Source organism: Leopardus geoffroyi, chromosome D3 (assembly GCF_018350155.1).
Source record: "Leopardus geoffroyi isolate Oge1 chromosome D3, O.geoffroyi_Oge1_pat1.0, whole genome shotgun sequence".
Classification (NCBI taxonomy): Eukaryota; Metazoa; Chordata; class Mammalia; order Carnivora; family Felidae; genus Leopardus; species Leopardus geoffroyi.
This window is the reverse complement of record NC_059339.1, coordinates 29871948-29932895: the sequence shown is the minus strand read 5'-3', so window position 1 is coordinate 29932895 and position 60948 is coordinate 29871948. Positions and strand designations below refer to the sequence as shown.

At 57.2% G+C, this 60948-nt stretch overlaps 1 protein-coding gene and 1 long non-coding RNA gene across 2 annotated transcripts; one reads left to right on the top strand and one right to left on the bottom strand.

The window, feature by feature from the left end:
- The first annotated feature begins 2037 nt into the window (after positions 1–2037).
- RTN4R (reticulon 4 receptor) lies at positions 2038–28013 on the top strand. Its single transcript, XM_045457408.1, has 2 exons — positions 2038–2364; positions 26337–28013. Exons 1-2 carry the CDS (start codon positions 2343–2345, stop codon positions 27737–27739), a joined length of 1425 nt encoding a protein of 474 aa, XP_045313364.1. The 5' UTR covers positions 2038–2342; the 3' UTR covers positions 27740–28013.
- A 15807-nt stretch (positions 28014–43820) lies between these two features.
- Positions 43821–51357, bottom strand: LOC123587644. The gene is made up of 3 exons (XR_006707441.1): positions 51199–51357; positions 50649–50708; positions 43821–44439 (listed from the first exon to the last, which is right to left on the bottom strand). It is a non-coding gene; the product is annotated as an uncharacterized LOC123587644 (long non-coding RNA).
- Between the last annotated feature and the right edge of the window lie 9591 nt (positions 51358–60948).

Below are 60948 nucleotides of genomic sequence, written 5' to 3'. Positions count from 1 at the left end.
TTGGCAGCTGGAGAGGATCCCGGTGCCAGAAACCATACTGCAACACTGGTCCCCCATTCCCTCTTATGTGCACTTGGGCCCCAGAATGGCTATCCCCAACTGCCACAGGGCAGTATTTTGAATCTACAGGAAGATAGGGTCACAGTGTTCAGCAGTGGTGAGCCAGCCTGCGTCCTGGATCATTGTAGCCACCGAGGAGCATGAGATCCTGGTCCACACCAGCTCAGACCTCAGACTGATGGCCAGTGTCACATGACTTATTATTTGGTCTAAGGCCATGCAGAAAGAACTTTTCCTGATTTGGGAGCTGCTGTATGCAGGGACCCTGGAGGAAGGGTGCTAGCATGGGGATAAGCCTCAGTCTCTTGCTGTCTCTGTGAGTTTGGCCTCAGGTTTCTCATCTGTACAATGGGGGGACACACCTCCTGTATGGCTGTGCCAAGGATTCACTCATGGCACTAGCAACCAGCACCCACTGGAGAGGTGACTATGGGTGCATGGCTGGGGATAGGAGCGAGTGCACAGGCACTAGAGTGGTCTGGGCTCCACCTCACCTCCCTTGTGTCTGGGAATTGAATGTACTCCACCATGACCTGGTAAACCAAGGCTAGGATGAGGACAAAAGGGACAGAGCAGGCAAAGGTGTGCTCAGAGCCACAGTGCTGCCTGAGGGATCTGGGCAGTGTGGCCTCTACACTAGGTCAGAGGGCCAGCCCAGCATGGGCACCACCAGTGGTCTCCATCCCATGAGGTTGCCTGCAACTCTGTGCTCAGATGGGTGCACTGGGCTCAGAGAGTTCCCTGCTTTCCTTTGGTGAGGCCGGCAGGCCAAAAACCCTGTACTCTACTGACTTCTCCCAATGTCACCTCTATGGTCAAGAGGCTTGGTCTGATGGAGAGGCAGAGTGCACTGGGGCTTTCCAGTGACCAGGTCTCTCAGACTCATATAACCAGGTGACACTGGCTGAAATCCAGGGGGACCACCAAGCCCTTGGCCAAGATGCTGTAGTCACAGGGAAGGAAGGGTCCAGAGCCTGCCCTGGGCACAGGGTTCTGCAGACCGGAACCAATTTTGCCAGCCAGTCTCTCATCCACATGGTCCTTTTACCCACAGGGTAGGCTCAGAGAGGCTCAGGCAAGGCTAATCAGCTCCCATCACTCCTCCATGTGCAGGGCAGCTGCATGGATGCTGGCCTGACAGCTGGCTGAAGATGCCAGGATGCACCCAGGAGCTTATTCCCTGGTAGATTCCCTGAGGAGAGGGACGGAGGGAGGTCTGTGTAGGTGCCCAGGGGAAAAGGACAGGGTCAATGGGTTCTTTGGTCCTTAAGCCTAGGCTGGCTTTGTGGAGCATGGGGATACTCAGCAGGTGGGCAGCAAGGAATCACCTGGGTTTCCCCTTTCCGAAGGAGGGAACAGGTGAGGCGCACCTGTGGTTCAGGGCAGGACTGTGACTGCGTCACCTCCCTGGGTTGGTCCAGAGAGGGTTGGTGCAAAAACGGGTCGGGGCTTCAGAAGTCTCTTGAGCTTTGAGCCTCAGTTTTCTAACTGAAAAAATGGAGCAATCCTACTCCAGTAAAGGGTTGTTCGGCCCTGGCGCTCCAGAGAAAGCGAGGGGGCCATTCCAGGCCTCCGGACAAAGTCCTTACCGGTAGCTGGACGCTTCGGTGACCCTCACACCCCGGCCAGTCCGGGCCGACACGCCCTGGAGCCCACGCCCTCCGGCACGCGCCCCCGGCCCGCTCCGGCCCTCGCCGCCATCCCCGCGGCCGCCTGCAGGGGCCGCCGCCTCTTCAGAAATGCGCCGCCTTTGTCTGGGGCCGCGCGTGGCACCGGTGCACCGGGCGGGCTGAATACCTTCTGAGGCCCGGCCTGCGCGCCCCGGGACCCTGAGCTGCCCACGCTCCCTTCCCTTTCCCCCGCTCCCCTACCCTCCCCCCCGCCGCCCCACGCACCCTGCCGGGCCGAAGTCCAGGTGAGTGCCCCGCCCGCCGCGAGGCCCCGCCCCGCCCCGCCCCCGCCCCGCCCCGGCCCGGCCGGCGGGGGGACCGGGCGGATTCCTCGCGCGTCAAACCACATGATCCCATAAAACATTCATCCGCTCCCGGCCCGCGCCGCGAGCGCCCCTCCATTCCGCGCCGCCGCCGCCGCCCTCGCCCTCCTCGCCCGCGGCCCCGCCAGCCCAGCCGACCCGGCGGAGCGGAGCGCGCCCAGCCTCGTCCCGCGGCCGGGCCGGGGCCGGGCCGGAGCGGCGGCGCCTGGATGCGGACCCGGCCGCGGGGAGACGGGCGCCGGCCCCGAAGCGACTTTCGGTCCCCGACGCGCCCCGCCCGACCCTTAAGATGAAGAGGGCGTCCGCCGGAGGTGAGTGCTGTGCCGCGCCCGATCCGGGCAGGCGGGGTGGGGACGGTGGGGGCGGCCCCTCCTGGAGCCGCAGGGCCAGGCCGGGGCTGCCGAGGCAGGCGGAAGGGTCACCGGGAGGCTGTGAGGGCCACCGCAGTGCCGCGCCGGACTGGGGCCGCGGGCACCCCGGCCCCGGGAGGGCGGAGCCCGCGGCAGGAGGAAAAGTTGCCGCTTCCCGGGAAAGTTGGCCAAGGCGGCGGGGCCGGGGGCGGCGGGGCCCTGTGGCCCCGAACTCCGAGCCCGGGCCGGGTGGGTCTGCTGGCTGGAAGGGCGGGGTCCAGCCTCGGAGCGCCCTGGCCTCTAAGGGGTTAATGAGTAGGGTTGCAGAAACGTGGGTACGGAGCAGGGGTGGGGGTACTAGGTCGCTTTCATCTTTGCCCCTAGTAGTCCGCTCAGGACCTCTGGTTTCTCTGGGGTCAGGCCGCAGCGGGATGAAATGGGGGCGTTGGCGACAGTAGAGGGCGTGGGGGGGGGGGCGGGGCTGGCCCAGCGCTCTACCCCAGGGGGTTGGCGGTGAAAGAAGGCAGCCTTAGCACCTCCACACCCGCAACCTGAGGGCCCCTTGGGGGCTCAACTGAGTGGTTCCAGAAGTGGTGGGGCTGGCAGCACCCCCTCCCTGACAGCCCTCATGGGACCCCTGGTGTGAGGTCCTGAGAGGTGGGGTCTGGAGGGTGACTTCCTATGGGGGAAATTGGGCATGCCCAGCCTGGAGGGTGCTCCCCTGGTGCCTACCCGGGCTGCCCTGCTGATGTCCACAGTGCCGCAGGCTGCACACACGTTTCCTTGCACGTGCACGTGTCTACAAGGGCTGCACACTTGTACATCGCGTGTGCACATGCATGCCAGACTGCCCCAGTGTGCCCGCGCACACATGCTGTGGATGCACATCCATGTCCTCACCCCCGCCCGCACGCCCACAGCCACACATGCGTGCACATAGCGTGCCTGCTGTGGTCTCCCTACTTGGCACATGCTGGGGCCCCTCAGTGGGACCCACTCCCTTGCCTACATGCACATGTGTTGAGGGGGAGGCTCTGGGCAGCCAGAGCTCACAGATGGAGGGGCGAGAAACAGGCTGCAGGAGCATGGCCCCACCTCTGTCTGCCTCTCCCCAAGTCCTGGGAGTCACCCCTCCACAGCCCCTTTGGGTGTGTGTGTGTGTGTGTGTGTGTGGTGTGTTCATGTGTGTGACTCAGTATGCTTCTGCACGTGTGTGTCTGCACACATGACCATATGTGCCTGTGACCACATCGGCATGTGTTTCTTTGCCTCCATTGTTGGTGCCCCTGTATGCCCAGACAGGCTGCGACCAGGTTTTACCCAAATCTTCAGCAGAGGCACTAAGGATGTGTGCTGGGGAGCTAATTCAGTGCGCCCAGCCTAGGGCATGAGGCAAAAGGGCTCCCAGACACTCCTCCCCTCCCCCCCTTACTGGGGCAATGGTGGCCGATGGGGGCTGGGACCCACCCGGGCAGGGAAGGCTCATTTCAAACCTCGAGGTCAACACAGTGACACATAGACCAGACCCTTCCCCCATGCTGTGCAGTCACTGCCACTAAGCCCAATGGGGGACAGGTATGTGCCCACACCGAGGCTGACCCAGGGTGACCTCAGGAAGACCCTGTCCCTGTGCCTTAGTATCTCCATGGTAGGAGCCTTATTGGCGAGGTGCTCTGTGGTGTCACCGGCCTCAGATGCTATGTGCGGCACTGAGGTAAGGGTGTTGGTGATCCGCTCTCACTGTGGTAAGGAGGGCCTTGGGCCCGGGCTTGGAGAGGCAGGGCCGTACTGCCTTGTCCCCCAGCCACCATCAGTGTCCTTGTCTATAGAGTGGGGACAAGTGGGTCATCCTTACAGAGTGTGTGGGAGTAAAACAGAGGGGCAGGCTGGAGGTTGGGCCCCATAGGTGGGCAGGCTGAGGAGCTGGCCATTCCTCTTTTGTAAGCCAGTCAAGGTGAGGAAGAAGCAAGTTCTATGGGAGGGACTGAGCCAGGTGGTGGTCACACCCTACCACCTGGCAGAGGGCCACTCATAAACCCTGGCTGCTGGGTGTGGGATGGCAGAACGACAGCCTGGATTTGGGTCCTGGCTTCGCCACCCGTCAGTGGTATGACCTTGGGTGTGACAGTTCACCTCTCTGTACCTCGGCCTTCTCTCCTGGGCCAGTGACATGGGCCAGTAATCCCTCACGGGTTGTTGGGGATACTTCCAGGCCAAGGTCCCCATGGGCTTCTGATGCCAGTACTTTTGCCTTCAAAATACCCAAAACATCACTCCCCACGCCACCCCAGTCAGTGGTTCCCACAAATGGAAGTCCTTACAGAAACCTTGCACTGCCAACTGGACCTCCCTTGTGCCTATTTGCAGATGGGGAAATAAAGGCCCATAGAGGTCACAGGGGAGTTGGAAAGGGGTGATGTGCAGTTGGGGGGCAGGGAGCGAGTGAAAGCACTACAGAAGGTGGGAGGTGGCCAGCAATGTGCTTCCCAAGCTGGGCAGCATCTCTGCTCTGCCCCTCACCAGCAGAGAACTCACAGAATACCTGGGCCTCAGTTTCTCTATGTGAAGATTAACAGCCAGCTGGGTGTCCTGCAGTTGGGACTGACCCTCTCTCTGTGGTCATGGATGAAAGGTAAGGGAGAGGGCCCAGTGGGTCTCAAGAAGCAAGAGGGCTTGTGGGGGTGTCTGTAGAAGACCTCCCCCCACCACAGCCTGTGCTGGGGCTCTGGAAGGCAGAAGAGGAAGTCCCTCAGTCCAAGGAACCTGAGGGCTGGCCTGAGACCCATCACAGGGCCAAGAGTTTGTTTGCTGTTACTCGCTGTGAGCAACAGACTATGAGGGCCTGGTCATGTGTGGCCCTGGCTCCCCCATGCTCACTGCACTCCAGCTCCCCTCCCCCTGCTGCCCTCAGGCCAGAGGACTTGTTCTCACCCATGAATGGTGCTGCCTCCTGGCTCCGTTCCCCGCCTTGCTCCCTGCCCCAGGCCCGAATTCATGGCTTTGTGGCATGGATGCCTGTGGCAGCTGGTGCAGCACCAGGAGGGTCCCCGCTGGTGGAGGCAGAGGGAACCCATCTCCCAGGACTGCATTTCCTGCTCTCCCGGGCCTGTGGCCAGTGTCTCCACAGAGCCTCAGTCTGTGCATCCAGAAAGGGGTCAGGAGAACAGGAGCACGAGGAAGCAGTTCCATGGTGAATGAGTGAATTGCGTTGAATGAGTGAATGGGTGTGAGTTAGTGTGTATGAGTGTGCGACACCCCTGCCCCTGAGCCCTGTTGTGGGGCTCCTGAGGGCTCTTGACTGTGCCTGGTTAATGAAGTTCGTGTCACCCCTGCCCTAGCCTGAAGGGCCCTGACTCCCAGGCAGGGCTGCCTCCCTCGGTGGCCACCTAGGGCCTGGGTCTCAAGGTCCATAATGAGCCAGCCTGGCTGTCCCCCGCTCTCCCTCCAGCTGTGCCACAGCACTGGCCCCCAGCCCCCCCTTCTCTCTCAAGGTAACCCCTCAACAACCTTGACACCTCTCTGTGTCCCCCACCCTGTGTCCCAGCTGCCTCATCCCAGACACTGCGATTGCTCCTGATCTGTTTACTCAGACACCCGTTCATTTACTCACTCATTTGTCCCTGTTTGGAACCAGGCAAATAAGGGGATGTGATCCTTGCCCTCCTGAATTTATAGGACTCAATGCTTTAAAGGACAGCTGGTCACAGAGCCAAAACTGGAAGCCCAGCCAGAGGGTGGGCATGCTGTCCACACCCGCTCTATCTCCCCAGGCCGTCACTGGCATGTGTGGGCCCAGCCGGGTGTTGTGTGCTGCAGTTTCTTCTTTTGTCGCTGTATTTTAAACATATTGCACGTCGGGAACTATTCTTGTGCATCATGGGTTTACTGGTGTGTGTGGAATCCCTTCCTGAAGATTCGCCATCACTTATTTATCTGAACCTGCCTCAGTCTCTCACAGTGTCCATGGTCCTGGAGCTGGCCCTCAAGGAGATGCATTTAGTGTATGCCCCCAGTGTCCTCAGTGCAGGACTCCACGGGTCTCCCCCAGGGTGTGACCACAGGCCCCCTCCCCTGATGGTAGCAAGCCCTGATCCTCACCCCCTCCCAACATTTTATGGACGGGCTCCCTGGGCCTCTCCCTCCCCTGGGGTAGGGTTTCTCACTGGTAGTGGTGGAATCTGCTTCTAGGCTTTGATCAGGACTCTGACTCCAAGGATGGCCCTTATGCAGCTGGGCTTTGGGCTACCTCTCTCCTACCCCCTTCTCACAGCCTCTGCCCTCAGCTGGCAGCATCCTGACAGTCCTGTCTCCCTGTCAGGGAGGGCCCTCTGCCTTGGGCCCTCTGCCTTGCCCTGCTGAGCGAGGATGGGGGATGGGCCCTGCGGCACCATCCTACACCCTTGATCACTCCACTTGCTCCAGGACAGGGCAGCCAGGCCCGGGAGGTGGAGCTTAAAGGCAGGACTTGGGGCAGACCTCCTGGAGGGGCTGTGGAAGGTGCTGTGTGGGCAGAGGCCAGGAGCTTGGGTTGGCTCAGGTGGGTCTGACAGGCTGTGAGCCCCATCTGGGCTTGGCATGCGGAGCTGGGCCAACGGTGATACGGGGAGCCCAATTGGAGGGGCTGGGGTGTCAGGAGCTGACCCAGCTTTGTTCAGGCAGCTCGCCCGGCACCCTGGGGGTGCTCCTGTGCTCGCTGGTCAGCACTGAGGCGTTCCTAACTGGCCATCACAGATCACACTCCGTGTAATTGAAGTTCCACAGAATGTTGGTGCGGATTGAACAAGGGTTTTGTGGTCAAGCAAATTTGGGACTGGCTGGGTTAAGTGGCACTGACAGAGCTCCTTTACTGCGGGGTGTCTCGGAGCCTCAGGTTTGCAAGTGGATTGGGCAGGGCCTCTGATAGGCACCCCATGTGACATGATTCAGGGACTGCTGTGCCCAGAAACTGTTTTGGGCATCAGTGGCTCAGATTCCTCGGAGGGCCTGGGAGGGGGACCTTTGGGCCCCTAGTAAAGGCTCCAGGGATGGGTGGGCCATCCCACACAAACCCTGCAGCCATGGCACTGGTGGGTGGAGGGACCACGCTTCTCCTGGCAGTGTGAGGCAATGTGCAAATTTAACCTTTGGGTTTATGACTCTATTTCTTTGCAGCAAATGTCACGGGAAATGTCAGGCTGAGGCTGAAACTGGTGAGGGGCCCATTGAGGAAGGGGATGGCGTGCCCAGGGGCTCAGGCCAAGACAGAGCTCTGGGTCCCTCACCTCCTCCAGGGAGCCTTCTCAGATTGCCCTTTCACTTGCCTGGGCCCAGCTCTGTGTCCTCCATCTGTCCCAGTTATTGTGACCTTGTTGAGATGTTGCCTTTATTCACCTCCTGCTGGGGCCCAGATGGGGCAGGCTCAGGGACCTGCCAGAAGTCTCCCCATCCTGAAGTCTGGGCAGGCGTTGGATCAACCTGTGCAGTGCCGGCTCACTCTGTGACCTTGGGCAGCACCCGCCCTTTCCTGGTCACCAGAGGCCTCATCCATAATCAGCGCCTGTTGACCAAACGTGGTGCTTCTAGTTCAGTGCCTTTGTGGGTAGGAAAATGCTCCAAGTCTGAGGCGAGTAGGGTGCTGGGCTCTGGGGGAGACAGGTGGGGGCTGGGTGGCTGGCTCATGGTGTCATGTGGCTGCTCCAAGCACACAGTATGTGCTCCATAAAGAGCAGGGACAGTGAGCAGACATGAAAGGAGGGGAGGTGGGGGGTCTCAAGACCAGCTTGGGAATCCAGAGCCCCCAAACTTACTTACCTCCCTACCCACTCCAGCAAGGCCAGCTCTGGGGCCTGGTTTGACCTGTCATAGAGTTCTACTCTGGCCCTCTGGTCCCCATGATTGCTTAGTAAGTGTTTATTGCCTCCTTGCTGTATGCCAGGCCTATGCAATTGAGCAGGGATCTCAGGCCCCTATGCTGCCCTCACCCAGCAACTCCACATCTCTTTCCCCTGCATGTGGAGTTCCACTGGAGTTACAGGTCCCTCAGACCCAGTCGGTCTGGTGGTCATTACCCCTGTACCACCTGCCTTCTACCCCCATCATCCACACCCCAGGCCCAGGGTCTTTGCTGCCTCCCATCCTCCAAAACAAGTCCAGTGTCCAGTTGGGCTCCAGGGAGGTCCATCCCCTTTTATCCCTCACTGAGGGCCTGTTGCAAGCCAGCCCCCTCCCAGACCTATGGCCACAGATGCCCACAGCTGCCTGCCTGCCATCTTGTCCTCCATTCAGGCTCTGAGATGCTTTCTGTAACATGTTACCTGACAGCCAAGCTCCTCCTGCTTAAACTCTGCCATGTCTAGATGAGCCCCCCTTGTTTTCAGGGCCTGGGCCAGGAAGTCTCATTTGGGAACCTTGTCTTCTACTCTCAGTGGGAGAGGCCCCCAGTTTCTGGTCTCAGCACCTGACATGCATACCTGTGCCTGCCTCCCCATCTCCACGTCCCCAAGTCCAGCCCAGACCTGGCACTGGGATACAGGGAGCCATGAATGGTGGAGCAGCCTCACGGGCAGTGACTTGAGTCAGTTCCCAGGAGACACAGGAGCTGGCAGTCATGGCCCTTGGGGATGGCTGCTGGGTGTCAGGTACAGACCAGTTGTCTGAGGTGGCTGCAAGAGGGCAGCCCCCCTCCAGGACTCAGATGAGCAAAGTCTTGGGTCTAGAGAGAGACAGAGATGCCAACCTATAGGGGATCCCCTCCAGGCAAAAGCCGGGCAGGAAGTGTCTGGCATTGGGACCCTCCTGGCTTTAGCCCAGAGCCAGCTGAACACCTGGGTGTGTCACTCACCTTCTGAGTCTTTCTGTCAAAGTGGGGAGACTCTGAAGAGGGAGTCAATGTTGAGTGCTGCCCCCAGGGCCCAGCCCTTCATGGAAGCTTGATTGTCCCATTCAGATGGAACTTCCTGTGGAAATAGAGGCTGGTGATGGGGCTTCTGGGGCCCTCATTGGGTCAGGGGGCCTCCACCTCGCAGGGGACCCCTCAGGTTCCCAAGTCCTTTGAAGCGACCCTGCCCTGGGCAGGGGTGGGGGGGGGTCTGTGGTGTAACTCAGGAAGCAGGGTGTACAGCCACTGTACTCCTGAAGCAGAAGCCTCTGTTGAGCCATGGGAGCACAGAGGAGGAGCCCCCGCCGGGGCCTGCCACTCCCCGTCAGTCCTGTAGCCATGAGGGTCCTTGCCACCTGTCCCAAGGGGAGTCTGTGACATCACTTCATACCAAGGGGAGCCAAGTCAGAGGTCAAGGTGGGACGTGCAAAAATCCAGGCAAGGCCAGTGGCAAGGGAGTCTGGAGGGGACGCTGGGACCCATGTAAAGCACCTCCACTTCTCAGCGAGGAGCCCACATCCCAGCAGGGGCCTGGGTCAGATGGGCACTGGGCCTGGTCACTCCATCCTGACTTAGAACGAAATTCAAGGTTTCTCTACCTTCACAATGTGGAGACTTCTGCCCCACAATTCATTTTGCAGCAGCTTTGTGGTCTGGTGGAAGGGGCACCCCATGGTCATTGGGCAGGGTGGGGTGCAGGCAGAAGAAGGGTGGGCCACCTGCCCCCAGGGTGTAGCCTCCAGCCCAAAAGCACCTCCCATCCCCAAACACATGGGTAGAAGCAGAATTACAGAGAAAGGCCAGTCCTGGCCAGTCACCAGAATGGGCTGGACACCACATCACAGCAGTCTTGGGAGGGCTGTGGGCCCCAAGGTCACACAGGATGCTCGCACCTAGCTCTCTCACCTGCCTCCACAGCACACCGCAGCCAGGAACTGGGAGTGGGCCCTAGTGCTCTGTCCTGCCCCCCCCCACCCTTCCCAGAGCCCTGCCAAGTTCCTCCTACAGCTCTCCACTGTCCACTTCCCTCCGCCATCCCGCTCAAGGTCTCCCTGCTCTCCCAAGACACACTCAGCACCCCTCTTGTCCTCAGAGAGCACAGAGCTGGCTAGTCACGCCCCTGCCCAGCCCCACCCCGAGGCTCCATGGGGCTTCCCAAGGGATGAAGCTGTGTGAGGCAATGGCCAATGAGCCTGGTGAGAACTCAGCTCTTAGGTCTACTTGGGAGCTGAGACCAAGACCCCAAGGCCATCTGAGGAAGGTACAGGACTGTCACTGCCCCACTGGCAGTGAGCACTTCTCACCCCAGGGCATGGGTGGCTTTCCCCACATGGCAGGAACTGATGAAGGAGCTAAAGGGTGCCCTGGGGCTGTGGTTCCTACATATGGCCTTGCAGGTGACCCCCCAGCCCATCCTCTGGGCAGGATCCTCCCCACCTTTGATGGGGTTAGCTAGGCAACAAGATGTACACCAGGGGTAGGGGCTGGGTGGAGGGGACCTGGGCAGGTCCCTGAGGGTCACTTGTTTCTCCTTCCATTCTCTTTGGTTAAGTGTTTTCTAGCCTTTAGTTTGAGGCCAGCCCTGTGTTGGGCCCAGCCCCAGCGGGAGGCCAGCCCACTGCTCTGTGTGCTCCCGGCCGTATGACATGTGGCCCCTGCACACCTGTCATGTCCAGGCTGTCTTTCATCTCCCTGCCTCAGCCCCAATTTATGTCAGGCAGAGGCTGACACGGGGACAGGTGTGACAAGTGTCTGGCTTCCTGTTCGAAAATTGGCAAAAGAAAAACTCTCCCCATAAAGATATTCCATCTACATACCTCCCGGATGTCACTGAGAGGACCCGTCACTGCCGAGACAGATGGTGGCCCTAATGGACTCCATTCTTTACCTGCTGCTGGAGTCACAGCCCATCCCCCGGGGATGGCCCGAGGCAGGTTGTGGCAGTGTGTGTGTGTGTGTGTGTGTGTGTGTGTGTGCGCGCGCGCGCGCGCTTGCGCATGCACTTCAGTGCCCCTATGGAGCCCTCATTGATGCCGTGGTTGACTGCTCCACCCCCACTCCAGATTACAGGAAGCCTGACATAGACATGACCTTCCCCACCAGTGATTAAGGAGGCCTGGGGGGTGGGGGCGACATGTTCCTAGATAGAGCAGCCTGTAGGAATTAGGGAGGGAGGGCCTACAGACCTTCATCCTCAGGCCCTTGCCGCTCATTTCCTGCCATGTGGCCAGCACCAGCACTGGTAAGTTCACTACCCCTACACTACCCCAAGGCCCAGGTGGAGTCAAGACCTGCTTGGCGTGTAACTCAATGCAGGACCCCTCAGGCCTAGCTGTGCTTCTTCCCTGCCAGGTACCCCATGGTGGGAGCCCATGGCTGAGACCCTGACCAAGCTCCAGGTCTCTACTTATTCACCTGCTCCTTAAATGGCCCCATTGGGGCTGAGTCCAGCATTGGGGGTGGGTGTAAGAATGGACGGATGCCTCAGGCAAGGCTGCGGTGTGGGAGGGGAACAGATTGGGAAGGGTCCTCTTCCAAGGGCTGGCATGGTGGGACTGTGAAGAGAAGAGCCCTTCCAGGAGGATGTGTTGGGATAGGGCAGGCATTCTGGAAAGGGAAACTGCCTACACAAAGGCTCATGGAAGCCACAGGATCCAGTGCACATGACAGAATCAGAGGCTGGAGTTAGGCCAGGTCAGGCACCAGCATGCCCTTTATAGCTGTGACTTGACCTCCCTTCTGTCAGGTGGGGGCAGTGGGTCCCTGCCGGGGGGTGATATGACCCCACAGGTGGGCTATGAATTTTCTGTACCCACTGTGCACCACCCCTGAGTGGGCTGTGGGGTCTCTCCATACCCTGTGAGGTGGGTCTTGGTATCTCCATTTTCCAGGTGAGGAAGCAGGTCCCAAGAGGTTGGAAGACCTGCCTGAGGCCCCAGAGAGGCAGAGGCTGCACCAAAGCCCTGGCCTTTTTCTCCAGCCATCCTGCAGGGCTGGCTGTGGTGGGCGGGGACCCCATGGCATGGGAGTCTTGGAAGGGGGTCCTGCTGCCAGGGCACTGCCTCATTCACCCTTCTTAGGGCAGGGCTTCCCCATCCAGTGTTGGTACATGAGACCAAATAAACCAAACTAAAAGCATTTCTGATTTTACTGGTTTGTGTGCATTGTAAAAAAGATCTGGGAAAATATATCAGATGTAAGAAAGAAGTTGTATTAGTCAGCTCAGGCTGTCATAACAAAATGCCACAGACTGGGTGGCTTAAACAACAGAAATTTATTTTTTCACAGTTCTGGAGGCTGTAGGTCTGAGATCAGGGTGCCGGTGCGGTACGGTTCTAGTGAGAGCTTTCTTCCTGGCTTACAGATGGCCACCTTCTCACCATGTTCCCATGTGGTGACAGTGAAAACAAACCCCCCACTGTCTCTTCTTATAAGGGCCCTAATTCCATCGTGTGGGCCCCACCCGCATGACATCATCTAGGTGCCCATCTCTCAAGGCCCTTCCTCCAAATACCGTCACACTGGGGGTTAGGACTTCAACATAGGAATTTGAGGGAGACACAAACATTTCTGTAGCAGAAATGAAATTGCCTTTGACTTCCAGGTGCTGTTGCCACATACTCCCCACGGGGATATCAGTACCCCATAGGCTGTCTGGGCCTGCACATCCTCAGGGAATTCTGTTCCCACAGCCTGGAAAAGTCTGCAACTTGCCTGTAGTGGTGGACATTTCTTACATTCATGTGACAAACATCTATGGTGTGTGCTAGTCACCAGGTGTGGCCCTGTCCCTGTGGAGCCCACAGTCCATGGGGGCAACTGACAGAAGCAAGCAACATGGAGACCTGCTCAGTTGACCAGCGAGGTGTGTGGTTAAGTGGGCACCCTGGCAGTGGAGGAAGGTGTGGGGTATTAGGGACCCACGTCCACCCAAGTGCCCCCAAACCCCTGGGGATTTATCAGGTTCTCAGACCCAACTTCCTCATTTCACAGATGACCAACCCAGACCCGAGAGGCAAGGTCACTGGCGGTGCCTAAGCTGAGCTGGGCAAAGTGGCTGAGCTGGGAGGTGCCCTGGCCTCTCAGGCCTGTAGCAGCCATGATGGGACAGGGAGGCAGCTGGGGAGGAGTAGGAGTGGGGATAGGTGGGCACAGCCTGGTTTCCTGCAGCCTGGGCTGGGAGGGAGGCAGCTGACTGACTGCAAGGTTTTAAGTATGCATTTCCGGGAAGAGGTCTGCGCTGGCACATGCGCCAAAGGCGCCCTGTTCCCTGATCATCTGCTTCCTCCTCTGCACAGGGCTCTCCTGGCCCCATGTGAGGCCACCAAGGCTGCAGGGCCTATTTGAAGGGGGCCTTCAGAAGTGCAGTCTTTCTTACCTTTGCTTGGCAGTTACCGAGCACCTGCTGAGTGCAGCCCCTCACACAGATCAACAGACAATCATGTTGAGCCCCTGGGAGTTGGGGACCTGCCAAGGGCACTGTGGGGCCGGTGGGGGGCCCAGACCAGGTCTGACTGACCTGGGCCTCATTTCATGCTGGAGACCCTCATGTGTTGAACTGGAGGAGGAGGGAATGAGGTTGGGGAAATCATTAAGAAAATATGTAAGAAAAAGGAAAATGCCTTTTCAGGTTTGATAAAGTTGAACCATCATTGGCCTGGGTAGGAGTCCAGCCGGGCACTGGGTATGTCCTCTGTGAGGATGAAAGATCAGGCTAGCCCTGGCCTCAGGGTTACATGGTGGTGGTGGTGGTGGGGGGGTGGTGAGTGGAATGTGGCCTGCAGATGGCCCCCTGACCCTGATCATCCAGCCATGCCCACCCATGCCTGTGGTGGTCTCCAGTAAGGGCCTGGGCTTTCAGGGGCTCCTCTCCTGGCCTGATACTTCTTTGGCTGCGTCTAGTGGGGTGGGCTGGGCCTCTTTCAGCACTTCCAGCAGGTGTTGGAGGTAGGGAAAGGCTGTGCCGGAACATCTGCCTTGACCCTCCCAGATCCCAGGGGCAGGTGCTGAGGAATAAGGCCGCCTTCCCTAGCCCCTGCCCCCAGGGCAGCCAACCCCCTCCTGCATGCCAGCTCCTGGCGCATCAGCCTCAGGAAGTAGCCGAAATACACTGACCTGCTTTTCCAGGAGGCAGCGGCGCCTGGTCCTCCCACCCTCACTGGTGAGAAGCCGCCAACAATTTCCATCCCAAATTGATTTCAAATAAGGAAGAGTTATCACACACAATCATATAGGAATAATTTATCACTCGTTAATAAAAGAGCAATTACTTATTCACGTTGCCCCTGCCTGTGTGCCACGGGTTCCTTGGCAGAAATGTAATTGGGGCTCTCACTGAAGCCGAGGAAAGCCTGTTTGCACTCAGCCAAGGTCAGGGCAAGCCCTCCCCAAGAGCCACAGACCCCCACTCCGGAGGTACCATGTGCACACTGCCCCTGCCGGATTTACCTGCTGGGCTTCCCGCTCATGGGGGTCTTGCATCTGTGAACTGGCAGCAGGGTAGAGGTGAGGAGGAGCTAGGGTAAGGCTTTGTCTGACTGTGGAAGGTCTGAGCACACAGCTGAATTTTCAGGCCAAAGCTGTCCTGTCAAGTGTCTAAATAGCAGAGGCCTCTGAAGCCAAGAGCCCGGAGTGTCCCTAGAGTTGGGTCGCAACCTTGATGACCGTTGGCAGAGCATGATGCCGAAGAGCTTTGTTCAGGGCCATGGAGATGCAGCTCAAGAAATCACAGTCCCACTTTGTCCTCCTACACCTCAGACATGCCTGCTTCTAGACCACATTCATCTCCACCTTCTGGCAGATACACTTTCTCTTTTTTTATTTATCTCTATTTCTGACATTTCAGTGCCAAATATGCAGCCATTTTGAAAAGATAAAATGGTCGACCATATCTTGGTCAAAGTTAAAACCTGCACCCAGACCTCCAGGGCTAGTCTGGAGAATCGGCTTGCTCTGTCCCAGCCCCTGTTCCTCCTTGAAGGCAGCCACTGTTCCTGTTCCCTGTGTTTCACATTTCCATGCCCCCTCTTCTCTAGTATACTTCCTAGTATGGTTGTCTCACTACCATTAGCTAAATTCATAAACAGTGTTTCTCAACCCAGGTCACATAAATGCCCTTCACCACCCCACCACGATTGGGAGTGGGTACTTTGGTGGCCTTTCTACTCTTGTATGGCCTTTGGTTTTCCTGGATTTACAATTGACTCTATCTTTTCTCTCTTGTCCCGTCCACTACCCTGTGCTTACTCTTCTTCACCTCAGGTGCTCTACTGGGTCTCTCATTTAAACCTGGAGGTGTGACCCCAGGCTTCTGTCTTGCTGCCCCCACATGGACCAAGCATGCTTTGGCCCCCTCACAACTCCCCAGCAGACTTCCCAGCATCACCCAGTGTTTCCTGGGCCGCATATTTTCCTCTTTCAGGGTTTATATCCTAGTTTTGGCTGAAGCACATCCCCAAGTAACTCTCTAAGGAAGACACAGTGAAGAATCATTCTGTGAGTTCTCATATGTTAACAAACCTATTCAGGCTGGATTGGCCTGCTCCAGAATTCCATATTGAAAATAATGTCCCTTAGAATTTTGAAGCCATTGCAATTTTGTTATCTTCTTGACATCCAGTGTGCTGTAGAGAGGTCTGATGCCACATTGCTTTTCCCTTGGGAGCTCTTTTGACCCCGCGCCCAGAGGCCTAAAATCACATTGTGAATGTCATCTATTATGCTAGGCACTTGCCCAATGGAGGGCCAGGTCTTCAGGTCTAGGAGATTTTCTGGTATTATTTCTTTGATAACTTTTTTTCTCTTCTATTATCTCTGTTTCAAATAGATATTTGACCTATATTTGTCTTCTGAATCTCATCAATTTTTTTTCCTTCTTTCTCTTTTTGTTTTTCTTTCTAGAAGACTTCCTTGACCTTGTTTTCCTTCTATTGATTTTTTGGTAATTTTAGCAATTCTATTTTTAACTTCCAGGTACTCTTCTTATTTTCTGATAGCTCCTTGTTCATAGCACACTGTTCTTGTTTTAAATCTTCTCCTATCCCTGAGAGGAAACTGATTAGATTTTTTTACCTAATTTTTATCTATTCCCTGCACTGTCTCTGCTTTCTCTAGAGTTGTTTTCCCTACAGTCTGCATTGGAGCCTCTTTCAGATACCTGGTTTTCTGGGCACATGTTCTAGGGAAGCACTATTGAGAATGGAGCTTATCAACTGGCAGGTTTGGGGTGATCAGGTGGGAGCCCCCAGAAGCCCATGGTGGAGACCCTTTCTCTGGGTGTTTTTCCAGAGGAGCAGCCCCCATCTTCCTAGTCCTTGTCCCTCTTACCATATACTCCATCACCATCATCTTGGCTCCCGAGAAGGAGGAATGAACACCTGTTTCTAACATGGGTGGTAGGTGGGTAAGGAGGAGAACTACCGAGTATGCCAGTATTGCATGAGAAGCAGCAGCAACTTGAGGTCATGCTGAGCATAGACAGGATCTCTCATGAGACGAGTCACACTGTGCTGGGCTCCGGGCCTGTCTGTGAGCCTCCTCACTCCACTGAGGCTGAACCTGGCAGAGAGGGTGGGGGAAGCGGTTCTAGGCATCCTTACAGTACAGCCTGGTTGCTGGGCCCTCTTCCCACACCCATTCTTCTGCCTGGACTCAGCCTCTCCTGGAGAAAGCAGGGCCATCAGGCCAGGCTGGAGTGGTCTCATGACTGCTGGAAGCAGAGCGATCAGTATGGCTCTGGGATGCCACCTCTGAGCTGTGGGCCTTGACTCCCCAGGTCCCTTACCTGAGATGGGGCTGACTAAAGGTCTTCTGGGAAGGTGGGACCCCAGCCACAAAGCTGGAATCATCTCAGGGTCCCAAGAAGGCAGGTGCTATCCTGCTGTCATCCTCATGTCATGGGTGTGGAGACAGTCTCACAGCCAGCCAGCAGCTTCTCCAGCCACTCCATGAAGGAGTACAGAGCAGCTCACATCTGAGCCTGGGACTACCAGACTCCGGGCCCACCAACTCAGGGAACAATAAGCTTGGGCTGAGGACGAGGTGCAGTAGGGGTCAGGGAGCCCAGAGCATAGGGGGTGTCCTCAACAGCTGGCCCGCTATGGGGGGAATAGCTGTCTCTCTACTTTATGGATCTCTAGGGCTCAGGGTCTGTTTTGGTCACCTGGGGAAATGGCAGGAGTTCTTAGACCCTGTCCCCTGTCCTCAGCTAGTGTGTGTGGTCACCTCACCTCAGTAAGCTTCAGTACCCTTGTCTAAGGAGTAGGATTGATGGTCATCCCCTTGCTATGCTGTGGGATGTTGTGAGACCTCAGGAAGTCTGTGCCTTGGGCAGTCCCAAGGAGGCCAAGGGTTCATCTCTCCCCTCTCCCTTCCTCTTCCCTGGTGCTGGGCCCTGGGTGGACTGACAGGGCCTCAATGGGAGACATTCTTGGCCAAGAAGCCCCACGCAGCCTCAAGGCACCGATGCTGGAATGGGCATCCTGTGGCCCTACTCAGGGGTGTCTGGTGTCCACCCTGTGCTGGCCTGCTGCTCAGTCACTTCTGGGGCTCCTCACTCTTGTGTGAGGCTTACTGCACTCCAGATCAGCCTCAGGTTGGTCCCAGGTTTGTCTTGGCTGCCTGTGATCTGAGATCCTTGCGCATGGCCAGTGTGATGATGATGGCATTGGTGACAAGGATCATGGGCCTCCACAGTCCATTTTCCATTCAAGATTCTGGCCAGGGGTCCACAGGATGATCCAAGGAAGCCTGCTTACAAGGAGGCCCCCTCACTCCACTGCCTCTCTCCTTTTCTGGACAGAGTCATCTCACATTTACTTTTTCTTTGTTCTGAAGATTCTGTCAGCCCAGGCCTCGACCTTAACCACCTGGGAAGTGCATCATACCTGACCTGCCATGTCCCCTCCTCCCAGCCCAAGTGGACAGGCTAATGGTAGAGGGTCAGCAGGCTGCCCTCAGGGTGACCTGGCCACAGAGTCCCTAGAGGAGGGCACAGGGTCCCAGTGTTGTTGGATTGGCATGGAGAGAGTTGTGGCCTAGAGACCACCCCCCCCAGCCTGAAACCATCCTCCTTAGATGTGTCTCCCTGAAGCACAAGCAGGTGCCACAGGGATCAGTGCCTCCCACCACCACCCCATTGCCTGGGGACATCCTTCCTGTGCTTCTTACAGCCAGTTTTGTTTGTCAGTGTTGTAAGTGCCCTCTTTGATGTGTGTTTGACCACTAGTCCGTCAACAGCCTCTTTAATAAAATCATTGTTTCTCTTTTGACCTGCACACCATTTTGGGGTCACTCTCCCTCCTTCCCCCTCTCCAGCCCCGCAAGAGGCCACCAGGCTCTGTCCGTCCCAACAGTGTGGTCTCAGCAGGACAGTGGCCTTCTCTGATCCTTGGTTTCCTTTTCATTAGGTGGGGGTTCAAATGACCTCCAAGAGACCACTGTGAGGGTGAAGGCAGCAACATCCACACGCAGCAGGTGCTCTGTGTGCTCCAGTCACAAGCCAGGTCAGCAAACTGTTTCTCAGAAGGGTCAGATCCTGAACAATGTCAACTCTGTAGGCCACAAAATGCATCGGGACTACTCCACTCAGCCATGGTAGTGCTAAAGTGGCACAATAAACACCCAGGTGTGCCCATATGTTGATAACCTATTATTTACATACCTAGACAGGCAGTGGCTGGTGGACTGGTTTGCCAGATGCCGATAGAACAGGAGGCACCAGGACCCATCAGCTCTGATGAGGGTTTCACTGATCACCTGAATGTGGTGCCCTGGCTGGTGGTGACCCAAATGGGAGCATCTCATTCACTGCCTCTGGAAACCCTCGTCCCCTTGAAAGGGCCAGACTCCATGGTCCTTCCTATCTGTCTCTCTCCAGGGGTGCTCACCAGCCCCCACTGGGCTTCTCTGTGGTCTCTCTGTGCTGCCCCCATCACCACCCTGGCTTAGTTACAAAACCCCCGAGCAGCCTTCATACTTTACACACCTTCCTGAGGCCTGACTGCCCTGGTCAGGGGTGTTTGCAATATCTCAGCTGTCCTGGGCCAGCTTGGGTTGGCTGCAGTCCAGCTGCTCCCTCAGGACTAGGGCTGATCCAAGGCAGATGGCCAAGAGGCAAGACTGGCTGATCCCAGAGGGTGAGGGGGTACAGGCCTCCCGAGACCTGCACTTGTCTTTTCAATACTAGAATAAATCCCACTCAGGCAGAGGCCACCTGCCTGCCTTGCCAGTGATGTTTGACAAGTGCCCAGGGCTCCAGAGCATGCGGGGATATGCCCTCCTGTCTTCTCCCACTCCAGAAGAGAGCAGACCCTCTGTAGCCCTGCGTCCTGGGAAGAGCTCCCCATGTCTGTCTGGTCTCATCACAGCAACCCTCTGCTATTTGGCCGACTCACTCACCTCGGCCCTGGTAGTCGAAGGCCCAAAAGTGTCCTCTTGTTGTGTACTCCTATAGTGTGCACCCGAGTGTGTGTTCCTATAGCATGCACCACAAACGTACATTCCTGTAGCATGCACCCCAAGTGTGCGCGCCTGTAGCATGCACCCCATGTGCTACTACTGTGTGTACCCACATGTGTGTTTCTATAGCATGCACCCTGAGTAGGTGCCCCAGGTGTGTATTCCTGTAAGTGCCCCCAAGAGTGCACTCCTGCACTGTGTCTGCCCTATTGGAGGCTGATGCTCTGGGCCTCGCAGGAATGGTCAGCTTCTGGCAGGTAACAGATGCAGTGTCCTGGGAGGAGATGGGATGTATTGGGGTGGGGACAGGACCCAGCACTCTTGGCCCTGCCAGGCTAGGCACCCAGTCCTGGACAAGAGCTGGCAGTGGAAAGGGGTCAGGGAGGGCAGATGGGCATGGTGACAGGTATGTGGAAGTGCAGGTCCCAGGCCCCAACACTGGGAGTGCCCTGTTCCTGAGCCCTGCTGTGGGGGGAGGCAGGGGCATATTGGCCACTCACTAATTCCTCATTAACATCCTCTGGGGACTCAAGCCCACACTGGCCTCCAGATTGAATTAGTTGAGGGACCAACCAATGAGCAGTTGTGGAGACAGATTCTGCAGATAATTAGGCAGCGGGTGTTTGTTGGTGGCCTGATGGAGGGAGGTAGGGGATGCCCACCTCCTATAAGGGAGGGGATGGCTGAATCCCTGGAGTGAGGGGGGTGTGCCTTGTGCCCTGGGCAGGTTTTCAGCTGAACAGAGCCTCCAGATGCTGGCATCATCAGTCCCCAGTGTGGGTCTCCCTGGGGTGGGGGCCAAGGGAGATGGGCATCAGGTGGAAACATGGCTGGACAGGGTGAGTTTCCAGAGCCCTCCGGTCCAGCAGCCCAGCCTTGACCAAGGATGGATTCCCAAGGCGTGGTCACTGGACCAAGAATCCTACTCATCAGAGGGTCTGCCTGGATGCTCACCCTAGCAGTGGGCTCTGGGGCTCCTCCCCTGGTGACCCCTGATGTCTGGGGCCGGGTCAGGGCTCCCCGGCCCCTTAAATCCCCCATGTAGCACATGCTATGCAGCAGAGTGACCAACGATGGTCAGCCTGCTCTTTGACCATAAGTGTTATAAACCAGGAACTGGTCTTGTGCTTACAGTGTTCAGTGCTGCCCCTATCATGGGGTGTCCCCTTAGGAACACACCCCTAGGGTGAGCTGTACATCCAGAGCCTCCACCTCACAAGTGGGCCAAACTCCTCCCCTGGCAGTCTTTGCTTCTTAGATTTGAAAGGAACCCAGGGCCCTCCCATGTACTGTGTTGGCTGTAAATTTTAAGAGGGACTATGGGTTTGGGGTGGGGGTGATAAGCTGGGGATGGGGGAGTGTTAACTCTCCACTGCCAAGTGAGGCCTTTCAGTGACTGAAAGGCCTTCTAGTCCTGGGGCTATGAGCAAGTGGCTTCCCCTACCAAACCTCATTTTCCTCCCCTGTAAAATAGGAAAATAAAGTAGGCCCCTAGGAGGGTTCACTAGACCTCTGTTGGTCCTAAGTCCACCTGTGCACTGAGTGCATTCAGGAGGCTGGTCCTGCTGGCTCTGCCCGTGCTGGGCCTCAGTTTCCCCCACTGCACACAGCTTTGCCTATTGGAACTGCTCAGCCCTGGGTCCAGTGTCCTCCTTCCCTGGCAGGTGACCTTGCCTGTATCGACCTGGCCTGCCCCTGCAACTGCCTCCCCGAGAAGATCAATAAGGAGTGGGGCCTTGAGGGGCATGACCGGCAGCAGGGGCTGGCAGCCACCCCACCCCCAAGAGATGCAGGCCCCCTCAGGTGTGGGCTGCCACCCTCCTCCCCCTAGAGCCAGAGAAGGGGCCTAGGAAATGCCATGGGCATGCACACTGCCCCCTGCACCTGTCTATGGGCTGGAGGACAGACAGAAGGTGGGAGGTGACTGTGAGTAGGGAGTAAAGACCGAGGGGGACAGATGGACGACTGAGGGGGAAGGTGGGTGGGTGGTGAGCCAAGCACTGATAGAGGGCTGGAAGGGATGGGGAGCAGTCACGGGACAAGAAAGAGTGAGTGTAGCACTGCTGGGGTGCCTTGACCCTCTGCGGTGTGTGGACGCCACCAGCCCCCCACCCCCGCCTGGAGCTATTTCTGGCCTCGGTGTGCTGAGCTGTGGCCTCCTGTTCTGCCGTGTAACTGCGGTCTGTGACGTGACCCTTCTCGGGACGTTCTTGGTGATTGAGAGGGTCCTGAGCTGACCAATGTCCTGGCTGTGCTACAGCTGCCCAGGCCTTCCACAGCCTACTGACCCCAGCCTCTTGGGGGGGGGGGATTGGGGGGCAGGTAGCAACTCAGATCCTCCATGGAGATGTCCCCTACCTGCCACAGATGACACAGGAGGGAGCTGTATACCTCCTGGTGCCTGCCCACACCCTCGCAGACTGGGCTCCATTCCTGTGGAGGCCACATAGTGGCTGCTTTTCAGGCTTGGGCTGGACACGCCTTCCGGCCCTTCTGGGTGGCACCGTGGCCGCTTCTCTTTCCCACCTTTTCCCCTGGACCATCTCTGGGTGGGAGAAGTCCAGGGCTTAATCACTCTGCCTCAGTTTCCTAATCTGTAAAATGGGTTTGTGATAGTATTAAAAGAATTCTTATGCAGCTCTGACACATGGCTTTTATGCTAGCTCGTAGACCCTCGTAATGCCCCCTTGAATAGGGTGTTTCTGCCACCCCATTGCAGCGGGGAGGCCCAAGGACACTGAGCCTGTGCTCTGGGCAACCAAGGCTGCCAGCCCTGTGCTATCTCTATGACCTCACCAGGGGAGGGGAAGAAGTGTCCCATAGGATCTCAGGGGTGCTGCACCTGCATACCTCAGCCCAGGGTAGAGGGCTCTGAGAGCAGTAGAGGCCAGGGAACACACCAAAGACATCTCCTGAGCCTGCAGCCTCTGGCAATCCCTGCTTCTGAGCTGCTGACCTCAGCAGCCGCCTGCCCGCTGCCCACTGGCTCCTGCAGCTGCTGGTGAGTCCCCAGAAGCCTTCTGCCCCTCCTGGCTCCCCTCCCTTCTCCCCACCTTTCTTCTTCCTCTTCCTTCCTCCCCTCCACCCCTCAACCCCATTCAGTGACCATGAAGGAGAACCTGGGCCCTTTGCTGCCCAGGAGCTGGGGCAGGGTGAACAGTGCAGGTGCTCTTTAGGCACCTGGGCCACACCCAGGCCTGTTGGGATTTTGGCTGCATGGCCTCATCAGCTGTCCTTCCTGTCCCATCTATGGCTGCCCTGGTGGGAGAGGCCCTGAGCAGAATCTAATCATTGCCTCCCTCCATATCCTCCCAGGCAGGAGTGGCTTGTCCTTCCCCAATGGTGGCCTTTGTGCCATTGCCACTGCTCCTGAGGCAGACCTGAGCTAAGGTGGGAGCCCCTCCCATGACCTCATGGGGAGGGCACTGTAGAAGACCCCTGGAAGGGCCATTCTGCACTGAGGCCTAAGGAAAGAGGAGGCAAGAATCAGCCCCAGGGATGGCAGGAGGGTGATTGGTCTGGATTTGTGCAAAGCTCAGGTGGCCTGGCGGCCTGGTATGGGAGCGTGACTCACTGTGGTTTCTGCGTGGGGGCCAGGGTCATGGCAGGGCTGTTTTCTTGTCACTTGTTTGGAGGTGAGCTGGTATTGAGTGCTTACTGAGAACAGGAGCCCAGTGAGGCTGGGCATGAGTGGGAGATGGGGCTGAGGGGATGGGACAAGGGGATGGGCTGGGAAGACAGATGGGGGGACCAGATGGGGGACAAGATGGAGAGGCCTTTTTAAGATTCTGAGGGGTCAGATGAGTGACTGGGCCCAGCCCCTGGGGTGGGGTCAGGGAATACCATCCTGCAGCCTGGCAGGGCCTTCTGCGTCCCTAGGGCCCCTGCTATGAATATGAACACAGGCCGCAAAGTTGGGTTTGATTATCTCATAAAAAGATGCCCCCTCTGCTTGCTCAGCAGAGGGGTTGCCATGGAGACCAGCAGACAGGCCCCAAGGGGGTCCAGGCTGGAGCCAATTACTGTGGCTGCAGTGAGGAGGCAGCCCACCACTGGCCACTGCACTGACAGCAGGTCCATGCAGAGGGACCAACCCTCAGAAGTTGGTTTCCGAAAAGCAGTTGGCTCAGCGGGAATGGAGCCATGTCTGCTCCTGATGCCGGATTCCCGGCAGGGCTGAGCCACACGGCTGCCCTGCCACTTACCCCCATGGTGTGGCTCAGCCCTGGAGCCTTGGGCCATTCTCAGAGTGGGTGTAGCCCCAAGCACGTGGCTTACAGCCTCGTGGGGGCCCAGACTGGGGAGGGCTGGAGGCTGGAGGAGTGGCTGGTTCTGGTGAAGTCAGCTGAACCTGACACCAGCTGAGCTCACAGACCATGGCTCCAGGCCTGACAGCCACCGGACAGCTCAGACGGTGATGTAGCAGGCGTGGTGATGATGGGTGACTGCTGACATAGCCTGGTTGGTGGTGTGGCCCGGTTGATGACATTGGCACAGTAGCGTGGTTGGTGACATGGCACATCCGTGGTAGTGAGGTCCAGAGCCCAGCCCGGTGAGTACCCGGGGCCCCCATCCCACCCTGCCCCACTTCTTCCTCTGCTGTGAGTCCTCAGGGACAGGAAGTGCTGTTTTCATAGCATAGTTACATCCGGTGGCAGGTGAGATGCTGGTGAGAGCTGGCATGATCAGGCCCGACTTGCCCAAGAAGCCCCATAAGGAGAGAGCTTGGAGAGGATGTCAGCAGTTTAAATAGAACAGCTGGCTTAGATGCCCCCTCACAGCCTCCCATGCATGGCCAGCCTGGGGAAGGGTGCCCTAGGCTTGGGGAGTTCTGGGCCAGGCCTGCCTCTCTGGACCCCCATCCCGGGGCTGCCATGTACCCAGCCGCTAACAAATGACTCGGCATGGAGGCCGGCAGAACACAAGGGACAGAGGAATCCCCCAGGATGTGGGGCACACTCCAAGAGGGCACACTCCTTATGCCCAGCTGGCCTTGCTCAGGCTCTGGGCTTGGGGCATGCATCTGCACCAGCCCAGGCAGAGAGAATCCAGTGTGGTGAGGGACCCAGCATGAGTGGGGGTCCCCAAGGTCACAGTTCTGGGTAGGGGAAGCTGGCCCACAGGCCTCTCCTTCCTCCCACCCAGCTCCAGCCCCAGCACTTAGCCGGCCTCATGTCTGCAGAATCCTGCTCTTAGCTAACTGCCAAGAAAGGTGTTAGCTGTCAATGCAGGTGTTAGCTGTCAACGAAGGTGTTAGCTGATAACTCAAGTGTTAGCTGATAAGCCATAACCCTCCCAGGGGGATTCACATTTTAATAGACTCACTCCTGAAGGAGAAAAGACTCTTTGGCATTCAAAGAGGGGACTCTAATGGTGGGATGATAGGCAGTGAGCTTCGTATTGGGGTGTGTGTCCCTGCTGATGAGACCAGGGTGGATACAGCGTACCAGGAGTATAGGTCTTTGGTGAGGCCGTGTGTGTGTGTCTGGCCCCCAGATACGGGGGGAGGGCATATGAGGAATTATGCAGACATCGATTGGCTGGGAAGGAGTAAGCTCCTCACCCGGGGAGGAGATCAAGCAGAGAATGAGGCCGAGGGGAGGAGGCTGCAGGAGGAGTTCCATGCCAAGTCAGGATGTGTGGAGGAGGGAGCAGCCTGTCTGGAGGGGGCTCACAGGGTAGGCAGGGCTGCACCCCTGCCCTTAGGCATCCAGGCTTCTGATCCTGTGAGAGTAGAGTTACTCTGGAGTCTGCTGTGCCTGTAGCAGTTTCATGTGCCCTGTTGGTGGGACCCAGACCCCCTACAGGAGGGCCACTGGGGGTTGTGGCTCCTGGCTCTAAGGCTCTTGTGGTTTCCTCATTAAAGCACAGCTCTCTGCAGTGGCGAGGCCTCCTCAGAATCCAGGCAGCCCAGGAGCTCCAGGGGCTCTGGAGCCTGGGAAGGGGGCTTGGACAGGGCACAGGGTCTGAGCCACAGCCCCTCCCTTCCTGCAGCCTGAGAGGGCCCTCAGGAGGGGCTGCTGCGGAAGCTACTGGAAGTCCTGCAGCTGGCTGCCTGGCAGGCCTGGGAGTGAGCCTCTGCTCTGTGTGAGCTTGGCCTGCCTGATCCTCAGTGTTTATACCAAGGGCCTCTTTCCCAGACTGGTCTGTGGGCTGGTGGGGCAGGGGACAGGCTAGGGACAGTGCTGGGACTGATGGGAAGGGTGGGCAGGTCCAGGGATTCACTGGAATCTCAAAAAGGTATTTGCAGGCATGAGTGTTTATCTCAGGAGGCCTTTAAATGGGCTTTGGTGGTGACCCAGGTAACCCTAAGTGGCTGGGGTGCAGGCATGGCAGCTTGTGTGTTTGAGCGCTGGGCAGGGTGGCAGGGTGGCATGGGAACCAAGGTGAGGTTCCTCGGTGCAGAACATGTAACTCCCCTGGCAGGTTTTGGTGAAGTGGTTTCTGTGTGGCAGGTGGAGCAGGGATCACAGCACCTGAGTTTTCAGGAGTGACAGCATGTCCTAGGTCCGGCTCTAGGCCCTCCTGAGGCCCTGTCTCAGGGGCCAGCCTGGCTCCAGCATGACCCCCATCCTCACAGGGCCCTCTGCCTGTTAACCACCTTCTCCTCTGCCCACAGGGAGCCAGCTGCTGGCCTGGGTGCTGTGGCTGCAGGCGTGGCGGGTGGCAGCACCGTGCCCAGGTGCCTGTGTGTGTTACAACGAGCCCAAGGTGACGACGAGCTGCCCGCAGCAGGGCCTCCAGGCCGTGCCCACTGATATCCCGGCCGCCAGCCAGCGCGTCTTCTTGCACGGCAACCGCATCGTGCACGTGCCCGCCGCCGGCTTCCGTGCCTGCCGTAACCTCACCATCTTGTGGCTGCATTCGAATGCACTGACCCGCATTGATGCTGCTGCCTTCACCGGCCTAACCCTTCTTGAGCAGCTGGACCTCAGCGACAATGCACAGCTGCGTGCCGTGGACCCCACCACGTTCCATGGCCTGAGCCGCCTGCACACGCTGCACCTGGACCGCTGCGGCCTGCAGGAGCTGGGCCCCGGCCTGTTCCGTGGCTTGGCTGCCCTGCAGTACCTCTACCTACAGGACAACAGTCTGCAGGCGCTGCCAGATGACGCCTTCCGCGACCTGGGCAACCTCACACACCTCTTCCTGCACGGCAACCGCATCCCCAGCGTGCCTGAGCGCGCCTTCCGTGGCCTGCACAGCCTCGACCGCCTCCTTCTACATCAGAACCGTGTGGCCCATGTGCACCCGCATGCCTTCCGTGACCTCGGCCGCCTCATGACGCTCTACCTGTTTGCCAACAACCTCTCTGCACTGCCCGCAGAGGCCCTGGCACCCCTGCGTTCCCTGCAGTATCTGCGGCTCAATGATAACCCCTGGGTGTGTGACTGCCGGGCACGCCCGCTCTGGGCCTGGCTGCAGCAGTTCCGAGGCTCCTCGTCTGAGCTGCCCTGCAGCCTGCCCCCACACCTGGCCGGCCGTGACCTCAAGCGCTTGGCTGCCACCGACCTGGAGGGCTGTGCTATTGCTGCCAGGCCCTCCCGTCCCATCCGGACCGGCGGGCCTACTGATGACGAGCGTCTGGGTCTGCCCAAATGCTGCCAGCCTGATGCCATGGACAAGGCCTCAGTGTTGGAGGCTGGCAGTCCAGGCTCAGCCGGCAACGCGCTCAAGGGACGTGTGCCATCCGGCGACAGCCCACCAGGCAATGGCTCTGGCCCACGGCACATCAACGACTCCCCCTTCGGGACCCTGCCTGGCTCAGCTGAGCCCCCACTGACCGGGATGAGGCCCGAGGGCTCCGAGCCACCAGGGCCCCCCACCACAGGCCCTCGCCGGAGGCCAGGCTGTTCCCGCAAGAACCGCACCCGCAGCAGCCACTGCCGTCTGGGCCAGGCGAGCAGTGGGGGCGGTGGGACTGGTGATGCAGAGGGCTCAGGCGCCCTGCCCAGCCTCGCCTGTGGCCTGGCCCCCCTAGGCCTCGCACTGGTGCTGTGGACGGTGCTTGGGCCCTGCTGACCGGCCACCGATCGTGAGGCCGTTCTCAGCAGTCAGGTGTGTGTACATATGGGGTCCCTTCCATGACGCCAGCCAGCACCAGGCGGCAGGCCCTCCCTGATGGACACCTCCCGCCCACCCACCCCATCTCCACCCCATCATGTTTACAGGGTGCAGCGGCAGCGTTTGTTCCAGAACGCCACCTCCCACCCGGATCGCGGTATATAGAGATATGCATTTTATTTTACTTGTGTAAAAATATCGGAAGACGTGGAATAAAGAGATCTTTTCTTAAGCTATGGCCTCTCGGGCTGGGGTGCTGTGGGCAATGAGAGGCGTGTGGGTCCCAGAGGTGCAGCCCTGCGTCAGTCACAGGCACACGGAGGCCCCGAAAGGGGAGGGATTTGCCAGGTAGTGCAGGCTGCCATTTCACTCCAGTAGCACCCAATGATGGTCAGCGGGGATGTGTCATGCCCCTGCCCTCCACCCTAGCCATGAAGGCTAACATCAGTATGCCTTGGCCACTTACCCTTCTAGCTAGGCTGACAGTGGCATCTGCCCAGGGAGAAGTGTTTGTCCTGCACAGAGCCCACAGGAGAAAGATGAGGCTGCCTTTGTGGGGGATGTCTGTTCCAGTGCCACACAGAGTCCCCGGAGCTCCTAGCCTTCCACCCTAGCCAGCGCCGCCGCTCCCCAGCTCCATATGGGTTGGGTGTAGGTAGACAAGGTGGCCCTGAAGGAGAGCTGAGTGGGCAAGACCAGGCCCTTGTCTTCCAAGACCTGACAGGGGTCATGTGTACCCTCATACCACTGCTTGTGGTCTCATGCCACCTGCAGCTATGCCTTTGTAGGCATGTGCCCAGGCATGTGTGCACATCCACCACACTGCATCCCAAACACATGGGTCTGCATGCCCCTGCACACACATGAGCACACACAGCACGTACACAAGCAGGGCAAGGACCACACGTATGCACACACATGCACACACACGTGTGCTTGCAAACACAGCACACACAGCACAGGCAAAAATATGCACATGCACGTTTTCTCAAGGCCTGGGCCTGTGAGGACTTAGAAACAAAAGGAAAAGAGGCCATGTGGCCCGTGACTGAGGCTCCCCCATTCCCCTGGGGCAGGGGCCTTTGGGAGCAGGGTGAGGGAGGAAGCACAGTGAGTTGGGGGAGGGAGTAGGGGGAGCATTGCTGGTGGAGCCAGATGGCGGTGGGGGCGGCCAGGGCTCCAGAAGCCCAAGGGAGGGAGGAGGAGGGGGGAACGTGTGCAGCAACCAGGCTCTCAGCTCCCCTGCCCAGCTCTTCAGTGCCCATGGTGTGCTCAGACCCTCCCCACCCTGGGGGCCAGGGCAGAGTCAAGGGCCTCTTCTTGATCCTGGGCTCACCGGCACTGCCTGCCCACTATGTGGGTCCTGGCAGTTTGCCCCTCTGCACAAAGGACACCAGCACATCCATGCTCAAAGACCTGACTGCCTTGCCCCCGGCTCAGAGGGGGCGGCTCAAGCAGGCTCTACAGGAATAGGGACACTATTTGCTCAAAGCTCCTCTCCCAGCCCCTCTGGGCCTAGGAGACCCCATTGCTCACCCTTGATAGCCTTCTCAGAGGCAGCTCTGTGGAATCTGGTGTCGAGGTGTGAGACAGCTTCTGTTGTTTAATCCAGTGTTCACCTGAGCAGACCATGCCATACCTAAGAAGGTGTAACCAAAGTGCTAGATCTGGGGAAGAGGCAGGGCTCCAAACTGAGGCTGACAGGTTTTTGCACAACACAGTGGCCCCTGGGTTCCCACCACCTTCCTGGGAACCAGAAAATGGCAGATGACTATCTGCAAAGAGCTTTGAGGCCCACCTGAGCTCCTCAGCTTGCATGCCTCCCAGGACAGGACGTTCTCTACCTGTGTTGAGCCTGCTCTTCACTGAGTGATACCTCAAGGCACTTTTAAGGCTAACTGTATCTGTCACCAATGGTCCTCCCTCTGGCAGCTCAGGAGACTGCAGGGCTCCATGCTGAGCAGTGCCTTGGCTGACCACCCTCAGATGCCTTGATGGGCCCTGCCTCCACAGCCACACATTCATCCTTCCTGGTACTGTCAGAGCCCACAGCCCATCTCTTGGGACTCTGCACCCCACCTCCTCCAGAAGGGAGAAACCTAGACCTTGACAAGGAGTGGGGACAAGGGGCCAACCAGGTCTTCAGAAGCTGAAGCAGGTGGATGGGTGAGCCCAGGTGGAACTGGAGGAGATAGAGGGTGGCATCCCACGGATCTTGGAGACTGTCCTGAGAGGAGCTAGGACCGGATCTGATTTCCAGAAAAAGTCCCTCTGGCTGCTGTATGTGCAGTGGAAGCTTGTGCAGTGCGGGGCGAGGGGAGGAGGAGGAAGGCTCAAGCAGGGTAAGGTGGGAGGATCAGGAAGGACATGGCCGCATTTCGAGTTGGATCTGGCAGAAGGCAGAGATGGTGGGCAGAGCTCCCGGCGTCTGCCCTGAGCAGCCGGCATGGGGTGCCCATCCCCAAGGTGGGGGTGCAGGAGGAGCGGCCACCGTTGTCGAGGCCCAGGAGACATCTGGGCGGGGTGTCGCGTGGGCTGTGCGGGCTGAGCTCAGGAGAGGGGCCCAGGCTGGAGGACAATTTGGGAGTCGTGAGCGTTTGGGTGATATTTACAGCCCAGGAAGTGATGAGATCACCGGCCGGTGCTGGTGAGGGGCAGGGAGGAGTGGTAGTGCTGAGCCTGGGGTGGCAGGCTCAGCTCCTGCATGCCCCCACCAGACCCCAGACCCCTCAGTGGCCCCCTGCTGATTCCCTGAGGTGGGGCCCCTGGCTCCAGGTGGGTGGGTAGCTGATGTCCAGCCTCAGTCTCTCAAACCCTGAGATCTGCACAGGAAGCTAATTAAAGCCACAAGAAGTGGTGTTCAGTGTGTTAACCTCCCCCAACACCGGCTGCTGGTTTACAGTGGATGCTCCTGGCCCCAATCCAAAGATGCCAGGCCAGCCACAGGGCAACCTGTGGACAGAGCATCCTTCACAGCTCACAGGTCATCACCGCCAAGAGCAATCAGTGGAGGGTTACCCCGGGGCCGGGGCTCGCTGAGGATGAATTGAGCGGGTGAGTAGCTCTCTCAAGGTGCTGGGGTCAGGGCTGGGCTGCTCCAGAGGGTCACTTCTCTGGCAGCCCTGACTCTGGGGCCCTGGGACGGCAGTGAGGCACAGCCACAGGCCTTCTTGAGGGCCAAGAGGTCCCTGAGACCACTCTATGCTGCCATCCACCCAGGGGCTACATGGTTGGCTCAGATCCTGGGATAGCAGAACCTGCCCCCATTTATCTGGCTTCTGGGGCTTTTTGCACAGTAATCGAAAGAATTATTTTTTTTAATGTTTAAATTAGTTCTGAAATGATAGAAGCAGCAGAATGTTCAGCAGCTGATGGTAGACTGATGTCCAGTGAGACCAAGAACATGCCGGAAACATGTTTACAGGGAAGTGTTTATTTATTGGATGAACTGGGGCTTCGGGCAGCAGGTTGGAGGCCCCTCCTCACAGCCAGGGCTTCTGCCCTGGTTACAGCGCTGCCCCAGCCCTGCCCCAGCTCTCACATGCGTGTCCTCCCAGGAAGAGGCTGCTGACATCCCCAGTGTGCAGATGATGACACTGAGGCCCAGAGGCATGAAATGACATGCCTGAGCAGCAGTGGACCTACCTGAGGCCACCATGCTCGTTCAGACACACCCACTGCCCACGTGGCTTTGCCCCAGAGGGTTGTGTGGCCGGCACATGGCTCCCTCACCACACCTCAGCTTCCTTACCCCAGTTCCAGGACGGCACATGAATGGAGCATCAATCTCTCCACCTTGTGCCAGTCAGCCTGGCAGTGTCACCCAGCCTGGTGGTGTCCCTTAGCCCGAGGGCATCACTCAGCCCTGTAGGCAAATACACTCTGATCTGTGGTGGACATGTGACCACAATGACACAGCTTGTCCCACTCCCACACAGCATCTCTGGCAGGCTTGCTCTAGGTCCTGCCTTGTTCACCACCTCCCATCTCCCTTTTCCCATCCTGCACTGGGCTGAGGCTGCCCTGGAGCCCCAGACGACAGGTCCAGTCACTGTGTGCAGCACAGCCGAGGGGCTTGGCAAGGCTCCCCATACAAGGCATGGGCAGACCCAGGGAGAGAGCAGCATTCTGGATGTGGCCCTCCCCATGTGGCCAAACTGGAATCCTTTGGGAATCCAGGGGTCCTGCCTCCTCTCCTGGCACTACTGCCCCCTGCAGCTCCCAGTGACAGAATGTCTCAGGATCATCTTCCCAGTACCCTCCACCGTGCTTCAAGCCCTTAGCTCTGATACAACCCCCTCCCCCAGGAAGTCCTCCATGGAGGATGATCCTCCCAGGCTGATAGTCACCCAGCTGGGAGGTCACGGAATGGATCCATAGCACCCAGACCTTGCACGGCCAGGGCTCAGGGAGGTCCAGAATTGGGTCCTGTCCTAGGGCAGGTCATCACACCTCACTAGCTCTCGGTTTTCCTGCCTGTCATGAGGAATGAATAAATCCTCGTGGTAGGCATCCCTGCCACAAAGCTGCTGTGAGAGGGGCTCAGTTCAGACCCAGCACTGGAGAGTCTTAAAGACTGACAGGATAGCTGAAGCCCCCAGCAAAGGAGCTGGATCAGGTGTTCCTGCTGCACCATCTCAAGGCTATCCCACCCTCCAGGTAACCCACACACAGCCGGCTTGTCTTCTTGTCCCTCAGACCTCTGTGCAGAGCACACACTTGGATTCCCAGGCCCAGGCAAGCCAAGGGAGTCCCCTGAGGCCAGGCAGCAGGTGGTGGGGCCAGGCTGGGCACCTGAGCACACCTCACCCCTATGGGGTTGCTGGAGCTGGCCTCAGGGACCCCTTGCCCTGATGTCAGCTGAGTGCTCAGCCTGCCTGCAGTCCTGAGCATTGCACACACAGCATTTCCTTCTTTCCTGCAGCCGACTGGGGGTAGGGAGGCTAGGCGAAGACCATGGGAGGGCAGCAGGACTCACAGCCAGCTGTGCAAATGACCTGGTCAGCTCTCCCCCAGCACATGGCTGGTCTGCCTCAGTGGAGGGGGTCTTTATGTTCTGGCCCAGGTTGGGGAAGGGTGAGGCCCATTCATCCAGAAACCTACCAGTTCACCACACACTTATTAGGTACCTACTGTGTGATGGGTAGAACTAATGGGACTCCTTCCTGAGGACCAGCAGGGGTGCTGCTAGGGCCTCTGCCATCAACTCTCTGGGTCACCTGGGCAGCAAAGGGCCAGCCTGGGACTGGGTGTGGGGAGACCGGTTACATGGTCTGGCATGTTGAATCCACACAGATGGATGCACAAGGGAGGAGCCTTCTGTTGTCCCTGCACGCGCCCCAACTTTGGCCCTCCTAGACAAAGCACAGGGACAGTGAAAGGCTCCTTCCCTGGCCCAAGCCCAGCCCGCTCCTCTGAGGGGAGGGCTAATTAAACCTGCCGCCGACAAACACCGGGGAACTAGAGGCCTCCGATCTGTCTTCACAAAGGGCTGTGCAGAGATTTATAGGCAATAAAGGAACATCCATCTCGGGGCAGTCAGAGGAACGGCAGTTGGGGCAGGAGGGGTGGGTGTGGGGAGGCAGCCCCCTCCCAAGGAGCATGGCAGCTGCATTTTGATGCTCACAAAGGAGAGGTGGGGGCCAAGGCTTCAAGGGACTCTCACCAAGGAGGGAGAAAAATTAATGTGAACAATTAGGGAATGATGAAGACCTTGCAGGGAAAACACCTTGACACACGCATCACAGCCTGGGAGGGTCTCAGGGATGCAGAGCCAGTAACGGCAGAGTGGGGGTTGGGGGGATACCACCTGACAGGGAGCAGCTCAGAGACAGCTTGATGGCACACAATTATTTTTGAAAAATGATGGAACAAAGAGAGAGCAGAATTGGGGGGATGGGGGGGTGCTGCTGCAGCCTCCGGGGTTCCAGGAGCTTCTGGAGGGCAGTTGCTGTGTCAAGTTGGGGGAGGAGTGTCTCAGTTTCAGGACCACCAGGGCTTCTGAGAACCAAGAGAGCGGGGTCCCTTGGCCACCCAGGAGCAGCAGCCACACCTGTCCACCTGGAGGCTCTCACCAGTACTCCCTGGATCCCCGTACTAACCCCTCTGCTCCAGGACCTGTCTCCTGTGGCCAGCCATCAGAATCTGACTCTGCCTGAGTTCCGACCGCCTGTTCATGCATCCCACCCTCCTGTCTGTGTACCCACCATTCGGTCCATCCATAACACCTTCCCTGCTCTTCTCAATGGGCCCCACTCTGTCCATCAGATCCTGGTTGGGGGGACTGTGGTTTTTCTGTCCCCAGGGTCAATATCATCCAGGACATGCTCCCCACTCCAACCACAAACCCCCTCCAGTCCTACAGAGGGACAAACTGGTCACAGGACCATGTCCCAGGCCAAGCTGACTCAAATGACCACCCAGGCAAGGGCAGTGGTGCTATTGTCCCCATTCCTGCCTTGTCCAGGAAGGCCTGTGGCCCCCCACCCCAACTGCTGGGTCTGAGCTGTTCAAGGGCCTTGGGGATGTGGATGACTTCAGCCCTGACATGCCCAGGGGGCAAAATGCCCCCCAAACCTGCAGGTTTACTGGAATACAAAGACTTGCAGATTTTCCTACCCCATTAGGCTCATTCTGTAAAAACCAAACCCAATTAACACAACCAAATAGAAGCACCCGGCATGCCGCATTCTAGAAATAGGACATGTGCTGGGGTGAGAACGGCAGTGCGGCAAAGTGAGGGGGCGCCCGGCATCCACCGTCTCCACAGTAGCATCTCAGGAGAGCCTCAGTGTCCTCACCGGCTGATGTGGGCATCACAGACAGTAAGCACAGGGTCTGGCACCCAGCATTCTCCACCCAGTGGCTCCTACAGATGCTTTAAGACCAGGCTCTGAGGACACCTCCTGCCGGATGCCAGTCCTGACTGCACCCACTCACCATGGAGTCTGAGCCCTCACTCAGCACTCTTCCCACCACTGATGAAGCCCTAATCGTATCAGGTATTGTCTCAAACCCTCCAAATGTGGCCCAGGGTGACCTTGTCTCCTACATATGACAGGCAAGTGTCACGCATGTGCTGGGTGCTCCTGGAAAGGCTTCCTTGGTCTGGGCAGGGCATAAGAACAACCGAGACACCTAGAACAGCATCCACCTTCCTGGGACCATGGGACCAGCCTGAGCCAGAGCCAGGCAGTGAGTGACATACGGCCCCGTTAAGGGGGACCTTGGCATCCACTAGCCTTGAGTCTGCTCCTTCTCCTGATGACTGAGACATGGCCACCTACCATGCTATTAGTTGTCTGTCTCCAGCAGGTTCTCTGTCCTGTGGCCCTTAGCGGCTGGGACCCACCATCACCAATAGGAGGAGGGGACTGAAAAGGACAGAGAAGGAAGAGCTGGTGAGAGCAGTGGGGGCCAATGCAACTTGGATAAGAGAGCTCTCACCTGGGATCCCTGCACAAGCAGCCCCTCATCTTTCACCCAAAGCACTGCTGAAAACCAGTGAGAAGCTAAGAAGCAGTGGACCCTCCAGACAAGGGGCATCTTAGCCCTGCTGGAGATACTGAAAGTAATTTTTTCAGCCCAATGGAGAGCCAGCCTGTGGTAGCTGTCATCCTCCCCTGTGTGTCACAGCTGCTCAGTCCCCAAGGGCCCCAAGGAATGAGGGACTCACTCCTCCCCACCCCACCTGGCCAAGCAGATGCCAGGAAGGCCATAGTGGCAAAAGGAACATCCTGTGCCAGGCACCAACACAGGAGAGCCAGAGGCTGATGGCTTACCCTGAGCTTGGGGAGCCTCAGTGGGGGATGGGACTGAGCAAGGACCTGAGCCAGGTGTGCATGGGCTCACCTGGCTCCCTTTCCTGCCTCCCATGAGGAGTGGGGGCAGGGTCTCCCCAAGGAATCCAGTGAAGGGTGCTGAGGGTTAGAGTAGAGGGAGGTGACCCTGGACCCGGTAGAAGGATGAGGCTATAGGGTTTGCCCCACCTGTCTCTGGGGTCCCCAGGCCCCTTCGATGGGTGACTGCTGACACGTGACACAGAGCCTTCATTGCTCCCACCTGACCTCTAGCTTGGCTGGCTGCATATCAAGCTGGAGATTGGAGCAAGCACTCAATAACGCAGAATTTGACTTGCAAAATCTGTGAAGCTGTGCTAATAAGAGGACCTGTGCATGTGAGAGTGAGGGTAGGGACCTGAAATCCAGGCTTTAAGGGCAGAACACCTCCGGGCTCAGGGGACCCTGGGCCTGCCAACCTGGCCCCTGTCTGCTCAAGACCCAAGGGCATAGAGTGTTTTGAGCAGGCAGGCAGCCCAAAATAGGGGAACAGTTCACTCCACCTGCTAGTCCCCCAGCCTTAAGTAGGCAAAGCCTTTGGGGCCAGGATGGGGACCCTCAGCCTACCATGTGTGGCAACTTTTCCTTCCCTACACCCTTGCGGGGAAGGGGCTAGGAGTGGGGGGTCTTGCCTGACCTCTCCCTCACACCATCTAATTTCTGAGGGCCTCACACACCCCTCCTGCCCCAGCCAGGACCCCCATTGCTGTGGCTCTGAGTATGGGTCATCCTCAGTCCTTATGACAGCAGCTCACTCCCTCCTCTTGGTTCCCCATGGGGGCTCAGGGGCTGGCAGAGTAGGCCTGGCAAGGTCAAGGAGCTCAGCACGGGCTGAGCTCAGCACACAGATGGGGTCGCCTAAGGGTGACATGTGGGCAAAGGTGCTGCATCAGGGGTGGGTGTCTCCATGGGACAGGCCATAGGCATGTAGCTGGGGTCAGGATTGAGGACACCTTCCTGGACCATGTGCAGGCTGAGACAGGTCTGGTCTGAGTTGGGGGCCACAGACCATGAAGAAGCTCTTTCATGGACCCCTTTAGCGCATGGCACCTGTGGGAGGGGGATAGAGGGAAAGGAGTGAGGGGCAGGCCAGGGACCCCACTGAGCCCCAGGGAGAGCAACATATTCTCCTTCCCCTTCTCAACATGTTCCCATCACAACACTGGCCACGCCAAGTTGTGGGTCAGTCCTTGGTGCTGATGAGGACACAGTCTAGGCTGGATACTGTGGTCAGCTGTTCGTTTAACAGGAAATTCCCCAATTATGTCTCTGTCGCTGAGGCCAGCAGGTATGCTGGCTGCGTGTGACTGTGGCCTAGAAGCGGAGCTGATTTGGGACACCCAGCAAAGGTTTGCAACCATGTGGCATTTTCCCAGCAATGGCTGAGTGGATTGGAGGGCTCCTTATTCCCCAGCCCCTACTGCCCACAGGAGGTCCTTGTCCTCCTGTGTCCTGCCCGGAGATGCTGTGCCCGCCCTCCACCTCCCCTCTGCACCAGGCTGGAGCCTGTGCATCCAGGTCCTGTACCCAGAGCAGACCCATCACACTGGCTTAGGGGCCCGGCAGGTGTGGCACCAAGTGGACATATGAGGAGAAAGACTCCCTTTTGGGTATCCAGCATTGTCACCACAGCACTGTATAGTCCACCTACTGCCACTGGTGCCCAGAGGCTGTGTATGGCTGCCCAGGGCAGGCTGGGCCCAAGGGCCCACCCCCACGCTTGGCCTGGCCTGCCGCACCCCCACACTTCCCCTTTTAATTGGGCCTTCTCCCTGACAGAGTGCCATGTAGGCCTGTTCTGTCAACGTCGGCACAATCTTTGCTCACTGAAGCCTGGCGGAACGGAGAAGCCAGTACAGCAGAAATAGCTCCAGGCCCCTGAGAGCCTCTAAGCAGGACCAGGGAGAGGCTTAAATCCTAGGTGTGTCAGGGACATCCTGGGTCCATGGAGGCTTCCTAGACCTCCCCAGGCCAGGGCGTGGTCCAGGGCCCAGACACCTCCAAGAGACGCAGGGAGGTTCTGCACCCAGCTCAGGCCACAGGGGCACTGGGCCAAGACAATGTGCAGGGTTAGCCCTGGTGGGGCATCCAGCCTGGGCAGCAGGACACAATAAGACTCAGGACAAACTGCCATCCAGCCTCCTCCTCGAGAGTTGGTGTGGGGCCTGCATGGGACTTGAGTCTTTTCCCTCCACCAACCGCTTCTTCCTACCTACCTGAAACAGAATCCCCTGGTTCTTGTTACAAATGCAGGTCCCATTCTCTCACTGGAGGGTGGGACAGCAAGTCTGGGGTTCCGGAGCTGAGCAAGTGCCCTGAGTTACTCCTATGACTGGGCACATTTGGGACATGGACCCCAAAATGCATGGAGGACTAGAGAGGAGTTGAAGAAGGCTGTCGGGCTGGCCTCTTGCTGGCCTCCTGCTACCAGGGGGGTTGCAGCTATAACTTCGCTTCCCCAGACCTCGGTTTCCTGGTCTGTGAAATGGAGTAATGATTAAACTCATAGCACTGCCTTCAGATAATTACCAAAAGGCCCTGGCCCAGGTCCCCCTTCCTGGCCCAGCCAAGCACACTCACTGAGAAAACTGGGCACCATGGGCTGCACCCAGGGAGGGCCAACCTCAGGTGCACAAACTGCGTGCACACGCAGACTCTCATGCACACACAATGTGTGTACAATGTACAGAGGGAGATCCCAGCACCACACCAACACGTCACCTAGCCCATCAACTCTCAGGCTGAGATTTCAGGGGATTCGTTCTCTTCTGGGGTTCTTATGACTGTGGCTCCCCTCCTCCAGCCTGTGCCTCCCCTCCTCCTGTCACCACACAGTCCACAGCAGCAGCTAGCAACAGACACATTGTCAGCCTAGGGAGCCTCACCAGGGTGCTAGGTCCCCATGGAGAGACTCCAGTCAGTCCACAGCAGCAGCTAGCAACAGACACATTGTCAGCCCAGGGAGCCTCACCAGGGTGCTAGGTCCCCATAGAGAGACTCCAGTTCCTGGGACTTGAGCTCCTGCCATGTGCTGCCTTGGCCCTGGGAAGCAACACTTGTGCCCACATCGGGTATGCTGTCACCTCTAGGCACTCACTGGTGTTCAGTGCTAAGACACAGAGATGAGCAGGTGGGCCCCACCTTTTAACCCTCCCCTCTGTGGGCTGATCCCACACAGCAAACTGTACTCAACTTATAGTGTTGACCTCCTCCCTGGTCATTGCCTACCTTGACTGTGGGATCCTTGTGCCCAGTTCGAGGGAGGGAGGGTGGCCTGGAAGGGCCTGTTCCCAGAAGGCTCTAGAAGCTAAGGCCCCAAAGTCTCTGCCCTGTTCTGCATGCTCACACACTCTTCACCTTTGCAGGGCGTATTGTTCACAGTTCGCTCAGCATTAAAATCAGAAACTGCTGCTGAAATTCCAACAAATTCTGGCCCCAAAGGGCAGTCACTTCAGTGAGCCATGGAATGTGATGAGAGGGGCTGGACTGGCCTGAGATAGGCACCAAGCACCAAGCGTCCACACTAGGGCGAGCACTAACCAGGAGCCTCCAGAGAGCTTGGGGGCCTCTCCAGAGACAGACGGAAGCAAGCCTGGGCAGGGCAGCCACAGTCTGGGGTCAGCTCTCAGCAACTTAGCCTGATCTTGTGTCCTCCCCATGTGATGGCACATAGGCAACGGCTGCCCCAAAAAGGGCCAGAAGGAGCACAGCAGTGTCTTCTGTGGCTGTTCCCACCAGGCACATTCTCAACAACTGAAGCTGGGCCTCCAATTCCATGACCACATCATTGGATGGCCTCCAGGACCCAGACAGAACTTGGTTGTGTCAGGGTGCCACAGCCCACAGCCCCGTGGCAGGGTCTGAGGTTGTGTCAAGGTCTTTGTCCCTGGTCTCTTCTTTACCTTGCCAGGGGGTCAACACGGCCCCTGCATCTGCCCCCTATGCCTGTCTCTGGAGAGCACACCCTCCAGGTGGCACCCCACCCACACCTCTTGCTTCTCTCTGGCTGAAAGCTGGGCCACAAGGAACCCTGGTCTTCTTGCGCCAGCGTTCACACTCAGGTCCCCTCCTGGGCCCTTTCTTTTCAAGACCCCACATTCAGATCTGGACTCCCAGGAGACTTAGTGACCTGGAGGGAGCAACTGGCTTCTTGGCCACTGTGGGGTTGGATCTGGGAGTCCCCATGGTGAGCCTCAGACCCAAGTCACCCCCTTGCCTGTGCCTTCTGGCCATGCAGTGCTGGGGCCTGCTGACACCCACCCAGTGCCCCTGCGGAAGTCTTGTGGGTCTCCCAACCCCTGCCAAAACTGCTCTGTGTGTCTCCCGTCTTCCCAGGAGCCCCCTTCCCAGCCTTGGTACTTCTGCAGGGTAGGGTCGGGATGGAGATGGGCATAACAAGAAGTTTGGAAGTGTAGAGGTGGATGTGGCCTCTGGGCCATTGTATGCTGGGCTCACCCAGAGAACAGTCCAAGGCTCCAGGCAGGCAGTGGGAGACCCTGAGTGTGCACATCCTTGTGCTTCAGAGTCCCCTGATCCAGACTGTCATTTTTCAAATTCAGCAAGTATTTGTGAGCACCTTCTGTGCATGTACATAGTTGAGAGAGACACTGGTGTGGCCCTCAGAGCAGGCACAGGTCTACAGAGTGGGAGGAGCTTATGGGTGTCACAGAAAGCCCTGGGCCTTGGCACTTGCCAGTTCCCCACTCCCACTCCCTCTCTGTGCATTCTCTCCGGTCACACCCTCCCTCCTGCTCTGGGCCCATATTTCCAACCCACCTTCTCAGCAGGGCCTCCTGGAATACCCAACTACCTCAGTGGTCCTCCCTGACCTCCTTGAGTTCACTGTGTATACCCAGGATCAGCCCCAGAGAATGCTACTATATCTCCATTACCATTGCACTCTACCAGGCCAGTGTCCAGGAGCCTTAAGGACTACCTATGACAACTGCCACAGGGATATGGACCTGGGGGTCGGAAACATCTCAGTGTCAAGGAAGTGGCCAGGAAGAACATGGTCCAGCCCTCTATGGTATCCCTTGCCCATCCTGAGACTAGGCCTTGCATCACCCTTCTTTATATAGGAAGCCAACGGGAAGCTGGATCCAGTAGAATCACCACCCCAGGGAGTGGCTCAGACATGCTGACTGTAAACAGCTGTTAGTTTCTTGGAGAGCAAACTTAATTGTTTTAATGGCAGAGTAGTTATTCCTCACCGTGCAGCTTGGAGCTGCGGGCCTCGGAAGTTTTGTTTCCTGCTAGTCAGCCCTCACCCTGGACAGCCCTGCTCGGCCTTAGAACCTTGTATAAGCCAGTCAGGTGAGTCATGGGTCCTTCGCAGGAGTGGGCTGTGTCCCTGAGACCCTCACAGGGCCCCAAGCCAGGTGTGCATCTGTTAACATGCTGGGGGGTGGGAGGTGGGCCACAAGTGCATGTGGATACATGTATGTCTGTATGTCTACATGAGTGGCCATGTGTGTGTGCATGTGTGTCCACCTGTGAGGTCATGGCATCCATCCTCCTTGCTCAAACCCCTGCATTTGTCTCCACCTGGCATCTTCCTCTTCCCTTCCAGGGGTTCCTAAGTCAGCCCCCTGGCCCCAACTCCCCACCCAGTGCAATGGGAGGAGGGATCAAGGACCAAGAATGTGTACTTCTCCCATCACAGAGGGCCTAGCTGTGTGATGCTGGGTGGCTGATGACCCCTCTCTGGACTCACTGACACCATACTACCCTCCACATGAGGTCAAATGTGTGCAGAGCTCAGGGATTTTGCCCCAGTCATTCCTGCTCTAGAAAGGATCCTGGGGTGGTACAGAGGGTCTTAGCTGGGGAGAGGTCTGGGCTGGATAGCTGTCCGCAACACAGGGTAGGGTACAGTGCCCATGCCAGGTAAGGAGCCCCAAGCCACAGGCAGGAGGAGAAGCGGGAGTTCTGGGCAGCTCAGGCCTGGTTGGCCCTCCCCAACCACAGCAGAAAACATCCCGAGGCCGGAGTCCACTCAGCAACTACACCGGTCGGCACAGTGGCCTCGGTGAAGACAGAAAATCCATACTAAGCTGAGCAATATTTCCAGCGAGGTCAGACCTGTTGGCAAGGGGAAGGCTAGTTGGGGGGGATTGAGCCAGGCTGGCTACCCTCACCTGCTCACAGGCTGAAAGCAGGCGGAAGTGTCCAGGCCAGGTCCCCATGCACCTCTGTGAACCAAGTCAGACCATCCCAGGGCCAGGCCCTGCCTGGCTCTATCTACCCTTGGGACGCATCCCACACATGAACCCTGGGGCCAGGTCCTCTCTTGTAGGTGGCAGGGTCACAGGCACCATGCATCTGCCTGCCCCAGCACAGGGGAGCAGTCAGGACAAGGATAGCCTTGCTGACCAAGAAGGAACCAGTGCAGCCTTCTCTCAGCAGCCCCTTCCCCACTCCTCCGCGAGCTCCAGGGGCTGGCAGAGCTTCAAAGGTCCCTCCTGGGGTCCCTCTCCACTGTTGCCTTCCACAGGAAGCTGTAGTCCTGGATATACCACCTGCACCCTACCTGTGGCTATCAGTGGCAGCTCGAAGATGCTCCTTTGGGCCCCCAAATACCTTGGCCAGGCAGGGTGACTGATGGGATCAGGGTCCTCTGTCCTCCAGGAGATCTACTTACCAAGTGTGAGCCCTAGCTGTCTGGCCCCAGGTGGGGGTGGGAGTGGTGCTTCTGGGGTGTTTGCGAATGACTGGATGAATCAATGAGTGAATGAATGAAGAAAAGTACAAATGCCTCAGGCTTCCCTGGGAATTGCCCCAGGTGATGACAGGACCCAAAAGTTCCAGGGTCCCATGGGTGGGGGTGCTTCATTTAGGACCCTGGACCCATCTTTGTTTGAGGTTCCTGTCGGTGTTCTTTGGCTATCACAGGACGGCCTGGGTGTCCTGGCACCAATCCCCCACTGCACAGGGTGGGCAGGCTACTCTGTGCAGCCCATGGGGAAATAGAGGCTACAGGTGGAAGCTCCTGTCGCTGCTCCCCAAGTGTTTCCCGTTGGCACCTTCCCACCTGCAGGAAGTAGCCCAAGCCACATGGTTCTGGACAACAGACTATTGGGAAAGAGTGGGGTAGGACACACCTGGGCTGGTTCAAGTCCTACATATTCTCTCTCTCTCTCTGCCCAGAAACCAGCAACATAGCTGTCCATCAGTCTGGGTCAATAAGTGACTTAGAACTGGGTCCCTCTGCCAAGCGCTGTGGCATTCAGTATAAACAGAAAATGCTCCTCTGTTGCTTTAAGATTTGGAACTGTTTGTTTTGCCAGCATACTTTGGCCAGCATGACTGATAGGGGGGACAGCTGTTGGGTGGGTTCCTCACTAGATACACAAACAGGGCCACAAGCAGGGTCTGAGGCTGCCCCAAGGAGGCAAGTGTGGAACCCTCCCTCCCAGGCAGATGTTGAGTTGATGGGCCAGCCAATCTTCAGGCTTGAGGCCCATGAAGGTGAGCCCAAGAGAGAGGACTTGATTGGGGCAGGCCAGCAGGACAGGTATGCTGCCACTGTAGGTGGGTGAGCACCCCATAAGACAGGGAAGAGACTGGGGCTGTGGCCCCAGTGTGATTGGACTCTCCCTCAGGAGCTGTGTCCCATTGGCCCAGTCAGGCTGGCTCGCTGGCATGTCCACCGAACTGTCCCCTGGACTGGGTCATCTCTTCAGGTTGAACCTACCAGCCTTCATCTGTGTCTCTCCTTCTCTGCCACCTAGCCATGCCCCCTCCCTGCTCTCACTTCCCTCCCCCAAGTCAGACCCCACCCTTCTCCCCTGACCTGACCACAGAAGCCAGGCATAGAAGCATGTGCACTGGCCCCCAATAGTAACCAGCACTCACTGTTCGCTCCTCCAGGCTGGTCTGTCTCCCTTGTCCCCTGTTGGGTCCCAAGTGCTAGTGCAGCCTGTACCTGACACACACTGAACAGCCTTGAGGGGGTACCATGGTCACCCCATTTTACACAAGGGGACACTAAAGCTCAGAGCCACGAGCCCTGGCCCCACAGGCTCTGCCACACAGAGGTCTATCATCTGAGGCACCCAACCCCCCCACCACCCTCAGGCAAGGCTTATCAAGGAGCCCCTAGACCTCCATGGCGGGGTGGAGGGGGGGTTACTGTGTCGCCTGCAAAGGCATGTTTTCATTAGCAAGAAATGAATAATTAATGCCATGGAGCCTTTGAAACTGTTTTGGTTTTTATTTTAAACCTTTTTTCTATGTATAGAAACAACACTTCCGTTACTTACCAAATTTATTTTTTAATAAACACGGCAGATATTTATTCAATCCCTAGTGCTCCCTGGGGCGGACTGGCCCAGGGGCATCAAGGACCTGCCCGGCACCACCATCAGCTCCCACCTTGTGCCAGTGCAACCTCCAAAGTGCACAGTGGTGACAGAGGACAGAGGTCATGGGTGAGGGCACACAGCTCTCCTGCTGCCTCTCATCCCCTGTCACAGACCTGGGATGGGGTGATGGGTGGGTGGTACGAGGTCTGACATGAGGCAGGATGGAGCCAGGGTAAGATGGGCCCCAGGTGGAGTTCAGGTGGAGGCTGGGAGCTCCCATTGCAGGGGTAGCACGTGATGAGAGGCAGGTCATCTGTTCTGGGAGGCGAGGATGTGAGGTCACTGGCCCCAGGGAAGCACCTGCTTCCCACCATCCATGAGGCCTTCTTCCTTCTGTTGCTGAGCCTGGGACCCGAGCTGGGGGCCTGGATAATTAAACTCTGTGATTCTCTGGGCCGAGATCGGCGAAGCGTTGATTCCTCGGCTCTGCAAATCCATCCTCAAATGCTTGCTGCTTTCTCAGAGAGTAAGTCAGAAACACTTATTTTTAAATTACAAACCAAGCAGTGTGGGCAGCAGCAGAAAAACAATATGTTAACACTTCCCAGGCTTGAGGCTCTGAGTGCCAGGATGCCAGAGTCCCTCAGTCCATCCCTGGCCGATATCATGGAGTGGACATCTCGACCCCATGCCCCTGTCTTGCTCCCCAGCCGCGTTTCCTTAGCTAAACCATGATGCTAAACAAAAGAATTAGAACGTAGACATTTTTTTCTTGCAAGAAGTCATCATTAATTTTTTAAAGTGTGCAATATTGTCCTCCATGAAACATGTGAAAAATGAGTTGTCTGTTCCTAATAAATATTTTCTAGATTAAGTATTTGTAATGCTATCAATTATTTATCTCCATATATGGAGAATGCATAATTTGTAATAAAATGCAGAAAGGGTTTTAATTTTTCTGCACAATATATGAAATTGAGTTTTTGACTAATACACAAATAAATTGACTCTAATCCCATCCTGTCACAGTGTACGTTATTGTTTTAGGTATAAATCTCTTATTTTATAGATATTTTCAAAAAATTAATCTCCAATATTTAAGGATCGGAGTAAATCTCCCTAACGGGGTGTTTTCAGCGGGTTCCCATTTATAATACTTGTCGTTTCCACATGGCCCCCTCCACCCTCAAATAGTCAACTGTACATGCCAAAATCTCGCCAGGCCTCTGCAAACACTTACAAAGGTTCATAATTTACAAAATAGATGTTGTGTTGCCTGTAATGAGGAGACTCCAGGCCCATCAACAGTAAGATGCACGGGGCCTGGCCCCATCCTGCAGGCTGGGGGGTCCATGTGGTTCAGGGTCCCCGGTCTGGTCGCTGACGGTAAAGTGGAGGCCAGGCCCATCCCACACATGAGCGGGTCCCAGCTGAAAAAAGCATGTCCGGGCCCTGCTTGTGTGGCGCAGAGACTTGGGGAGGGAGGCAGAAAGGGGTCAGTGTGTGAAGAAATCAGCAGGGACCCAGGAGAACTGGCATGTGGCTGGGTGAAGGCCAAAGAGAGACAGGGGAGAGAGCCCAGCCACAAACATTAACCTATAATCATTAACTCCACAAACATCCGGGTCACGAGATACGCCCACTGAACCCAGTAACTGCACCAAGCACTTGTCCTATTCTGGACACTGGAGACAGATGCATAGGGGAGCGTCTCCCTTTCATAGTGTGACATCCGGTGCTGACCACCCCAGGCCCAGCTAGGCCAAGCCAGGAATGTTTCCCTGAAGAGGTGTTGCAGTATAGTGAGTGGCACCCAATCACACTCTGACTTGACACAGCTCGCTGTGTGACCCCAGTGAGTCTGTCCCCGACCCGGACCTTGGTTCCTCCAACTGGAAACACAGAGCCCAGGTTCAAGCCACCACAAGGCTGCAGGTCAGGCTGTCCACTCTCATCTTGGAGCCCAACTCCCAGTGAGGCTGGCGGCTCTGCAGGATACAAGGTTGTTGGGATGTTGATACCCCAGGCATCAGGGTGGGCTCTAGGCCCAGGCCAGGCCAGTCCCAGTACCTCCCCCTCCTAGCCACATCACAGTGATTGGGTGCAGGGAAAGTTGCATGACTCAAGCCAGGCTATTCAAGATGCCTTCTTGAAATTTTTCAGGTGGAAGCAGGAGGTGGACCCCCTTTCTCCCTAGAGCGAAGTCAGGAGGTACAAGCCTGGCACTACGAGGGCCACAGGTCCAGCTTAGGGATCAGCCACTCAGAAAGGTTGACCATGTAGGGAAGTGGCAACAGGGGCTTGGAGGGGTCTCCTAGGCACTCTGGGTCCTGAGTTCCTGTGTCCCAGGGCCAGCTCATCCCTGTGGTCCTGAGGCCATCCTAGGAGCCACGAAGTCTCCACTCACACTGTCCTGAAACAGTTCCCTAGGCCCTGGGGCGGTGGGGTGGGGGGGTCACATCAGAGCCTGGGTGCTCTTGGGGCCGTGGGAGCACACACTCATGGAGCCAATACTGATGTTCTAATAACTCAGGGAATGGGTTGGAGGGGTACAGAGCTGTCTGAGATGCCTCTTCCAGGCTCTGCACGTTAGGAAGCGACAAGAATTGTTTCATCAGAGGTACTTGATAATTGGAGAACCAGAGGGTAAAGTGTATTTGTGAAAACCAGGACTCAAGCCCTGAGAATTAAGAGCAGGACATCTATCCACCTGACCACCCATTGCTGCAGAACACAGAAAGCCAAAATGCCAGGCAGCAAAAAGGTATAAAGCAGAGGGGTGAAATAGGCCAGTCACAAAAGGACAAGTACTGTAGGAGTCCACTTATGTGAGGTCCCTGCAGCCATCAGATTCATAGAGACAGAAAGCAGATGGGGGTGCCAGGGGCTGGCGGAGGGGGTAGGAGTTGTGTTTAATGGGGACAGAGCTTCAGTTTAGGAAGATGAAAAGTACTGGAGGTGGATGGTGGGGGCGGATGCACAACAATGTGAGTATGCTTAATGCCACTGAACTGTACGCTTAAAAATGATTAAGACGGTAAATTTTATGCTACATGTATTTTACCACATTAAAGAAAAAAAAAGAATGTTTCCCCTCCAACTCCCCTCTCCCCAACATTATAGGTCTATATGCCACTGAATTTTTTTAAATACATAAAAATAGGTCTCTGGTTCATTCTAGATTTACTATGCAGAATCACCTACCGAGTGAATGTCCTGAATATGCAATCTTTAACTCAATAAATGGATCATTTTAGTTAAAAAAAAAAAAAAAAAAGGAAGGGGAGGAAAAGGGCATAAAACAGGGCCTATAAAACTGGATGACTGAAGCAAGACACGGCACCAGTCATGAATGATGTCAGTGTCTCACATTGTCCTTCTAGAAGGCAGATGTCCTCAGATGGGGACAAAGCAATGGAGTACCATCTGCGCAGCCTCAGCAGAGTCAGCGAAGGAGTTCATGCAGGTCGTGTCGAGAGGGAAGCAGGAAGACAAGCGAGGACCTACATTCGGAGGAGCTGGGTTCCAGGTCACAGTGGTAGAGGGACATTCTCAGGGGACACAGACAGAGCAGGAAACAGAAAATGTCCCATGTCTGAGATGTCCCCTCCAGAGGGGATGGCTCCTTCTTCTCTTACTCCCAAATTTTACCCAAATAAAAATTGTAACGAACGGTCACAACAACCATGGGAAGATGGGCAGCCAGGAGAGACACGACCTAGGAAGGGGGCTCTGCCCACCCCCACTCAGGCAGGTCTCTGGGCCCCAGTGGCTCTAGAGGGTGACAGGCCTGAATGGCTCAGTGGGACAGGCATGGAGGGTGGGCCCTCAGCATACTGGGTTCCTCAGCAGACAGGGGGCTCCAGGCGTCAGCTCCCGCGAGGAACCATCCCCATTGCCCTGGGCCTTCCCAGAAGGTACAGTGTTAACCAGGCCTTTTATTTTCTGTATACTGATGCTTTGACATCTCAGGTTCTGGCCGCCCCTGAAGGGACTGTCCCTCCCAAGGTTAGCCAATCCCTAGAGCGCAAACAACTCATCCTCGAGCACACATTTCATAGACAAACTAATCAATCCAGAGTCCACCCTCAACCACCTCTTGCATGGCTCCCACACTCTGAGCCACTGCCTACCTGTCCAGATCACCCAGGCCCGTGTGCCAGACAACCAGGGATAGCCCCTATGCCCCCAGTGCTGAAATCATTCAAACTAACCAGTCCTAAGACTGCTTCCCTGTAGCTTTCCTTCAGAAACCACAATAAAGTCTCCTGCCCCCAGTATCCCTCTCCTACTCTGCCGCTGACCTACTCTTCCCGGTGGCCCCCTGGAGCACGGTATGCCCCCCTCCTTTTAGGATCTGTGAGTAACCAACTATCTTCTCAATGACAGTTGTCTCCTGCTCTGTTGGCTTCGGCATAGCTGAATAATAATAAAACCTAGATTTCAAACAGGCAGTTCATGACAACAGGGACAGTGAAGGGGGGGTCATCAGGGGCGGGTGGTGAGTCTTGGGGGTGCACAGGGGCACGGTGGGCCCCATCCCTCTGGGCCAGCTCCTCCCTCACCTGGTTGGGGCTTGAGTGTAGAGGGTGGGACAGCAACCCTCCCTCTTGGGCTTCTAGGGCCTCCTGGGGACCACCTGCGTCCCAGAATGGCATAGAGCACAGTGGGCGTGCAGGGGTGCCGGGAGGGTGCCGAGAGCTCTGCTGGGCAGAGGCATCTGTGCAGTGGGGGTGCAGTCTGTGGTGGGACCCTGAGCCCAGAGCCACCATGACTGTGGCCTCACCCTGAGCAGGACTGCCCATCATACTGGGGGGGACCCAGCCACTCTGCCAGGTTCAGTCCTTCCGCCCTGAACCCTGGCACATCTGTCTAGCACGGAGGGCACTTCTGAGGCCAAGGACATGGAAGGCTGAGTAAAGTGGTTACCAGGGAAGCTATACAGCCTCAATTTCCCTGGGGGCCTCCTCATCCTGGGCTGACAGGAAGGAGAATCCGTCTCAGCAATGGTGACAGGCAGGATGGCGCAGGAGCGGCTGAGGCAGAGCTGACAGGTATCAATGAAAACCATGTTTCATGGTTTTCAGGAGCGCTAGGGCCAGGAGGGGCTGAGGGCTGGGGTGCAGGGTGGATGCAGAGCAGGGTTGGGGGGGTGCACCCCGTGAATTCATGTGGAGAGCGCAGGAGAAGACATAGTGTGTTTCCCTGCCCCCACCCACCTCTGCCCTTACCCCAGGTTGTTGGGTGGGAGCTTGAGTTTGACAGCAAAGGATACTGCACTGGGCTGGGGGGCCCAAAACCCCAATGGGCTGAGATCGAGGATGTGGAGGACTCCCATGGCCCAGGGTCAGGGACATGGTAGCATGTGGGCTAGAGCTGGGTGTGAGCCACAGGTTTGGGGTGTGAGTGGGCAGTATAGACCAGGGGACAGTGAGAATCAAGCTGCTATTCCCTGCACGTGACACCCCACCCGACCCCTGGGAACCTCTCAGAGCTCTTCTCTCGTTGGTCAGTCCCTGTGAGGGGCCTCAGGGACATCGGAAGATGCTCCTGCAGCACAGCCAGCACAGTGCAGGGAGGCCAAGCAGGAGAAGGCCAAGCAGGAGGAGCCTGGGGCTCTTTCAACCAGGAGAGCGGGGCCCAGGCTCCTCCTGCTGTCAGGTAGCCCTCTGGGAGCTGTACGGTGTCCATGGGCCTGGTGGGCACAGGAGAGGCCCCAGTGACTGGCCACCCATAGGATTGCTGGGTAGACAAGCAGAGGAGCCTGGAGTCACAGTGCAGCATCTTAAGGGCTTTGGGGACTGACTCTTGGAGGAGCTCTTGAGTCTGCAGCCCAGGGCTTGCTGTGGTCAGCAGCACTCGACCCATGGCACTGCTGGGCATGAGTGTACTCCCATGCCCAGGCAAGGTTCATCTACATACACTGTCCCTCCAGGGCTCATGGGTCCTTTGGTCAGCCCATGACCGTGGTGCAAGGGGGTGGCCCACTACACTGGACACAACATCCCACAGGCCTGATGTACCTCCTCTGTGTCTCCTGCACCCTGGGTAGTAGGATCCCATGTGCCAGTTGGAAGGACTTGTCTAACACCTGTGGCCCTGAGCTGGGATTCAAATCCCCGGCTCAGATGCCAAATCCTGGCCCCACCGGCTCACTTCCTCCAAAGAGACCCCCCCATCAGGTACAAGCGAAGGTCCAAGCCTTAGCCCCAGCCTGCCACCAGGCCTTGCTTTCCTGGGCCCTTGCTAGCCACTGTTTCTCATCTGGCCTCCCTGCCATGAACTCCACTTGTGTGTGTGTGTGTTTGTGCATGCACTCCTGCGCACCAGTGTGTGCTTGTATCCACTTATATGTATACATGTATGTGCATGCATGTGAGCCTGTGTGCACGTGTATGTAGACAATCAAACTACGGTGGCTGCCCCCAAGGACTATTCTCTGGAGAAGCTCTGCCCCCAAGTCCTCATGTCATTATATATTCAGAACATTGTGGGAACTGATTCTTAAATGGACTGAGGCCAAAACAGCACCACACTGTCAAGGCACTCATGCCCAGGGCCAGGCTGCAGGACACCCCTCAACCCCACACCGAAGTCCAAGCTCAGAGTGTCAGGAGCAGGCAGAGGTAGGTGGGCCCTGGGAAGCACTCAAGTATGGATTCTATTACTTAGGAAAAGACAGGCACTTCCTGTGTCTGAAAGAGGGCAAGACAGGGCACTCACCTTGGATGACAGAAGCCCCGCCCACCAGCGAAGCAGATCCCCAGATGAACCGCTTGCCTGCTAAGGACAGAGACACAAGACAGGAAGAGGCTAGAAGCCTGGAGAAGCACCGTCTTCTCCCCCACGTGGAGATTAGATGCCATTTTATTAGTGGAAACAGACTTGGGTGTTGCAGGCCTTGACCAAGGAGTCAGAATTTTCTATGGGGCCTCAGAGGAACTCCCAACTCTTGGAGCCCCCAACAAGGGCCAGAATCCATGGTGAGGTTCAATATCTATGGCAGGATCCCTTCCCCATGAAGACAAGGGTGGCTGGAGGTGGGTTTAATGACAGGAAATCCAGAAATTGCACACACATGACCCTGGCAGGGTACCAAGACTGGGAGGGCAGTGTGGCCCCAGACAGCAGGGCTGCTCCACTCGAGAGGTTGGATTTGTACCCAGTTGCCCCCAAACTCAGTTCCATAGCCATTGTGGGCTGTTGGGCAACCTGGGGCAGGCACCATCCCCTCAGGCCCCAGTCCCATGTGTGTGGACCCCTCTGCACCTACCTTATCATGTATAAAAACTCACAGATGCTGCTGTGAGCACCAAGACACTCCTCTTGCCTTACAAATGGACGGCACAGGTAATGCCCCATCAGGGCCCCTGGCACCTAGGATCTGGGCCCCCAGAACCTGCCAAAGCCAGGCAATCCTGATCTCCATCATTCCCTGCATATAAAAAAATGTTTTTAACATTTATTTATTTTTGAGAGAGACAGAGACAGAATGCGAGTGGGTTAGGGGCAGAGAGAGAGGGAGACACAGAATCCCAAGCAGGCTCCAGGCTCTGAGCTGTCAGCACAGAGTCCGACGCGGGGCTCGAACTCACGAGCTGTGAAATCATGACCTGAGTCGAAGTCGGACGCTCAACCGACTGAGCCACCCAGGCGCCCCCATTCCCTACATATAGATGGTGCAGGGCCCAGCTGGACACTCCTCTTCATGCCAACCACAGCCTGTGCCCACCTTGGCCCCTCTGTGACTCAGTTTACCCTTTCCTCCTTGCCTGGAGCCTGTGGAGGCATCCCAGTGGTCAGGCATGGGGCAGGTGGAGGCACAGCCCAGCAAAGCTCCTCCCTGCCCAGCTGCCTCCCCCTGGGCCAGGACTGACTGCCGCCCTTGCCCTCAGCTCCTGCCCCATTCCCTGCAGGACTGCAGTGCTGATGATGCCCCCAGGGATTCAGGGTCAGTAATGCCCCTTCATGATTGTGATATCCCCTGCCCCAGCCACCTATGTGATGGGCCAAACAACACCCTATTCTTTCAAAGCGCACAGCTTAGATGACAGTAAAGCCAAATCCTCCTCCTGTTCCCTAAGAATTCTTATCATTCTGTTTGTAAACTACAGAGCATGCCATTTTCCCCTTTTCTGTCCTTTTCCCTTCTAAGCCCCAGGGGCAGAGTGGAGTTCACAGTGGCTCATGAAGATCTTTGGACGTCAAGCTCACAGACCTGCTGTGACCTGGGCAGCAAACATTTCTGAGAAAATCTTCCTAACAGTCCTTGTTGTACTCCAGCGGTTCCTGGGAGACAACCCCAAGCAAGGACGAGAGGTGACGGAGGACGGTGTGTCCCTCCCACCCCTGGGGATGCTGCCAGAATCTGCAGGTAATATTCAGCAACAGAACAGAGTCAAGTAACGGCAATGACAGCAGAGCCACCTCAACCCACAGCCAGTCACCTCGGTCACTCTTCACAGCAGCCCCAGGACAGGCTAGCAGGGTCGGGATCTGAGCCAGGGCCACGAGGCCGGTGGAAGCAATGCCAGGATTCCAACCCACCTGGGCTGATTCCAACCCACCCCACATGATGTGTGTCCCACAGGCAAAGCTCCTGCCCCAGGACCACCACGGAGTCTCTATGCGTGGCGCTGCCAGCAGGCATGGACGCAGGACCTGAGTCCCCCAGCAGCTGTGCCTGCCCCGGAGACCCTTCCCCTGGCTCTTGCCCACCCGTGAGGTCCCCATCACGCTACACCGCCCCAGGCTAGAGCCGGCTCTCTGAGTGACAGCAATTAGGGCCGTGGCTGGCAGAGCAGCCCGCTCCCCACAAAGCACCTGACGTGGCAGCAGCTCCCCGGGGGCTGCCGTGCTCCGGCTGTGGCTGAGGCGCTTGGAATCTCTGCTTGCTGCTGTAAAAATGGAAACATCCCCTACGTGAGACACAAGCTGGCAAGGAGAACGCCACTGTGAAATCTCGCACCCTGAGGCGGGCGGGTGGCGGCCAGAGGCCCCCCAGGCAAGAAAGGCTGTGGTGGGGGGGAGTTAAGAACTTGTGGGCACAGGGGCGAGGCGCAGACCCCCCAGCCAGACAACCCTGCTGGGAACATGGGTTAGGCCCTCCCTGCCTGAAGAGACCATTTTCCGGAAACGCCAACGAAGCCAGTTGCACCCGGCTTTCAGCACCCTCCCTGTGCTCCTGGAATAGCTGTGAAGGAGGGGGCAAGTGGGTGTGGTGGAGGAGGGGACATCCAAATGGAAGGTAGAGTGGCCCCCCCCTGGGGTCTGGAGGGGCAAGGCTGGCCCAGAGTCTACAGTTCTGCTGCCTGGAGGGGTATGGGGTCAGTGATGGTGTATCTGTGCCACAAGGAGGGTCCCTGAGGTGTGCCCAGCTGTCCCGGCTGGGGCTTCAGAATTAAACATGCAAGCCAAGCACACACAGGACCTCAGCCCATGTTCCTCAGGCTCAGTCAGGCTGGGGACCCTGATGATCCCCCTCTGGCAACACTTTCCTGGCCAGGACCCTCCTTCTTCCCAGCACCCCTGGGCACTGCTCAGCCGCAGGCTTGGCAGCTCAGGTCTGAAATGTTCTTCGTGCTAACTAAACTAGAGCCTGCAAACACCCACTAGTGCCAGGAGCCTGTGTTGTGCATGTAAAACACCCCCACCCAGCAGGGCTGTTCGCACCCCCAGATTCACAGAGAATACTGCACAGTGCCCATGTGTTCTGCTGACGGTGGACATTGGCCAGTGCAGACCGTGGGCTGTGAACCCCAGGTGACCCGGGGTGGAACGGACCCTCACCACTGGGGATAAGGAAATACAGCAGCCACCTCTGTGGGATGTGGTCAGGGTGGCCCATGGCAGGCCTGCCCTGTGAGCACTTTCCTTGTGAGTTGCTGGTTATGAGGAAAAGAGGGTCAGGGCCGGTCCTCTAGCCTTAGGGCCCAGGCCCAGCTCCCAGGCCAGTAATGACTTCCACCGGTAAATACCATCTGGCCAAGGGCTCCACTCTGAGGGCCCCTAGTATCCTGGGCGTGGCACCCAATGCCAGGAACCAGGCACTTCCGCCTTAGGACTGCCCCAGTGTTTAGCCACCCTTTTGGGCCCCCCAGCTGTCAAAATTAATTCCCTGGAAACCAAAATCAGTGTAAAACCTGGACCACCTACCTGTACACTCACACATATCTGCACACTCACAGACATTTGTCAATATATACCAACTCACATGTGCACACAGACACACTCATCACAAACATACACACTCACACTGATGCACATTTGGTGCACACTTGCACGAACCTGCATACACACCACGTACTTGCATGCTCACATGCACCCGCACACACATCACACAGGCACATTTTTATGCCTGCTCACTCACATTCTCATATACACATACATACACATATACACGTACACATACTCACACACATGTGTGCTGACATGCTCTCGAACATACAGCTTTGCACACACACATGTTCAGGCTCACAATTCACATGCACACACATGAGCACATTCTGGCTTTTCATTCTCACTCAGACTCTGTGCAGACCCCTCGGTGACATCCAGAGGTGGGTGTCCCACCTGCAGTTATTGCCAAGTCCCTTTCCCACATGTCAGGCAAGCAGCCGAGGGCCCACTAGCAGTTCCAGACCTTCCTCTGCACCGCAGCAACTCTAGGTCTACCCTCATCATCCAGAGATGCCTTGGGCTGAGCAGTGAGGAGGTGGGTGGGGGGTGACTTCAGGGGGCTGGCAGGCGGTTGGTGTGTCTGCTCAGTTGCCCACATGCTCAGTGGCTGTGGAGATGGGGTACTATGGGGTGCAGTGCTCTGGGGACCACCCTGGATGGGGCCCCCAGGTGGGCATACAGTGGGGTACGGGACAAGCAAGGACTTGGGTTCTGTCCCATAGAGCTGGGAAGACGGAAATAAGGCAGCAAAGATGAGAGCAAAGGTCTCTCTCTCTCCACATAAAACTCATCCCTGAGGTTACCAAAGGCCTGAAAGACATGTCATCTAGAGGTGACCTCCTGATGGGTGGCTTTGCTGGCCTTTGGCAGCACAGGCCAGTGACACTGGGTCTGGGTACTGTGCCAAGACAGGGCAGAGGTCAAGGCGAGCCCTGGAGCCCAGGCACTGGGAGTCAGACAGAGGGGCATCGTCAGGTGGACAGCAGGGGGTCAAAGCTGCATGCAGACCCCCTGCCTGGGGAGGCACCGCAGGTCTCACTGTGGCACCAGGACTACCCAGCCAGAGAGAGGTAATGGTCTGCCTTCCTACCCTCACTGGCCATTCTGGGGGAACCAGGAACTCCTTCCCTGGGGAGTTGGGGTCTGAGTCTGGGGAAAGGCTGGCTGGAGGATAAGAGTGGGCTGCAGGCTGTACCCTGGTGGTGGCAATGTGAGAGCTACAGCCACCGTCCATATGGACTTCTGTGCCTCTGGCTGCCAGCCTATGACTTCGAAAGTGACAGCAGCTGTGAGGCCCTCAGGGCCAGATGCTGTCATAGAGGCCAGCTCCCCGGAGGCCAAGGGTCATGATCCTGACCACAGGTCAAGGCCCAGCCAGGAAGGTCTCCTCCTCAGCCAGAGGCAACCCGCCACTCCAGGTGCCAAGCAGGAGCTTCATGGCAGCTGCACTGGCAGGGCAGGTGAGGGTGGGGCCGGACCAAGTGGGAAGGGAGACTGGGGGACTTGCTGGTAGTTGCCTGTCTTAGTGCAGCCATGCATGGACGGGGATTCTCAGGAGGCTCTGTGGGGAGAGTGAGGGAAGCTGCACAAGGGACGGAAGCCGAGCAGAGATGAGCACTCAGTGAGGCCAAGACTGGTTTGATTTCATGGCAGCATAGAGCATGAACAGCATCCAGTGTTGTCTGGCCAGCTCTTGTACCCCACACCAGCCAGACACTGATTGCAAGCTGCCCTAACGGCACCCTGTGCCCAGGCCTGAGCCCACTGACCACCCTCCTGCCTGCCCAGCCCCTTTCCATACCCGAGCTTTTGATGCAGAACAAACAGGCTCGTTGACCAAGTTTGCACTGGGTTTGCTCAGTGTTCTCAGCCTCCCGCCAAGGACCACCTACAACTTCAGGCCCTTCCCAGTGCCCTGGGCCCCACCCAGCATGGCCCAGATTCCATACTCCCAGCTTTGGGGGCCCAGTTCCAAAGTGGTTGTCCATGGGAGCTGCCCCCACCCTCAGGCAGAACGCCAAGCTCATTCAGCCACTGGGCTTGGGGCAGGACCATCCACCACCAAGAAGTTCCAGTTTCCAATAAAGAGGATTTGGGGTTCTAGGACAGCACCCCACGACCAGCCATGCCTGTACTCAGAGGAAAAGGCGAGGAGAAGCCCACCCAGCTCTTGAGGGTTGGCTGGGGCAGGTGGAGTTTCTGACTGATGTGCCAAGCTGTCCTCATCACCTGGTGGAGCCCAGACCCTCCGAGAGTAGACTGCGGTGGTGAGTTGCCTGCAGTGCTTGTCATGGTGAACAGAGATGGGTGGTGCTTCAGGAACAGAAGGAAGCAAGTCTGGACGGTGTGACTCAGCCAGCTGTCATCCCTGCAGTGGTGGGGGACAGCCTGGGGGTCTCCGCTTGTTCTCACTTTCTGATTGTCACGTGGTTCCCAGGCCTCTCTGGCTGTGAGGAGGAATTGGCCTGTGGAGGGGGCCTGGGCAGAGGCCAACCCACCGGTGGGGGGTACAGTCATATCTGGGCCTGGTCTAACCTCCTCCTCTCCCAATTGCCTGCTGTGGCTCAGACACCCAGAGATCAGAGACCAGAGCTTCCAGGGGTGGGGGTGTGAAGACGTGGCCAGCATGGCAGGGCGTCAGCTCAAGCATGGTTAGCATCATGGGCACCCAGTATCCCATGTGCCCTGGTAGTGGCCAAAGTAGGCAGTGACCTGCTTTGCTCTAGTTCCCTTGTAGCTCCTGAGGTCACCCAGGGAGGCTGGCCCTCAGCATGCCCTTTGGTCTCATGGCTCAGCATTTCACCTGTGGTCCATAGGGCCACCAGAAAAGGTCAGAGGCCACCGTCTGATTGGAGGGGCTACCAGAGATAACTAGACAGGTGGTACACAGGGGTCCTGACTCACCCTGGGCTAGGGTCTGTAGCCTGCAGGGGTTAATACTGGTGATTGGCTGCTTCATCGCACCCTTACACCAACCCTGTAGGTCAGGTTGCCAAATGCAGGGGGAGACTGAGGCTGAGACACACACTTGACAAACCCCAGGATCCCCAGCCAGATTCTCAGAGATGGGGGACAATACAGAACTTCCTAGAGAGGGACCAGTCTGGGCCTAGAAATCCCAGCCATTATCTGGACTGGCTTGGTCACTACTACCAGGGTTTTATTTGTGCTTTTTTTTAGAGAGGGGCAGTGTGTTACAGGGTGTCCAGGGATGAATGTAACAAGGCTGATCATGCTGGCACTACCCCACAATCCCCAAACACAGGGCTTGGAGTGCCTCTCTTCCAGGCTCCAAGAGGTCTTCTAGGCCTCCAAAATGCGCTGACCCACTGCCTTGGGCCTCCTGGGCCCATCACAGTCTCCCAAGGTCAGACTGGGGTGGGCCTGTGGCACTGGGACCAATCCTGGCACTGGCTTACCTCCCCTTCCTCAACCAGTGCCTGCCAACAACACCTGTCACGGTCCAAGGGAGAGCACAGTGGAGACCACACTCCAGCTGCTCAGGAGCCTCGCCATGGCCCAAGGCCACCTGAAGTGCCCACAGTGTCCCTAGCCATAGTCTCAGGCCGCAGGAGCCAGAACAAGGGGGTGACTATCCTGCTCATTCCAACTCAACCCATGCCTGGCTCCACAGCAGAAGATGGATGGGAGGACGGGGTGGGGACTGCAGAGCAGAAAGCACAGGTGAACTCCAGCAGGTGCACCTGAGTGTGGAGGGGAGGGGTCCCTTGCCTGCTGAGGCTCCCCACATGGGTCTGGACTGTCTCAGTCGCCAATGTGCATCCTGTGGAGGCTCATCACTATCCCTTCGCCACAGGGCTTGTCAAATGCATGAATGAATGAGTGAATGAGTTATGAGTCACTGGCTCCCCTGGGCTTATGCCAAAGCTACCAAGGCTCAGAGGGGACAGGATTGGCCAGTTCACACAGCCCGTGGGACAGGGGTTCAGCCTCTGGTTCCTGCCCAGCCAGAGGAGAAGGGACTTCACATAAGATTTCTCCAAGAGACTAGGCTGGAGCTTGAACCCACCTCTGTCCCCAGGGCCTCCCTCTCACCTCTGCCTCTGTCCCCAGGGCCAACCCTGCCCAGGAGTGGATCACCTTATTGAGAGCAGCATTTAAGTGTCCAAGGAGAAAAATCAATTCTCCTGATTCTACTTTAATCTATCAGTTCCATTTCTGATAAATTTCCTGGTGCCCAGGGTCACCATAGAGCTGCAGTGCCTGGCAGAGATTAGCTGCCAGGTCAGGACTGCTGAGGTGGCAGGGGCTATCCTAGAGCCTCAGCTCCTCCCCACATATGGACAGTCGAGGCTCACTGCAAGACTAACCCAAAGCCCACGCCATGCCTGTCAGGGGCCACTCCAGCAGCTCACTCTCTGTAAGGTGTGAGTGACTAGCCTCAGTCTCAGTTGAGATGGTTGGAGGCATTGCACAGGTGGGCCTAGAGGACAAGAGCCTGAAAAATGAGTGGATGTGCTTTCCTCTGCTTAGGGTTTCAGGGGTACCACTCAGGGAGGCCTGTAGTGTACTGCATCAGAGGGCCATTGAGACAGGACATGGCTGTCCCTCCTGAGTCTAGATGACCAGGAACCAGAGTCCAGGTCCTCTGCAGACCCAATTCAAGGTTCCACCATGCAGTGGCCCACAAGCAACGAGTCATGACAGAGGCACAGTGCCCCTCAACACTCCCCTTCTTGACCCCTCCATGACCCCTTCCCAGCCTCCTCAGGCTTGAAACCACACTGAAGGTACAGGGGTCTCGGGCAAAGAGTGTGAGGGGCAGAGTCAAGTTAGTGGATAAGGCAAGGAGCTGGCCCAAGGAGGGGCAGGAAGAGCTTAGAGCACACACTGTGTGCCCAGGGCATCCGAGCCCGTCTTGCTGCCAGAGAAAGGACCTTCACAAGGAGTGGCTTTATCCTACTCTCCATCCAGCCACCAGGCCCCGCTAAGGTGCCCCACACAGGCCCAGACTCAGGGTACGCTGGGCTCACCCAGCCTCCCACCCTAGAGGTCCAGGCAGAGTCTCTGGCCTCTCACCATCTTGACCCCTGGCCCACCAGTCTTGGTAGACCCTCCTCTGGCCTAAGCCCCCTCTTTATCCCCCCAGTCACAGTCTGTGGCTTTTGGTGGTCTTCCTGCGTGCAGAGGTCAGACCCCAGCCCTGGTCCCACCTGCTGGGGGCCTGGCAGAGCCTCAGCTCCCTCACTGTGACCCAGTGACATTGTTGGGGCCAGGATTAAACGGCTTGATGCAGCTGCAGTGCTGGGAACCTCAGAGGAACAAGCCAGTGCTGAAGGACGAGTGGATTAGACGGTGGTCAATATTTGTGGAATTGAATTGAATCTGTCATCTGGGAGCTATGCGTGTTCTGGTTAGTTTTGTGGTTTCTGCCACGGCAGGCAAATCCCAGTGCAAGGGCCCCTCCAAGGCCCCAGTTGAAGCCCAATCCAAGGGCGCGAGGCCCATGGGAGCCCTGTGTCCTCCAGGCATAGGAGGCTGGACCGGATGGGCAGGGGGCTAAGGCTGGAATGGACAGTTAGGGACAAAAGGATCCTGGGAGTGCCAGCACGGGGTGTGGATCAGCTGGGGTCTCAGGCTGAGGGCAGTCTGCCCTGGCCCCCCAGTGAGGCTGGGGTCTCATGATGCAGGTCCCGCCCCACTGCTGACTCTCATCAGTCCCTCAGGAAATGTGGTGCATCAGGCCTGGTGCCCCAGTGGTCAGTCTGCAGGCTGTGCTGTGTACTATGCCGGTTATCATCTAGGCTGGACATACAAGGAATAGTGGGGACACAGCAGGGACCAGAGGCACAGGGTGGGGAGCTTGGTCAGCATCCTCATAACAGCCCTCCTCTGAGGCCAGGCCAGGCACATGGTGTCACAGGGAGGGGATAATGACCCTGGCCCAGAACCCACCCTCACAACCCCAGCCATGGATACTCCGAGGGTCGTCCGCGGGCTGGAGCTGCCCACCTCCAACCCCAAAGCCCTAATTGGATTAGTTGTGTTTAGAAAGCAGCAAAGCTGCTTATATTTGAGCAAGGGCTCAGTAGATAACACTGGGCCAAGAGGGTGCTTGTCTGCAGGAAGGGGGTTTGACAGGGAAAAAACTGCACCAAGCAAGTGTTAATTGAAAACAAACTCAAGGGGATGATCCGTCTGATCTCGGGCTTCTGTCCACCCGATAAACACCTTCTCCACTGTGCACTCCAGGGTCTCAGGGGAGCAGGTCTCAGCCCCCGGGATCCAAGGCTGCCCACAAGAGAAAAGTGTGGTGACCGACATGGTGGCAGCTCAGGTCACATCATGAGTCTGTGACTCAGTTGCCACCTGTCACCCTGGCACATGGGAAGCGTGATATGGGAATGTTTTCTTATCACATCCATTCCTGCAACTGGGAAAGCCTCAGAGGGGCAGAGGTCCCATGGGCCAGACCTGGTCCAAGGGCCCTGAGCACAGACCTGAGCCTGCAGGGGACACTGAGGCAGGGCCTGTTGGGTGAGCTATGGAGTCATATGGCTATTCCTGACAGTAGTTTCAGGGGGGAGACCTCTCTACCTTACCCTCCCCAAGTCCCTGCCCTCAGTGCCACAGGAAATAATCCACTTGTGACCCTCCAACCCTTAGCCAACCACAAGAGAGGATAGCAAACATTTATTTAATAAAAATGCAAATAAAATCCCTCCACTGTAAAGATCCTGGCTGGTTTAGGGAGAGTAAAGTGAGCAGGAGTGAGGGCGGGGGACGGAGGGGTTTGTGATCACCTCCCTTCCTGAAGGAATGCCACCTTGGGGTGGCCAAACTGTGATCACTGACAACCCTGTTAAATGAAACGCTCCCCCAA

Coding starts and splice junctions, on each gene's coding strand:
- RTN4R (XM_045457408.1), top strand. CDS start 2,343: ATGAAGAGGGCGTCCGCCGGAG. Junction 2,365..26,336: donor GAAGAGGGCGTCCGCCGGAG/GTGAGTGCTGTG, acceptor CTCTGCCCACAG/GGAGCCAGCTGCTGGCCTGG.